Here is a 72,089-nt window from a genome sequence, read left to right as displayed (position 1 = left end):
AAGGCTTTTGTGCCCAAGAGCCCCACAGGGTCCTGCTCCAATAGGGCCATAGAAACAAGGAAGGGAAAGTAAGTGAAGCAACCAGGCTTAATCACTGGGGAACAGTGGAGACTATGTGAACAGATGTATTGGTCCCACCTAGAGGCTGCCAGTTTCCAACTCGTGGAATTTCCCAGCCGTTGGGAGGTGTCTAGTGATTGGAGATCGGTACTGGTTTGTTGGAAGCAATTATTGACGTAGGGATGCTGAGCTGGGAGGGGATGAGTAAGGTACTCAGAGCATGTGAGAGCTGAGTCTCAGGAGAGATGCAGTAGCACCGTCTCTCTCTCTCTTTTTCTTTTTCCTGCATATGTGTAGATGTTCCCCTCTAATGAACATTGAGTTGAAAGGACCAAAATTCGAAGTTTTTGATTGAGTCACAAGGCCATCAAGCTTTTAGAACCAACTTACAGACTTGAAAATAATAGCCTTTAACATCAAGAGAGAGACTCAGATACAGTATATGTTTCAATGGTGACACGATCATCTTATCAAAATAATTAAAGTGTTAGAGAAGACATTTAAAATTGAAACTCTGGAAGTCAGTTTACCTGAATATATCAAGTGCTTTATTCAAAAAGCATACATTCGACCTGAAAATTCCACACATAGGAACCTGTCTTAAGGTCAAAAGGGGACCGTTGGACGTAGGTGAATATATGATATTACTAACTGTAGTACTCTTTTTTTTTAATGTTACATCGTATTTTTGGGGGGGGGCGCTGCATTGGGTCTTCGTTGCTGCGCACGGGCTTTCTCTAGTTGGGGCGAACGGGGGCTAGTCTTCGTTGCAGTGCGCGGGTTTCTCATTGCGGTGGCTTCTCGTGTTGGGGAGCACGGGCTCTAGGCGCGCGGGCTTCAGTAGTTGTGGCTCGTGGACTCTAGGGCACAGGCTTAGTAGTTGTGGCACACAAGCTTAGTTGCTCCGCGGCATGTGGGATCTTCCTGGACCGGGGCTCAAACCCGTGTCCCCTGCATTAGCAGGCAGATTCTTAACCACTGCGCCACCAGGGAAGTCCCTGCATTACTCTTTATATTAGAGAAAATAAGAAAATAACCTAAAAGACTATTGATAGAAAATTGATTAGCAAGTCATGACACAGCCATGCAAAGAATACTTTTCAGCTATAAAATTATGTTGCAGTTCAGCAATCATTGACATGGAAGGATGGCCATGTAATATTAAGTGAAAAAAGCAATATGATATTATTTTTCTTTGAAAAAGAAATATGTGTACGAAAATACACGTGCCTTGGGACTTTCCTGGTGGTCCAGTGGTTAAGCCTTCGCCTTCCAATGCAGAGGGTGTGGGTTCGATCCCTGGTCAGGGAGCTAAGATCCCACATGCATCACGGCCAAAAAACCAAAACATAAAACAGAAGCAGTATTGTAACAAATTTAATAAAGACTTCAAAAATGGTCCACATCAAAAAAATTCTTTAAAGAAAATACATGTGCCTTGGAAAAAATGTCTGAAAGGTTATTGATCAAAATGTGAAGAATGGTTATTTGAAAGTTAGGATTACTGGCAATGTATTTTTTTCTTTGTTTCTCATACTTTGTAAAGTATTTGAAGTAAACACAAATGATTACAATAACTTACAAAAGTAAAGTTACTAAAGAGTGCGTTGATAAATTTCTCTCGGCATTTAAATGAATAATTGATCTATTTACTGGCTCACTAAATAACTAATTATAATTCTAAGTTATAAATTCCCAGAGCGTGGGAGAGTGTTTTTCTTCTCTTCTCCCAGCAGCTCCATACACAGCCCTGCAGGTAACAACTCCATTATGGCTGTTGACTGACTGGGTATTTAGATGTGAAGGGCTGAGGAGATGTTAGTGAAAATAGCTAAGAACTGAACTGCATAGCTGAGACTTTGGCACTCGAACTTTCATAATTGAAAACTAAAACGTTCAAGGCATTTCATTTTATTATAAATGAACCCACCCCACAACTCTCCTTCAGTTTTGAAATCTTGCCAAAGTGTTGATTATGATCCCAGCCTTCTACTAATGGAAGAGTTTTTAAAGCTGTTTAACGATATCGTTTTCTGCAAATCATAACGAGGGAGACAAAAGTGAATCAGGTGTTTGAAAAAGCCATGCATGGACCTGTGATTTCTGATCCAGGAGCAGGGCCTAGCTGGGCAACTTTGAGGTGAGAAAAGTATATTTTGCATCCCCAGCTTCCTCACCATTGTCGTTGCCTTCTGCATCAGTCAGCTATCGCTGCATAAGGAAAAATCTCAGCGGCAAAAAAAAAAAAATTGCATGTGTTTGTTGATCTAGTCTGGGCTCATCTGGGGGGTTTCTGCTGCTTCAGGCTACGAGTCTAGCTGGGCTTTCCCCCTTCCCCATCTAGGATTAAGACTCTAGTCTGTGCCGTGTAGATTCACTTTGGATCCAGGTTAAAGACGCAGAAGCTATTCAGGGGAAGCTCCTCTTTTGTCAGTGATAGAAGGTCAAGAGTACATGCCCAACCTTGCAAGCACACTTTGAATCCCTGCCTGTGTCATCCCACTGGCCAAAGCCAATGCCCAACAACCGTGGGCAGGAAAGACCACACAAGGGTGCATTACAGGAAACCATAACCAGTTATTCAACTGACCAAGCCCTTATTCTCTTAGAAGGTTCTTTGGCGGGGAAGGACGCTCTCCAAGCTGTTGTAGGCATGGCTTTTCTCATCTCTTAGTTGTAGGGGCACAAAGGGATTTCCCAGCGTGTACAGGGAGCGTCCTGGGGGCTGAGGGGAGACTAGAGTCCATTTCCCTCCAAGTGAGATGACATGCAGCAAGAGGAGGAGGCCCCGTGTGTGCAGCTCTGCCTGGGCACCAGCCAAGGAGTATTTCCATGTCCCGTGAATTGTTGGGTGGCAACAGCATTCACACCAATAACTCCTTGCTTTAAATCTCCAAGAAAAGCGTGTGCAGTGCTATTCTTTGAAGTCTTAACTTAGGCTGGGTTCTCGGGGACTGTGGCGAGGTGTACGTCAGGATGTACACAAACGCGGACGATATTAGGAAAGCTGAAAGGAAAGAAAGTGCGAGCGACACGGTACTTCTGCAGCCTTTGGTGACTGACAAACGTCAGAGAGGCTTTCTTCTTTTTCCTCCCAAGTCTAGACACCAGTTGGCACTTGGCGTGTCTATTGTGTCCTAAACGAGGAGGGGCACACAGAACTCCCTGAGGCTTAAATGTGGCCGGGATGAGAGGAAAACAGGAAAGTCTAAAAAACAATACAAAGCAGTGAATGGAAAAATCTAGAGCCTCTCAGGGAGGCTTGAAAACAGGATGGATCAGAGCAGGGGGTTCTCAGACCATCAGCCTCAGCATCCCCTGGGAACTTAGAAATGCAGGTTCTCGGGCTTCACCCCAGACCTGCTGAATCAGAAACCCTGGGGATGGGGCCCAGCTACACATTTGTTTACAAGCCCCGCCCCCCAGGTGATTGGAATTGGAGAGTCACTGGAGAAGGACAGTCTGTAGAGGAGAGAAGGATGGGCATTCCCCGGGTGATGGGTGGGGTGAGCTGGGGGGAGGGAACAGCGTAAACAGAGACAGATGGGCACTGCGTGACCCTGGGGCAATGGGTTGCTAGGGCTGCCATCCCCAAGCGATGACTGCAGCTGAAATAACAGAAATTTGTAGTTTCCCAGTTCTGGAGGCTAGAAGTCCGTGATCGGGGTGCGGGCAGCGTGGGTTCCTTCCGAGGCTGCGAGGGAGAGTCCTTTCTGCACTCCTCTCCGTGCTGCAGGTGGTTTGCTGTCAGTCTTTGGCGTTCTGTGGCTTGTCGATGCATCACCCCCGACCTCTTCCTTCTCCCTGTGTGCCTTTCTGTCCCTGTGTCCAAATGTCCTCTTTTAATGAGGATATAGATCACAGTGGATTAGGGTCCGCCCTAATGACCTCATCTTAACTTCATCCTCTGCAAGGATGCTATTTCCAAATAAGGTCCCATCATGGGTGCTGGGGTCACGACTGCAACATCTCCGGGGGAAGCACAATTCAGCTGCACTTCAGTCGCTGACAGTAGTGATTAATGCAGGAATGAGCGTGTGACCCAGTAGGAACCAATCGGATGCAGCGAGATTACAGCTAAGAATTCTGGATTTGACCTTGAGGGGATATGAGGTCTGGTGGCGCCCCAGCCTTCTCCGGCCTGTCAGAGGGAATAGGAGTCCAAGAATATGAGGGAACCCCCCTCCCCTTGGTGGTGAGTGGGACCAGAGAATATAGGAAAACAGTGGGTCCAGGTGATGTCATTTGAGTCATTAAAGCCAGGACTCTTCTTAGACTTTCCCAGTACACGAACCAATACATCTCCTTTTTGTCAGAGTCATTTTGGATTGTGGGTTTTCGTCCCCAGAAATCTGAAGAATTTGAACAGGTACAGATAGTTCAGGGTCTATAAAGTCAAAGCTAGCTCGTACCCCGTACCGGTAAGTGTAGGAAAAAAAAAAACAAAACCACTGGAGTAAAAGTATGAGGCTGTTCTTGGCTAGAGGGAACCAGTCCAGAGATTCAGGCTGCCCCAGGCTCTACCCGTCTGCAGAGGGCGACGTCTTTTAACTCCTGGGGCGCACGCCTGGCAGACCGTGCCTCCACTGTCTACCCCCGCTGCTCAGACTGGGGTCCACCGGGCCAGCAGCGGCTGCATCCCCTGGGAGCTGGTCAGAAATGCCGCTTCCCAGGTCCCGCCCTGGAATTTCTGAATCGGACTCGGCATTTTAACAGGATCCCCATTGATTCATATGGACATTAAGCACTGTTCCAACCTAACGGGGAAAGTCGCAGTGGATTGAATCCTAGCTCTTTTAACAATCAAATTGAGTTTCTGCTTAATCTGATCGAAAGCTATACCTCCAAGGATTGAGATCCAGGACTGAGATCAGACAACCGAGTCATCCTATGACATAATAATATCATACTATATTATACTCTACTATATTATACTTACATATGACATAATACGTCAGTAGTAATTCACATTAGAGTGTAGTATCGTATATGGATTCCACTTTGAAGAATACAAGGCATCAGACCGTATTCTTTTGTACGTGTTATGTCTTTATTGAATTGCATCCTTAATTCTGTTAACCAGGGTTGTCAGCGTCCTAAACAAAAGCTGCTGAGCGATGGCTCAGCTCTTACCTTCATACATTTCCATTCACTGAGTGTCCAGAGCAGCCCACTGGACACTTGATCAGCACCAAAGTAACCATCCTTAGAAACCTAGACGGCCCAAAGGGCAGGAGACATCTCCAGCGATTCACCTGCTAGGGAAAGTAAATTCCGTCCTGCTTCCTGAATTTCAAAGTGCTTTTTTTTTCCTGCCCTTCCACTGCATGAAGTCCTCTGGGAGTGGCTTTCTACCTGTTGTCATTGTTCATGGCTCAGTTTCAGGGTAAGGGCACCAAAGATGTAATAAGGGTCCCTGGGTGCCACATTTCCTTGGTATCAGCAACAGTGCATAGACGGCAAATAAACCAAAGTGAAACTTATCCTCACTGGCCTTTTCACATCTCTGACTCTTTATATACTTATTTTGATCGGAATGGATGCCGTCAAAGAATAAAGATGATCAGAGCTTAGACAAGACACGCAAAGCCGAGTCCATTCCAGTGCAGACAAAGGGGCAGGTGTCCCTGAAGAAAAGTGCTGAGCAGAAATGCAGGGCTTAGGGCTTCCCTGGTGGCGCAGCGCTTGAGAGTCCGCCTGCCGATGCAGGGGACGCGGGTTCGTGCCCCGGTCCGGGAAGATCCCACATGCTGCAGAGCGGCTGGACCCGTGCGCCGTGGCCGCTGAGCCTGCGCGTCCGGAGCCTGTGCTCCGCAACGGGAGAGGCCACAACGGTGAGAGGCCCGCGTACCGCAAAAAAAAAAAAAAAAGAAAAAGAAATGCACGGTTTAGATTGTAGAGGGGACCCTGGTAGTTGTGCTAATTAAAGATTGACAGCTACCATTGTAAACAGAACAAGTCCAGAGGTGTGTGCACAGTGGGTTAACACGAGTCTTGTCATTCACGGGTCCTGCGAACATCTTCAGTTTGGGCCAGTCGGGGTCAGGGGTCAGTCCATACACGTGGTCCTTCAGCAGCAGCCGTAGCCTAGGACCAGTTGTATGATCCGGCCAGGCGGTGCCGTGAGTGGAAATTTTTTATATACGACATCAATTCACTTAGTCAACATTTATTGATCCCCTGATACGGATTGCTTCGTTCTGATCTCGGCTCAAATGGCATCGGCGTTGGAGAGGCTTTTCCTCATCATCCGATCGAAGATCGCACACACCCGGCCCCGCCCACTCCCCACCCCCTGCTCTGCAGCCTCTGCCTGTTAACCCTGCTCTGTGTGTGCTTGTCGGCTGGGCTGCGGTCTCTTCCCCTCCAAGCTGCAGCCATGGGGAAAGGGCTTTGCTTTGCTTCTGGCTGTGTTTTCACACCTAGAGCAGAGAGTGGGCGCCCCGTATGTGTTTCCCAGTGAAAAGCCTCGGGTGCTAGACAGAACTAGAGCTTCTGAAACAAAAACAGTATGATAAAGCCAGATGCTCTGTATTTTACTAAAATATTTTCTAAACTCTGTATTAAAAGTAGAGGGAAATGAGAGCATTTGTCACTTGTATCCTGCTTTGGAAGGCGATCTGTCAGCATCCGTAAACGTTTTGAATTCTCACACCCTCCGATGCGAGAGTTCTGTCTCCCTGGACATCCACCTGCCACCACCTGTCTCGTGTGTAAGAAGGGATGTGCCTGGATGTTCGTAGCGACTTGGTGAAAAATTGAAAACAGCTCTCGGGCCCCATCGGCCATGTGCTTCCCCTGGGTCCCCTCAGAGGACAGAGCAGGCATCCAGTGACTGCAGCCCTCATTACCCACGGCCTCATCCCGCCTTTGTCATGCCACGTACGTGACCGTGGCCGGTCCGTTCAGTCAGCAGCCATGATCTGTTTCCACACTTCATGGCCCCAAAGAGGGGTGTCCTTGACCTTCCCTGGTCTGAGGGTCTGCACTCCCCCCTGCTGAGCAGGCTGTCCAATCCCAGCCCTGCATGCTGGCCGGCCAGAGCAGACTGCATAGGTGTCAGCTCGGCCGGGCCCAGGCATTTAGGGGAACTTTTGTGAAGGAAGGACCCTTAAGAGCGAGTAACTCATGCTTTGCCACTTTCTCCTGTAAAGCTGAGCTGCTCTGGGGCCAGGCTGACTACAGTCCCCAAGACGCCGGGCCCACTGGACACGAAAGGCTCTTGGGCCCTTCCCACCAGTCAGTCATAGAGTCCAATACACCCACTCCCCCAAAATGGGAAGATCACGCAGACGACCCAGGCCTCTGTTTCACCAAGAGCCCGGTAGCAAGCTAGTACCTGCTTTTTGAAAGTCATGTTATCTAACAGCTGTGTCAAAAGAAGTCCATAAACCCCAAAGGGACCTCCTGGTGGAGGCTGCCTCGCTGTGGAGCCCAGAGGCTCCAGTTAAGCAAGATCCTCATGCTTGTTCAGCCTCCAGCATCTGGAGAGGTCGCCAGGGTGCTGGGGCCCCGCACAGAATCCTGACCCATCATCAGTGGTAGCAAATGGTAGGGAAGCCCACCCCCTCCGGCTCTCCGCATGCAGCCCTGACAGTGTGGAGGCCAGTCTGCTAACTCAGAGTTCACCAACTGAAACGTTCATCTCACTCCAAAACAGCCTCCAAGGTGACGCACAAAATAAACCCTCGCAGTACGTTTACCCCTCCCCCCGCTGCGCCCAGCGTCCCATCCCCCGCAGGACCAGGTAGGAGGGACACACTTGGGTACCTGTATCCAATGGGGAAATCGACGTTTGAGGTCCTTCCTCCCAACGTATTTACAGTCGTCCGGGGTGCTCAGTCCTCCTCTGGCACAGGGAGACTCGGCCTCACCCTGAATCCTGAAAGCTGTAGAGCGGGACCCAGAGACAGTGTGTGAGTCACATTGACGCGCAGGTCTCAGCAGCGTGACAGCCTCTCCTCGTGGTCCAGTGAACAATGTTCCAACGTCACGAGTCCACCCCAAGCCCTCTGCCAGCTCTGGGGGCTCAGCACCCTTTCTTCTCCCACCTGGAGGAGAGAGCAAAACCCAAAATCACCATTTGGACTACTTGTTTCGACCATACAGCCTCCTTCCCAAGCCACAGTACTAACGGGCGACCGAGTGGAGAAGCCCGTACGGCCCAGCTGATCGTGGACTTCGGCCAACATGTCAAGTACCGATTCCCATGACCTTCCCTCAGGTCCCATTACTTGGTCTTTGGGCCCCTCGTCTGCCGTGTCCAGGAGGCCAGGTCAGGACCCCAGCCTCGTTACCAAAAGGGTTAATGAGGATCTGGGAAGGGCCTGGGCTTTTTCCCCACCAGCGCGCTAAGGATTTAGCTGCCCACCATTTCATGTACCGTTTTATATCCCTAGACATGGGTCAGAGACACGACTTATGTTCACTCATGGCACAAACAGTAGAGTGGCATCTCATGTGTTCTCCCGCACCCGAAACCCCACAGCACCATGCGTGAAGGGCCAGATGTCACCTGTACAGGCAGTGGGGTGCACCCCAGGACCCTAACATGGGGAGATTCTGAACTCTTACGAGATTTCTGGCATATCTGCTAGCCTTTCCCTCTGGAGAGGGAGATTAATCACTACCCTGGGATGCAAGCAGATATTTCCAGGAGAGGAAGGAGATTTTATCTTGATGACCCTGGGACATCTCTAGGAAGGTACTCCTCTAAATTTCTCTGGTGGAATATTCTAGCTCTAGGTTTCAGTACAGGCTCGCTGTTGAAATGTGTCCTTTGCTCAGAAGGCCCGGACCCTGCAAGCATACAGGAAATCCATGGAGAATTGTCTTCCAACGGTATCATCTTTTGTGAATTGTCTTTTCAAACATTTGGCCCGTTTTTTATTTGGCCATTCATATTCTTCTTATCCACATATATACGATACAAGTCCTTTGCAAGATATGTGTATTACAGATACGGCAAACAAAAAAAATCCAATTATGTGACTTGCTCTCTTGTATACTTAATGATGTTTTCAATAAGATTTTCAACATCTTGTAAAGTCCAGTTTATCAATTGAAAACATTTTATAATTTGCTTTTTGTATCCTATTTAAGAAATTCTTGGTTTTTTAATTGAAGTATAGTTGATTTACGATATTGTGTTACTTTCAGGTGTACAGCAAAGTGATTCAGTTAAATATATATTTATATTTTTTCAGATTCTTTTCCGTTATAGGTTATTATAAGCTATTGAATACAGTCCCCTGTGCTATACAGTAAATCCTTGTTACTTATCTATTTCATATATAATAGTGTGTGTATGTTAATCCCATAGTCTTAATTTTTTTCCCTATTTTTTTCCCTACCCGCCTCCCTTCCCCTTTGGTAACCGTAAGTTTGTTTTCTACGTCTGTGAGTCTGTTTCTGTTTTGTAAATAAATTTGTTTGGCTCGCGGGATCTCAGTTCCCCAGCCAAGGATTGAACCCAGGCCACAGCAGTGAAAGCCCAGAATCCTAACCATTTGGCCACCAGGGAACTCCCTGTATTATGTTTTAGATTCCACATGTAAGTTATATAATATTTGTCTTTCTGTGTCTGACTTATTTCACTTAGTATGATAATCTCTAGGTCCATCTGTGTTACTGCAAATGGCGTTATTTCATTCCTCCCTTATGGCTGAGTAATATTGCACTGTATGTATGCACCACAGCTTCTTAAACCAGTCATTTCTTGATGGACGGTTAGGTTGCTTCCATGGCTTGGGTACTGTAAATAGTGCTGCTCTGAACATTGGGGTGCATGTAGCTTTTCAAATTAGAGTTTTCGGGCTTCCCTGGTGGTGCAGTCGTTGAGAGTCCGCCTGCCGATGCAGGGGACATGGGTTCGTGCCCCGGTCCGGGAAGATCCCACATGCCGCGGAGCGGCTGGGCCCGTGAGCCATGGCCGCTGAGCCTGCGCGTCCGGAGCCTGTGCTCTGCAACGGGAGAGGCCACAGCAGTGAGAGGCCCGCGTACCGCAAAAAAAAAAAAAAAAAAAATTAGAGTTTTCATCTTTTCCAGATATATGTCCAGGAGTGAGATTGCTGGATCATATGGTAGTTCTATTTTTAGTTTTTTAAGGACCCTCCATACTGTTTTCCATAGCGGCTGCACCAATTTACATTCCCACCAACAGTGTACGAGGGTTCCCTTTTCTCCACACCCTCTCCAGCATTTATTATTTTTAGACTTTTTGATGATAGCTGCTCTGACTGGTGTGAGGTGATACCTTATTGATTTGCATTTCTTTAATAATTAGCGATGTTGAGCATCTATTCACGTGCCTCTTGGCCATCTGTATGTCTTCTTTGGAAAAAAATAAAAGGAAATTCACATCTAAAATTCATTCCCATTTTATGACCATTTATTGGCTAATAAATGATTGACTATTGAATGAAAAAAATTTGGTAGCTCAAAGGCGGCAGCATGATATGGTGATAGGACTTGGCTACAGACTGGGTTTATATTCCAGATTCACGTCTTACGCTTAAGTGATGTGGGCAGGTCACTCCGTTTTCTTGTCTGTCTTCTCTATAAAGCAGAGACGATCCTTCCCACCATGCAGGGGTGCTGTGAGGCTGGGATGACATCACAGACGTAAAGTGCAGCCAGCAAGGACCTGCTACATTGCATGGGAAATTCCCTGGTGGTCCAGTGGTTAGGACTCCGCGCTTTCACTGCGAGGGCGCAGGTTCCATCCCTGGTCAGGGAACTAAGATCCCGCAAGCCACGCAGCATGGCCAAAAAAAAAAAAAAAATGGACCGGTACATTGCTGCCTCTCAATATATTATTTGCCTCCTTATCTGTTTGATGAAATTTATGTATCTAAAACTCCCCATTCTCCATGAGGTCTCACTGCGTTGCTATTTCTCTGACTGGAAATTATAATACACATCTCAAAAAAGAAAAAATCATTGCATGCCCTAAGTTGCAAATATCTTTTTCCCGTGCATTCTTCTAGGAGCTTTGTTTGAGCTTTCACATTCAGCTGTATGTTCCATTTTGAGTTAACATTGTGTGTGGCCTTCTGTAAGGGTTGATGCTTTTTTTTCCCCACATGGATATCCAGTTATTCTAGCACCATTTTTTCTTCAACTTTTTTTCGGAAGTATAGTTGATGTACAGTGTCGTGTTAGGTTCAGGTGTACGGCACAGTGATTCAGATATAGATATATATATACATACATATTGTTTTTCAGATTCTTTTCCCTTATAGGTTATTTACAGAATATTGAATATAGTTCCCTGTGCTCTACAGTAGGTCCTTATTGGTTACCTATCTTATATATAGTAGTGTGTGTCTGTTAATCCCAACCTCCTAATGTATCCCTCCCCCACTTTCCGCTTTGGTGATCATAGGTTTGTTTTCTGTGTCTGTAGGTCTAACACCATTTGTTGAAAAGACTTTTCCCCCCGTTGATTTGCTCCAGCATCTTTGTCAAAAATTAATCATATATGCATGGATCTATTTCTAGACTCTATTCCAACATAGCCCAGTAGAAATATAACACAAGCTATAAATGTAAGCTATGTGTGTAATTTTAAATTTTCTAGTGGCCACATTTTAAAAGGCAGGCAGCTATTGGGATGCCATCTTAATAACTTGTAGTTTAGTCGACCAGGAATACCTACCCACAGGTGCTGTTTTATGAACGGATCCAGGTTGACCAGCACAGGTGATGGTGCATAATGAAATATGTATCAAGCAAAATAAAACAGATTCAGTTGGTCCATAACCTGGAGGCTCAGCTGAAAGCAGAGCCCATGAATTGTGACTTTCAATGCGATGTTACATAATCGATGCTAAACACTTCCTCCCAAGCAAGCTCAGCAGAGCAAGGGGCAAGATGCGAGATCCGTAATCAATACCGTGAGTGATATGAAGTTTATTTAACTCTGAGAGGCAAGCAATTGTTAAAGCCTGAAATAAATCTTAAAGGTTAGTCAGAACTAACATACGATATTCTGTGCCAGCCTCATGGATTAAGTTTCTAGAAACAACTGGATGAGATTTACTGGTTAACAAAGATTTAAGGGAGAAGTAACATGAGGAGAACAAAGATTGTGAATAAGCATGTCTTCAGAATTATTGATTAGTTAACAAAAGATAAACACCAGAGACATAACAAAATGCTGGACTAAGAATCACTTTCCTCTGACTGCAACTTCTGTAAAATGGCAGAAAATATAATTTTAATGAGAACAAATATATAATAGTACTAGACTGTAGAAGAGTTTTCTAAATTTTATTGAAGTATAGTTGATTTCTAATGTGTTAATTTCTGCTGTACAGCAAAGTGATTCAGTTATACATATATACGTTCTTTTTTATATTCTTGTCCATTATGGTTTGTCACAGGACATTGAATCTAGTTCCCTGTGCTGTACGGTAGGACCTTGTTGTTTATCCATCCTGTATATTATCGTTTGCATCTGCTAATCCCAAACTCCCAATCCTTCCCTCCCCAACTAGAAGATTTTTTGAAGTAGGAAAGTACACAGGATATGATCTATGGAGGGAGAAAAGACAACAAAAATAACAGCCCAAAAGCAACAGAAAAGGTGATGTTGTTCCAGGATGCTCCAAGGCCAGAGCAGAGCTGTGATTAGAACCCAGGACTCCCGGCTCTGTCCACTGATTTCTCCATCACATTCCCTATCTCTGCCAAATGTTGTCCTAAATAATTTAATATTTTAAAAGTAATCTCGAGTTACAAAACTTTGGCTTTAAAAAACAAACAGAAAAATTGCCCCATAAAAGAGCATCCCATAAACAACAAGTTCCTATTCTATAGCACAGAGAACTAGATTCAATATCCTGTAACAAACCATAATGGAAAAGAAAATAATAACAAATAACAATAAAATTACAACAAAAAGAAGAAAAAGCATCCCAGCTCATTACCACAAATAACATTTCTTTTATATTTTCCTATTTTCAGGTATATTTTACATATGCATGATTGTAAGAGGAATATACGTACAAATTTGTCCTGTTTTTCATTTAACCTTATATAACGTATTTCCCATCTTGCCACTGAATCTTCATAACTATCGTTTTTAATGTCTACATAATATACTTTGATTATGATTTATTTTTTTTCCTTTTTGACGTTTTGGGTTGTTTCCAATTTGTGCTATTATCAATAATACCGTAATTAACATCTTTGTGTCCTCAGCTGAATTTAAATCTGTTTCATGAATTAAAAGCAGCTGAATTGACTTCTGTTTCATTCCTTTTTGAACAAAGATGGAATGTCCTGGTTTCATAACAAGGAATGGTCTAAATTTAGGGCTACAGATCAGGCTCTGTGACAAGTTAGAATCGCAATGGCAGAGTTCTTAAAGTGTTTCAGTGTCTGTTCAGCTTGCTTGTCCCGCTTTGGGGAATACAGTAAGTCCGTGTTGCTCTGGTTTAAAATGAATCTCAAGATTTTTAACTTTACCCTTGACAGGAGTCATTTTGTTTTTAACAGTATGACTTGTGGATGTGTTACTTTCTTCAGATCTTTCTGCACATGACCAAGGTTAAGGTCAACTATGAATGCATAGTTTTCAAGCCATTTGAAATACTGGGTAACACTGACAAGGTTTCTGTTTTTTCATGAAGTATTTTATTGCCCCAGATAAAGCAATGCCTAGTGAGATTACAGCAGATCGGGGGGGAGGGGGGATGACTTTTTTTTTAAAGAACCGATGAGGAGTCTTAGAAATATTGAATATGATACTGAAAACTTTAAACTCAACAGATCAAATGAATAGTAGATTGATGGAGCTAAAAACTGATTATTTCCTGAATAATCGAACCATTCCAAGATGAATTTCCTAAGTAGAGAATGAAAGAATGGAGGAGAGGAAAAAATTTAATAATAAACTTATCCAGAGTTAAAAAAAGACACAAGAATTGTGGTTGAATAGGTTCACTGAAAGTTGATCAGAATGAATGAAACAGATAAGCAAAACAAGAGGAGGAAGGGGAAGTCCTAAAAGATTACGGGGATGACAGGAGAGAGAGAGAGAGAGAGAGAAGAGAGAGAGAAGAAAACAGATTGCCCACAAAGGAACAAAAATGAAACTGGATTCTGCCTTCTTGTTGGCAACAGTGGATGGTAGAAGACAAAGGAGCAGCAACCTCAAAACTCTAAGGATAAAAATTACTTTGAATCCAGCATCTTACACACCATCCAAAGCTAATACTTAAATGTGAGATCAAAATCAAGACACTCTCAGACATACTAGGACTCAAAGCATTTACCACCCAATAAATCTTTTTTGAACAAATAGTTAAGGATTTGCTCCACCAAAACAGACAAAAATAATGAATTTAAGTAGGCGACATAAGATGCAAGTAACCAAAATGAGAAAATAATAAAGTCACTCTAACAGTCATCTCATGAGTTTCACGTGGAGACAGCTGAGAGAATGGAGGGGAGAAAAAAATTATCTGTTGACAATTCAGGATGCATAATATTTTAAAATGTGTTATTGAAAACTTTAAGCTGAAAACATTCCAAAGGAATTCAACTTGGGAAAGGTGTGTTAGCAAGAAGAGGGGGAAGCCTGGTAGGAAAATAGGGCAGTAAAATTATATGAAAGGTCTTGTCTTAGGAGAAAATAAGAATTCTGATTAACTCTAGACATTTTTTAAATTTAAGAAAAATTAGTAGAAAAATAGAAGTATACATATAACTTGATTTCAAACTGCTGGAGGAATAATAATAAAACAATAACATGATCAATCCTCGAAAGACAGGAAATAAAACATAAAATAAGACAGGGGAATGTATTAAAACATATTGGTAATCACAAGTAAAAAACCAGTTAAGTTCTGTTAAGAGACAAGACAAACATTTTCAGAATGTATCAAACAATAGTCAGCTACATATAGTTAAAACAAACCACCTGAAACAAATGACACAGAAAGCTTGAAAATAAAGAGATGACAAGAAGATGGCTTCCAGTTAACCTTAAGAAAACAGGTGATTACTGTGTGTTACTTAAGCTACATGTGGAGTAAGATGGAAATATTTCTAATTCATAACTTTAAAACCTGTTCATGTTAGTCCAAAATTAAAAACAAAGACCAAAAATCAGTGAGACCAAAAATCATCTAATCATCTCAAAAACTTAAAAAAAATTAAACTGCAAATAAACTAAAGAAAGTAGATAAGAAGGAAATATTAAAGAGCAGACATTAAAAAACAAATATACAATAGGCAGGATGAAAAAGCCAAAAGTTGTATCTTTGAAAAGACTAATAAAATCAGTGGTTCTCTAGCAAGAAAAAGAGAAGGAATAAATAGAGAAAAAGGTAACATTTCTATAGATATTTAGATGTTAAAATAAAAATAAGAGCAAATTTTCTAATATGAGCAGTTATAAACTTCAAAATTTAGATGTTTACAAATACCTAGAAAAACATAACTGACACAAGAAGAAATCAAAAATCTGCATAGTTCTATAACTATTAAATGAATTAAATCTATAATTTAAAAACTCGCCACAAAGTAAGCTCTAGGCCCAGATTGTTTTCACTGAGAATTTCTATGAAATGTTTAGAGAATAAATAATGCAAATCTTATACAAACTTTAATAGAGAATAGAATAAAGAAGGAACACTCCAAAACTCGTTTTATGAGGTTAGTATACCAGATCCTGACAAAACCAATTACATTCATGAATTTGAATGCAAAATTCTGAAGCAAAATATCAAAATTGATCCCAGTGGTAAATAAAAAGAAAAACAAAAAGAATAACAGTTAATGACCAAGCTGGGTTTATTCCAGGAATGCAATGTGGATCTACTACTCAAAAATCAATGAATGAGTGCTTCCCTGGTGGCGCAGTGGTTGAGAGTCCGCCTGCCGATGCAGGGGATGCAGGTTCATGCCCCGGTCCGGGAAGATCCCACGTGCTGCGGAGCGGCTGGGCCCGTGAGCCATGGCCGCTGAGCCTGCGCGTCCGGAGCCTGTGCTCCGCAACGGGAGAGGCCACAACAGTGAGAGGCCCGCGTACCGCAAAAAAAAAAAAAAATCAATGAATGATACTATAGTATCTGCTCAATAGTTGCAGAAAGTTTTATAAAATTTATCATCTGTTTGTGATTTTAAAAACTTTTAGCAAACTAGGAACAGAAGGGAACTCCCTCAATATGATAATGGATATATTTCTTTAAAAAATTACAGCAATACCAAACTACATGAAATACTTAATGAAATTTTGAAAAAAAAAAAGTTTTAAGGACAGGAACAAGAATACCAGCTGTCACTTCAATTCAACATTATAATGAAGATCCTGTGAGATAAGAATAGGGCAAGAAAAAGAAACAAAATACATAAGACTTGGAAAAGAAGAAACAAAAAGGGCATTATTCACAAATCAGTGGTTTGTAGAAATCCAGAAGAATCTACAGAAAATAATTACAATCAGTAAATGAGCTTAACGAGATTGCTGGAAACAAGGCCAATACATAAAAATCTATTCGCCCATACCAGCAACAAAAAGAAAATAAAGCCTGTAGAAAGATAACATTTTAATAACACAAAAATTTCAGATACCTGGAAATGAATCTTATAAATGTCATACAGGTTACCTCTAAAGAAAACTGAAAAGTATTACTGAGAAAAAGTAAAGAAAACCTAAATACTATGTTCATGGAGTGGAAAATTCAGTATTGTAAAGCTGTTACAATTGCCTTTGTTCAATACAAAGATGTTGGTTGAATCTACAGATTCGAATTCCAATCAAAATTACAATTTTTGTAGAAATTAACAATGTTCTTAAAGTTATGTGGAAATGCAGAGGGTAAATATTAGCCAAGACAGTCTTTGGGGAAAAAAATAAAAAACAAGAGGAAATCCCCTGGGGGAGGTGAGCCCAGCAATTCTCGTGACTATGGTGTGTCCTAACTCTCCAGCTGGTTGACTTATGTGCTGGAGAATCTGAAGAACTAGGTCATCTGGATCTCTGGACTTCAGCACTGGTTCCTGGACACCCCTCTCTGAGCCCAGGCACCTTGAAGGGTCACCTGGGTGCGCTCTAATCCACAGACCCAGCTGAGCTCCAGCTGTGTGAGTGCGCCATCTTGGATGTCCATCCTGGTCCATCCTGGAGATGATGCAGCCCCTGCACCATGTGACGGCAGCCCCATGAAAGGCTCCAGGGAATACCGCCCATCCCAACCTTTCCCCAATTCCTGACCCACAGAATCACCAGCAAAATAAAATGGTGGTTGTAAGCTGCTAAGTTAGGGGTTAATGTGTTAACTAACAATGGATAACTGGAACAGCCACCCAAAGGAAACATGCATTCTGTGTGGACCTAGAGAACAGGCTTAGAGAGGACAGAGTTGGCTTACGATAGCACCAGCTCTCGCCTTTTTCCCGTCGTCTCTCTCCAAGCTACAGGTAGCTTGTTGTGAGAAAGCAGGCCAGGGGGAACAGATGAGACCAGTCGGGTCTCCACGTCAGGCCCCCAGCCTGAAGCAGGTCCAAACCAGAATGGAGATTCAATGCTAAAACAGGCTTGGAGTTTTGATGAATATCTCAAGTCGGATATGTTGATCTGAGATTGCTTTTGCTTCTTAAACTGACCTGGGAATGTCTGTCATGTAAGAATGAACCAAAAACTCATGGACTAGCCACATTTTTACTGGAAGACAGGAAAGTTACCAAAACAACAAAAATTTTGAAAGGTATGTTTTGATTTTTGTCTGGAATCAGGTTTTATTCAGCACACTGGGTAAAGATTTTTTAAAATTTTTTCCAGCATTACTGACGTATAATTGACATATAACATTATGGAAGTTTAAGGTGTTATACAATGTGATTTTTTTTAATTAATTAATTTATTTTTGACTGCGTTGGCTCTTCATTGCTGCACGCAGGCTTTCTCTAGTTGCGGCGAGCGGGGGCTACTCTTCGTGGTGGTGTGCGGGCTTCTCATTGCAGTGGCTTCTCTTGTTGCAGAGCACGGGCTCTAGGCACGCGAGCTTCAGTAGTTGTGGTGCACGGGCTCAGTAGTTGTGGCTCCTGGACTCTAGAACACAGGCTCAGTAGTTGTGGCATGCAGGCTCAGTAGTTGTGGCTTGTGGACTCTAGAGCGCAGGCTCAGTAGTTGTGGCGCACAGGCTTCGTTGCTCCACAGCACATGGGATCTTCCTGGACAAGGGCTCAAACCCGTGTCCCCTGCATTGGCAGGCGGATTCTTAACTACTGAGCCACCAGGGAAGCCCTACAATGTGATGTTTTATAGAAGTATATATTGTGAAATGATTTCCACAATAGAGTTAGTTAACACATTCATCAGTTGCATAATTATTTCATTTTGGGGTGAGAACACTTAAGATCGACTCTCTTAGCAACTTTCAAGTGTGTAATACAGTTTTCTTAACTACAGTTGCCATGCTGAATACTAGATTCCCCAGAACTTATCCACCTTATAATTGGAAGTTTGTACCCTTGGACCAGCATATCCCTGCTTCTCCCACCCCCAGCCCCTGACAACCACCATTCTACTTTGTTTCTATGAATTCGGCACTTTTTTAAAAATTTCACATATAAGTGAGATCATACAATATTTGTCTTTCTCTGTCTGACTTATTTCACTTAGCATAATGCCTTCCAAGTCCATCCATGTTTCTGCAAACGGCAAAATTTTTTTATGGCTGAGGAATACTCCGAAGTGTGTGTATGTGTACACATCTTCTTTATCCACTTATCCGTTGATGGACACTTGTTTCCATGTCTTGGCTGTTGTGAATAATGCTGCCGTGAACATGAGGGTAGAGATATCTCTTTGAGACAGTGATTTCATTTCCTTCAGATATATACCCAGAAGTAGGATTGCTGGATCATGTGCTAGTTCTACTGTTATTTTTTTGAGGAACTGCCATACTGCTTCCCATAGTGGCTGCACCCATTTACATTCTCACCACAGGGCTTTAGGGTTCTCTTTTCTCCACATCCTTGTAGACACTTGTTGTCTCTTGTCTTTTGAAGCCATTCTAACAGGTGTGAGGTGGTACCTCGCTGTGGTTTTGATTTGTATTTCACTGGTAATTAGTGATGTTGAACACCTTTTCATGTACCTGTTGGACGTTTGTATGTCTTCTTTGGAGAAATGTCAGTTTAGGTCCTTCCTCCATTTTTTTAATCAGATTATTTGGGGTTTTTGCTATTGAGTTGTTTGAGTTCTTTATATGTTTTTGCGTATTAACCTCTAAACAGCTAGGTGGTTTGCAAATATTTTCTCCCATTCCATAGGTTGCCTCTTCATTTCGTTGATCATTTCCTCTGCCGTGCGGAAGCTTTTTAGTTTGACGTAGGCCCCACTTGCTTATTTTTCCCTTTGTTGCTTATGCTTCTGGTGTCATATCCAAAACAAATCATCGCCAAAGCCAATGTCAAGGACCGTTTTCTGTTTTCCTCTAGGAGGTTTACAGTGTCAGGTCTTATAGTTAAGTCTTTGATTCATTTTCAGTTAGTTTCTGTGAGTGGTGTAAGATAGGGGTCCAGGTTCATTCTTTTGCATGTGAATATCCAGGTTTCCCAACACTGTTTATTGAAAATCCTTTCTTTCCCCATTGAGTGTCCTTGTCTCCCTTGTCCAATATCAGTTGACCACATATGTGTGGGGTTATTTCTGAGCTCCAGATTCCGCTCCGTGGTCTATGTGGCTGTTTCTATGCCAGAACCATATGTTTGACCTACTACAGATTTGTAGTACAGTTTTTTTGGTTTTGTTTTTGCGTTACGTGGGCCTCCCACTGTTGTGGCCTCTCCTGTTGCAGAGCACAGGCTCCGGACGCGCAGGCTCAGCGGCCATGGCTCACGGGCCCAGCCGCTCCGTGGCATGTGGGATCTTCCCGGACCGGGGCACGAACCCGTGTCCCCTGCACCGGCAGGCAGACTCTCAACCACTGCGCCACCAGGGAAGCCCTGTGTATAGTTTTAAATCAGGAAGTGTGAAGCCTCCACCTTTGTTCTTCTTTCTCAAGATTTTTTTGGCTGTTCAGGATCCTTTGTGCTTCTATATGAATTTTAAGATTTTTTTTTTTTTTCTGTTTCTGGAGCCCAGTTACAGGGCCCTTTCAGAATCTACAGTCTGACTTAGTTTAGAGGACGCATCTCCACGGGCTCCTGGACCACAGCCAAGAGGGGCTGGGACCAGTTCACGGGCCACTTCAGGGCCCAGAGCCAGGACCAAGGTCTGTACACCTAACACCCGACCTGTGGGTGGGCCCGGTTCCTCCCTTAGCACGTGGTGCCGATGACAGGACCAAACGGGGCTGTAGCCGAGTCCTCAGGGGATACAGAGCCGTCTCTGGGTCTGTAGCTGGGACCGTGGTCAGCAAATCTGCTGCCGGAATGCGAGCCTGCCTTCTCAGAATCCTCTCCTTCATCAAGGACTGCATTGAGCTTTTGCAGTCTCATACCTGGATCCCAAAGCTCCTACAAGAGCATTTCTGTAGGTGGATGGACCCCAAATTGTTGTTGAGGTGGGAGGATACACGTGAGGAACGTCTTATTCAGCCATCTTGCTGACGGCACCCCGGGATTTTTCATTTCATAGATTGGTTCTAGATCTCCTCATCCATCATGCTGGATCTTTTTATCTGATTACACGTCATGCTCGTCTGGGATGTTTTCATCCTAAAACAGAACACACATAGGCTTACACTTAGAATCGCAGTTTTTCAAAGTCTCCCTGTCTTGATACTGTTATCCACCCATGGACTTTCCTGCCCGGCTTTGTGGAGGGATTTAATTCACCAGAATGTGGGGAGGATGGCCATATGCATGGGGTGATGATTTTACAGGCCCCGGGAAGGACACAAACACACCCCCAAATCAAACATTCTCCAAATCCATTCAGCGTTGCTCACGAATTCCCAAAAGAGAGTATTGGTGCGTTTGATTCCTGCCATCGTCACACCGGGTTACTCGGTCCCATCAGAGTTGCAGTTGAAATCCCTAGAGTGAGTCAGGCAGGTGGGGAGAGGACCCTTGTTAGCAGGTAGAAAGGTATTCCCAGAGTAGCCAAGCCTTTTAACTTTTCCCCAAAAGTCAGAAACCTGAATTCTTGTTCTTCCTGATTTCTGTACATTGCCCACAAAATAAAAATAATTCTTAAACCTTCTATGAGCCAAGCAAAAGTAATATATGCACCTGATTCGGGACAGACGTGCAACCCCTGATTTACGGAGAGGGCTGATCAGTGGTAAGTCACAAGGGTGATGAAATTTCCAGGGCCGGGACTTTGGATCCAGCAGAGAAAGGGAGGAGAGGGGCCGGGCAGATGAGAGACACAGCCATCTCTCTGCCGTGGAAACTCCACGGGAGAAGGTTAGTTGTTTTTTGGGGGTATTTTTTTTCCTGTATTAAGAGATCAATGGGAGATTAATAATAATCCTGTACATTGATGAAGCACTTTCAGACGTGAGTGCTTTCCCATCTCTAATCTCATCTGATCCTTATAACAGCCCGTGAGCTTGTCAAGAACATCCAAGCCTCTAACCCGATGAGAGGGAGATAAGGACGCACACCACACACGGAAGGAAAATGGAGAGACAGAAAGGGAACAGGAGGGCCCAGATTTCAGTGGAAACCTCAGAAATGAGTTCATTTTTCCCCACTTTCATCTGCTCCCTCCTGTCCTCCCTTTGTTTGACAGGCTGTCCTGGTCCGTGGTTGCAGGAGACCAGGGGGTGGGAGTGGGAGGCGAGGGTCCATACAGTGAGGCGCATGGCAGCGGCAGCAGTCAGGACGCTGGCCAGGGCAAGAGAACACATCTGGTGAGATCTGTAACGAAAATACCACCTGATAGTTCAGGATCCGGACATGATCCTCACTGACTTGTTGATAGCCAAAGAATCAAACCTTGACAGACGTCAGTCAAGTCCATACTCATTTAAAAAAAAAAAAAACGGGGCTTCCCTGGGGGCGCAGTGGTTGAGAGTCCGCCCGCCGATACACGGGACGCGGGTTCGTGCCCCAGTCCGGGAAGATCCCACGTGCCGTGGAGCGGCTGGGCCCGTGAGCCATGGCCGCTGAGCCTGCGCATCCGGAGCCTGTGCTCCGCAACGGGAGAGGCCACAACAGTGAGAGGCCCGCATACCGCAAAAAAAAAAAAAGATACTTCGGCCAGATTCCCAAGAAAAAGAGATTCTTTAGGAAGCAGCCAAAGAAATCCATTTTTTTTAAGTGATATCCCCAGGAATATTTAAGAACCTATTGAAAGGATAGAAATATAGATAGAAGGAGGAAATGAATTCAGAAATAGACGCACAGGACTTCCCTGGCGGTCCAGTGGTTAAGACTCCGCACTTCCACTGCAGGGGGTGCAGGTTCGATCCCTGGTCAGGGAAGTTCTGCATGCTATGGGTTGTGGCCAAAAAAGAAAGAAAGAAATAGACCCACATATGCACAGTTCATTGATTCATTACAAAGGTGCCAAGGCAACCCAAAGGGAAAGAGAATGCCTTTTCAATAAATAGTGTTGGAACAATTGAACATCCATACAGGGAAAAAAAAGAAGTTAATCCTTGACTCACACTGTATATAAACATTAACCCAAAATGGACCAGAGACCTAAGTGTAAGAGCTAAATCTATGAAACATCTAGAAGAAAAACATTAAAGAAAATCTGTGTGACTTTGGATTAAGCAAAACTTTCTTAGATACGACAACAGAAGCATAATCTTTTTAAAAAAGTGATAAATTACACTTCATCAAAGTTAAAAACGTTTGCTCTTCAAAAGACACCATTAAGAAAGCAAAAAGACAAGCCACAGACTGAGAAGATATTTGCAAATCATGTATCTGATTAACTTGTAACATCTTATAACGGGATATTTAAGGACCTTCTATAACCCAACTGAAAATGAGTAAAAGAGTTGAATAGACATTTTGCCCAAAAGTTATACAAATAGAATGTATTAATGTATTTAAATACCTGTTTGCATACCCTCTCAATAAAGAAACCATTGAAGTTCACAGATGTTTTTTAAATTTGCTTACAGGAGCGCCTCTTGCCTGGTGCCCCCTTGAGTCTGGAACATCTAAGACCATGTTAAATTCCATGACAGCAACAGTTGCCTCAACTATCCTGTGAAAGACTTACAGCCACAGACGGTAAGAATCGCATCAATCTGGTAACCCGGGGAGTCTGTGAGTTGAATTCGGGGTAGGAAGGTGGACCTCAGGGGTGCTGTAAGCAGGGGTGTGCCCGTACACGCTTAACAACTGCTCTCCAGGGGACAATCCTGGTTTGTCGTGTTTGCCACTTTCCATGGTGTAAATACTCCCATCCTGGCTCATTTCAAGCTAATGTCATGATGTCACCAAACCCAGAGCTGGGAAGAGATGCACGCGATCAGCTCTCCTGAGCAGCCCAAACCAATTCCAGCACATGCCTGGCAGTGAGATGCCACTTCACACAACCAACTGGCAAATCAACAAGCCTGGCAATACTGAGTGTTTAATATAAAGATGCGTTAAATGGTGGCGGGAGTGAAAATTGGTACATCCGCTTTGGTGAGCAAGTTGGCTTTATGTGGTGATGCTTGTAGTCTACAATCCAAAAATGTTTGCAGTTTTCTACCAGATGTGTACACAGGGCTTCTTGCAGCATTGTTGGAAAGAGCAAAAAAGTGGAAACAACCTAAATGTTCATCGGTAGGAAAGTGTATAAATAAATCATGGAATGGTCATTCAGTAGAAGAATGCCCTACGGCATTTAAAATTAATAAGCTCATATATGTATCAAGACAGCTATATCTTGGAAAACATAATGTTGAATAAAAAATCAAGCTTCAGGATGTTATGTGATGCATAACATAGAACTTCTGTAGGAGTTTTAAATGCATAAAATGCTACCCTGCAATATGGTATAGAGATATATATTCATTGAAACGTGATAAACTCATTTTAAATAGACTAGACAAATACATACCAAATTTATGATAATATTGCCTCTGGGGAGAGAAAAAGGAGATTGAAGCTGGGGATGGATACACGGGGTACTTCATCTTTATTATATTATTCTAGCTCCTTTAAATGTTAAAAAATAGTGATTTGAAATAAAAATGACAACATATTAATGGTTTAAATTCTGGATTCTGAGAAATAGGGCATAGTGCTGGTTACCTTTTTCTTTGTTTTTGGTTTTTTTTGCGGTACGCGGGCCTCTCCCTGTTGTGGCCTCTCCCGTCGCGGAGCACAGGCTCCGGACGCGCAGGCTCAGCGGCCACGGCTCGCGGGCCCAGCCGCTCCGCGGCACGTGGGATCTTCCCGGACCGGGGCACGAACCCGCGTCCCCTGCATCGGCAGGCGGACTCTCAACCGCTGCGCCACCGGGGAAGCCCCTCTTTGTTGTTTTGATATTTCAAAAACGCCTTCGAAACATCAAACCACAATCTCTTATGACATGGGATTGTTAATTCTATCCCTGTTTACTGGCAAATCCCACAAAGCAAAATACTCAGGTGGAGAAGTGCCATTAGCACATGACCGTGTGGGTCCTTTCCTAAGTGGATGGGACCAGAGGGGAGCAGTTTATGTCCCCTTCACCGGGAAGCCCCTCTTGACTTCCCCCTCTGAGCTCCTGGTGGCGTTTCATGAATGTACCTCCGGTGACATTCGTCACAGTGATTGCACAGTAGTTAACATTTCCACGTCTCTCTCTCATTAAACGTGAGATCCTCCTGGGTGGGAACCGCAGCGTGTTCATTTCTACATTCCTGGGGTCTTGCACGTGCCCCAGCGGGCGATGTGATTTTGAAGGAAATCGGGAATGAAGGAATCATCTCCATTTTGCAAGACCACCTTCTAAATTTAGTAAGACGGTGCTATGGTCTGAATGTTTGTGTCCCCCCAAAATGTGTATATTGAGATCCTCACCCCCAGAGGGAGGACGGTGGAAGCATCAGTGTCTCTTCTGACTCAGCCCCAGTGGTCACCGAACACCATGTCCACAGGATCCCTGTGGCTTCAGAGCTCAGCCCTAACCATGTGGGAGGAGACCACACAAGGGTGTGAATGTGTCACCAAGTCCAAGCTTGTACTGCTTGCCTCATGACAGGCCAGTAAGTCAAGAGACAAGCTGTTGGGGTGAGGAATAGTGACTTTATCTGGAAAGCCAGCAGACCGAGAAGATGGTAGACTCACGTCCCAAAGAACCATCTTGCCCAATGTAGAATTCAGGCTCCTTTTGTACTAAAAGGGGAGAGAGTAAAGTCAAACACTTCCTGGTTTCCATCCGCCTCGGAGGGGATGTGTTAATTTCTTCCTCCCTGCAGTTATTCACAGGTGGGCCTGGTCAGGATGTTTCCCATGAGCTCATCAAAGGTATTTCAGCTTAATGCTCATTACCTGGGAAGCAGGGCTCCCAGAGCTGGGCCATTATGTATCATTTAAGCTTATAGGCAACATCCCTTTGGTGATTAGCTTGGAATAGAATACAAAGGTTCTTCCCTGTTACAGATGCCAGGAGGAGAGAGTCACTGGGGTGCTGTTCAAAGCCGGCTGCCACAGCCTAGAGCCACAGTGTTGCCCTACTGGAAGCCCTGCTAGGGGTAGAAGGCTTGGGGTGAAGGACCCTAACACATGATAGGTACTCAGTAAAGTCAGTACCCTCTCTTTCCCTTTCGTCCTGACCGTGTGACCCTCAAGGGTCATCCCTGCTTAGACCTTGTCACTCCTTCCTCCGAGCTGACCCACTACCCCACTGCTGCCTCCATCAAGTGTTAAATATGAAGGTTTATCACTTCCTCCAGTCCCCTCTGTCCTCCTCTCTCTTCTAGGCCCTACACTTCTTACTCTGAAGTGAAGGAGGAGTCTTCCAATTGTCTACTGTGGCCTCACAGACCAACCCAAAGCAGTGACCTTTAATTTGCTCATGAATCTGGTATTGACAGGGCTCAGCTGGGCAGCTCTTGCTTGGGGTCTGCCATGTGGTTGCAGACAGGCTGGAACTGGGGTCATCCCAAATGTTCTCTTCAGGATTTCCCTGGTAGCGCAGTGGTTAAGAATCTGCCTGCCGATGCAGGAGACACGGGTTCGAGCCCCGGTCCGGGAAGACCCCACATGCCGCGGAGCGGCTGGGCCCGTGAGCCATGGCCGCTGAGCCTGCACGTCCGGAGCCTGTGCTCCACAACGGGAGAGGCCACAACAGTGAGAGGCCCGCGTACTGCCAAAAAAAAAAAAAAAAAAGAGAGACAGTGGTATGTTGTAAATATATCATCCCTATTCCCTAGAACCAATTGTTAAATATTCAGGAATTTTGTGAGCTGGTTGCCAAACCACTGGTAGCTTGAAATTGATAGTGATGAGAGTATTTATGTCACAGAAATAAGCTATACATCAGGTCTTTTTTTTTTTTGAGAGCAAGCTTGTCTACATCACTGGATGTGGATAGATAATGAAATGTTTTTATTCTCAGTTCTGTTTAAACATATCCAGTTCCCCAGCTTTGTCCACTGAGCAAAGATGAAAAGGTGAAGGGAAGTAAAACCTCCTCCCACTGGCTTTTAGTGAACGGGCACCACGTCACACCTCTCCCCTGAGCTCACCAGACCTGCGGCAGCTCCGAAAGGGAGCAGCCTCTGCGGTCAGCTGAGGTCACTCTACAGAATCATCAAGGCCGTCAGCCCCCCGGAAACACTCCGGGTTAGAAATATCCCACGTCTGTTCAAAGTCAGAGGAACAGCGTCGATAAAGCAATAATTGTTTATACTTCTATTGAAAAGTCTTCACTTAAAATTGAAAGAAGCAAACTCCACACTTGCAGAGAAAGTTACAAAAACTGAGCAGAAATGGTTTCCCCTTCTGTTTACCTAAACCCCCAAGGCCTTCTTTAGAAAGGACATCTTAAATCCAAAATTTAAATGAAGGACTTTCGCTATTTTTTTAAAAATTTTATTAGAATGTAGTTGATTTACAATGTTGTGTTAGTTTTAGGTGGACAGCAAAGTGATTCAGTTATACATACACATATATTCATTGTTTTTCAGATTCTTTACCCATACAGGTTATTAGGGAATACTGAGTAGAGTTCCCTGTGTTATACAGTAGGTCCTTGTTGGTTATCTGTTTTATATATAGTAGTGTGTATACGTTAATCCCAAACTTCTCATTTATCCCTCTCCCCAACAGTTCCCCTTTGGTAACCATAAGTTTGTTTTCAAAATCTGTGAGTCTCTTTCAGTTTTGTAAATATTTGTATCATTTTTAAAAATTAGATTCCACATATGAATGATATCATGGTATTTGTCTTCCTTTGTCTGACTTAGTATGATAATCTCTAGGTCCATCCATATTGCTGCAAATGGCATTATTTCGTTCTTTTTTATGGCTGAGAAATTTTCCGTTGTATATATGTACCACGTCTTCCTTATCCGTTCCTCTGTTGATGGACATTCTGGATTATAATTTTGTCTGGATATATGCCCAGGAGTAGGATTGCTAGATCATATGGTAGCTCTATTTTTAGGGGGGCTTATTTTGTCTTTTTTAAACTCTTTTCTTTTTTGTTTTTTTAAATTATTTTTGGCTGCATTGGGTCTTCGTTGCTGCGCGTGGGCTTTCTCTAGTTGCGGCGAGCGGGGGCTACTCTTCGTTGCGGTGCGCAGGCTTCTCATTGCGGTGGCTTTTGTTGCAGAGCACGGGCTGTAGGCACGCGGGCTTCAGTAGTTGCAGCACGCGGACTCAGTAGTTGTGGCTCACAGGCTTAGTTGCTCCGTGGCATGTGGGATCTTCCTGGACCAGGGCTCGAATCCGTGTCCCCTGCATTGGCAGGCGGATTCTTAACCACTATGCCACCGGGGAGTCCCTATTTTTAGTTTTTTAAGGAACCTCCGTACTGTTCTCCATAATGGTTGTACCAATTTACGTTCCCACCAACAGGGAGGGTTCCCTTTTCTCCACACCCTCTCCAGCATTTATTGTTTGTAGACTTTGGGATGATGTGAGATGATACCTCATTGTAGTTTTGATTTGCACTTCTTTCATAATTAGTGACGTTGAGCATCTTTTCATGTGCTTTTTGGCCGTCTGTATGTCTCCTTTGGAGAAATGTCTGTTTAGATCTTCTGCCCATTTTTTGATTGGGTTGTTTGGTTTTTTGACCTAGAGCTGCATGAGCTATTTGTACATTTTGGAGTTTAATCCCTTGTTGGTCACTTTGTTTGCAAATATTTTCTCCCATTCTGTGGGTTGTCTTTTCGTTTTGTTTATGGTTTCCTTTGCTGTGCAAAAGCTTTTAAGTTTCATTAGGTCCCATTTGTTTATTTTTGTTTTTATTTTCATTCCTTTAGGAGGTGGATCCAAAAAGATATTGCTGTGATTTATGTCATGGAGTGTTCTGCCTGTGTCTTCCTCTAAGAGTTTTATAGTGTCCGGCCTTACATTTAGGTCTTTGATCTATGTTGACTTTATTTTTGTGTATGCTGTTAGAGAATGTTCTAATTTCATTCTTTTACAGGTAGCTGTCCAGTTTTCCCAGCACCACTTATTGAAGAGTCTGTCTTTTCTCCGTTGTATATCCTTGCTTCTTTTGTCATAGATTAATTGACCATAGGTGCGTGGGTTTATCTCTGGGCTTTCTGTCCTGTTCCATTGACCTATATATCTGTTTAATTAGAAATGGATCACGTGGGAAAGGGGTAATGGCAGGCATTTATGAGCACATATTAGAATGTTCTGGAATAATGCATTTTATGCAGTTAAAGGTGCCCTAAGGGAGGAAAATGGAGGAAAGGAGAATAGTGAGACACTGGACAGAAAGTGATGCCAGGGGTCCCTGGGCCTCAAAGTCTGGAGAGAAGTGATGACCTGTAGCTCTCCAGGCCTGATTCAGGCTGTGGACCTGGATACCTGCTGGCATCCGGGATCCCTGGTAGAACAAGCCTCCAAAGCTTTACGATAGATGGCTTCATCTCAAGAAGCTCTGGCCTGAGATGTCCTCCACACCACAAGGGGGCGCCACATCGTAACAAGTCTATGCGATGGAAGCTTCCAGAATACTGACCCCCCACACGTTCCCAAACATTTTTTAAAATTTATTGACGTATAGTTAATTTACATTGTTAATTTCTGGTGTACAGCAAAGTGATTCAGTTATACATATGTACATTCTTTTTCATATTCTTTCCCATTATGGTTAATCACAGGACATTGGATATAGTTCCCTGTGCTGTACAGTAGGACCTTGTTGTTTATCCATCCTGTATATTATAGTTTGCATTTACTAACGCCAGCCTCCCAGTCCCTCCCTTCCCCCTCCCTCTTGACAACCACCAGTCTGTTCTCTATGTCTGTGAGTCTGTTTCTGTTTCATAGATAAGTTCATTTGTGCCATATTTTAGATTCCATATGTAAGTGATATCATAGGGTATTTGTCTTTCTCTTTCTGACTTACTTAGTATGGTAATCTCTAGGTCCATTTTTCTATACTTTTTAAAACACTTCTTGTCAAAAATCCCAAAAACTCTGCAAAATAAAATTTTGCAGAAACGAAATAAAAATTGACTTATCTAAACGTCCTGAACGCTACCTCCACTAGGGGCAAAAATGACTTGACTCCCGTGAGATCAGACTTACTCTTTTTCCCTGGCAGTTGGAGGGAAGCTTTTATTCAGACATGGCTTAGAGGAAAGGAGAGAAAATAGAGGAGATGTTTGAAACAGAATTTGAAATCACTCTTGAATTTTCTTTGAGTATTGTAGGTACTAAACACTCACCCTTGGCAATGAATACTAAGTAGCTCCTTGTCTTTCTGGAGGGTTTTTGCTTGTGCCTGTGTTATCTCTAAAATGTCATAACCTTCTCAGTTAATCCTCCATGGACAGGTGAGGGGAAATTAGAGTGGCCCGCACACACTTTGATCTCCTAGTTAAGCAGCCTTTTCATTTATCTCATGAGCCCTCTCTTGAATTCTAGCAGAATTAGGAAGTTAAAGTACCCGTGGCCTCTTTTGGTCTAGCAAATGTGAAGTCTCAGGGGTGTGTGGTGAGTGAGTGAGTGACAGAGCGGACTTCCCTTCCAGTTTTCCAGCTCAACCCCGAAAAGATGGGGAGACGCCACAAACGCTCAGCAAACGACAGTGCAGATGAAAACACTCACCCCGAGTTTTCACTATTGTAACTTAAAAAACAAAAGATCTTGTCGCTGAGTTTCTGCTGTGATATTGGATGCTTTAACTTTGGAAAAGAGAGTCCCAGAAATGTGGGTCTTGGTGCGCATCCACTAAGGAGTTCCTCTGGAAAAGGTGGAGAGGAAATTATTGCTTCTGCAGAGGGGAGAGCGTTCAGGAAGTTCTTAGGCAGTAAGGAGACAATGAAGACCTCCGTCGGGAGAATCAGGATCTGAGATATAAGCTCCACATCTGCAGGAAAGGAAATCCGAGGCAGAGAGCAGCCTGCTTGCAAGGTCATCTGGATGCAGCTCATGACCTTCAGCTCAGGGGCCAGCCCCTGGAGGAGACATCGTGAACCACAAAGGCTCAGTCCAGATTCAGTGTCACCCAGTACATTCCGTTCAGTTAAATGTTTAATAATTTTGTCAAATCATCTCCTTTCTAGTGGTCTCGTATAAATGATTCTGCTTTGTTCTTTAAAAAAGGAAAACAGGGCTTCCCTGGTGGCGCAGTGGTTGAGAGTCCGCCTGCCGATGCAGGGGACACGGGTTCGTGCCCCGGTCTGGGAAGATCCCACGTGCCGCGGAGCGGCTGGGCCCGTGAGCCGTGGCCGCTGAGCCTGCGCGTCCAGAGCCTGTGCTCTGCAACGGAAGAGGCCACAGCAGTGAGAGGCCCGCGTACCGCAAAAAAAAAAGGAAAACACAATTTATTTAGTGGTTAAACATCTGAAGTCAATAGGCAACCACCACCTTGCCTCAGTTACACTCACTCGTGCTCTGACGCACACACTGGGTGCCTCCTTTGATGGCACAGATGCAAAGCAGAAATCTCTTGTTCCGCCTCTCAAATCCCAAAAGATGTCACAGGTACAAGTGGTGGAGTAGATGGTGGAAAAAACTGCAGGCATTAGCAGTTCTTAAGAGAATCCAAGTGTGTGCAAGCTACCCGATGGTGAATACTCGGGCTGCCTTAGAAACTGAAATTTCCGATCCATCCAGGAGGAAGGGGAAAAAAGGCTACCCGGAGCTCGTGCTACCAACAGGAAAGCCTGACTGTAGTGTACACAGCTTAAAAAATTCTATCCCTATCCAAAATCATCCCTCAGAAAGCTGCAAGATGGGAGGTGAAGCACGTGTTCACTAATCTTACCGAGGTAAACATTTCACAGGACATACGTGTGTCAAATCATCCCCTCGTATACCTTAAAGCTACGCGATATTGTTTGTAAATTATACTTCAGTAAAGCTGGGAAGAAAAAGAAGAAGGTGCCCAGGTCCAGGGTGCTGGTGGAAAACAGATGATGGAACAGAGAGAACTCATCAGATTACAGAAGGAACTGTTGAATCCAGAGAAAATGAAAAAATGTCAAGAACAGAAACGGAAGCATAGAAGCGTGCGTGGCTCCAGCGTGAATGACGAGAACTTAGGTCATGATAATGCAAACGCCAAACGGGAATCCTTCCTTTCGAGGTCAATTTGGGAAGGCAGGAAGTGGCTGTGAGGCAAGGAGGTTGTCAGAAACCTGAACTCTCATCAGGAAACAGTAGGATAAGCGTGTCATTTAATAACACGGTTATAAACACCAGAAGAAACTTCTAAATGGGTTGAAAATGGACACTGGAGGGAAAAACTAGAGTGGGGTCAGGTAGAGCAAGGCACCACTAATTTTGTTGTAAACCATGTAGGACTGTTCCACTTTTGCAAGCATGTACGATATGAATTTGATTTTTTTTTAATAAATTTTTAAATCCCCGATCAGCTGTGTCACCTCCTCCCAAACCCCTTTGGGATTAAATGCTCCGTCTCTTGCTCCTAAAGCACTGGGACCAACCTCCCGCCATATTGAACCAGTCTGCTCATGGGTCTGACGTTTCCCCACCAAACCGGAAGTGTCTCATGCCTGACCCAGAGAGGTGCCTAGGAAGTCTTTGTGGATCCAAACAGAAGCCCGGACAAGACCCCCTGCTGACCTCCCCGAAGTGTTTGAGGTTCAGATGAAACTCCCGATAGGGGGGTGTTGGGAAGTCCCCAAATGGCATAAGGATGAGCGGTGCCTGCGGGCGTCCATCAGGTGGTTCACGAACAGCCAGGAGCTGTCCTTGCAGAGGGCCTGCAGTGTGCTGGGCCCTGAGAGGACACTCACGGTGCCAACGTTAGCCTCAAAGCCCCCCCTGCCCTTTGGGTGGTTCATCCCAGCAGGGGGACGAATGAGGTCGTTTGGAAACGGCACAGCTGAACGGTTAAGGCCCCGGGTCTGGAGGGCTCTGCCCTTTCCGGCACTCTCACCTTGGGCAAGACTGGTTATGACAGTCCTCACAAGCTAATCCACATCTCTTCCCCCGGGGGGCACTTCTGGGCCCCCGTCACCACACTTGGAGCAGAGGTTCCTGGGGGCAAGCAGGGGAGGGAGACCCGTAGGCTCTGCGTGCAGGGCCACACTCCAGATGTCTCGGTGCAGCTGGGGCTCCCCCTGCCCAGCAGCCTCTTCCCCCACCGAGACATCTAAGTGAGGAACCTCAGTGTCCCACCTCCCCTGCAGCCTGGAGGACCCTCCCTCCAGGGTGGAAGCCCCAGGGCAGAGCTCGAGTGAACGTCACCCCTTACCATGGAGGCCTGCGAGGCCCACTTGCGTATTCCCAAAAGTCCCAACCCCTCCCTACACACCAGACATCATCTTGGAGGATTTGGGAAACGATGAGTCAGTTGCCAAGACTGAACTCAAAGAGCTCGGGTTACCCAACCGAGGCTGAGAAGCCACTAACTAAGCACTTCAAGGCATGAAGTGGGCAATCCAGTTCCCCTGTCTGGCCTCTCGTTGCGCTTTTCTGGGCTTTAACCTCTCATAATGGAGCCCCAAAGAGTCAGACCTGAGTCCCCAAAGCACAGCAAGTATGTATGGCACAGGCCGGAAGGGAAGCCACTGTGAGTGACGACAGGCTGCTCAGGCCAGGACCCTGGGTTCCTCTCTCACCCACCCCTACCTCCAGTCCATCCTCAAGGCCTGTCCATTCCTCCCACAGGATGCATTTCTGCTGTCTGTGCTCTGAACCACCTCCACTTCCTGAATCTTTCACCTGAATACCTGGGCAGCTCCCAGCCAGCCCCCCACTTCCACTCTGCCCCCTCCTGGCCAGTCTCCCCACTGCCCCTGCAGGGGAAGCACCCTGTGTTGCTCTCCTGCTAAAGACCCACAGGTGGGTTCCAGATGCACTTATTAAAAGTCAGCCTCCTGCCACTGGCCCCTGAGGTCCCTGCCCACCCCTCCAGCCTCATCTCCTTTTACTACCTGCCCCACTCGTGGCCCTCCAGACACATGGTCTTCTGTTATTGTCAGACAAAGCCAACACGTTTCCTGCCTCAGGGCCTTTGCACTTGCCGTTTCCACCACCTGGAATGCTCCTCCCCTAATTCTTCATGTCTCAGCTCAGAATACTGCCTCCTCAGAGAGGCTTCCCCTGACCATCCGGGCTAATTGGGTCCCCCGTTACTTGCCATCTCAGTACCATGTTCATTTCCGTCTTGGCTCTTAAGTGAACGTGTAGTTACTGTATTTGTCCTCCTGTTGGCTCTCTCTCTCCCCACTAGGATGTGGGCCCCTCGAGGGCACGACCCCGTCTGTCTAGTTTGCCCTCATATCTGAAGCAGCATTGGATATGCAGTAGGTGTTCAACAAAATTGGATGGCTATATCAAAGTTCTTGATTTTGGACTTCAGAAGTATGGAAGGATAGATGTGTGTCGTTTTAACCCACCCAGTCTGTGGTGCTTCGTTACAGCAGCCCTGGGACGCCAATATGGTCACTGTCCAGCCCAGCCAGATCTTAGGCCTCCGATCTCCTGGGTCATGAAGGTCAAAATAATAACACCACGTGCTTCATGAGACTATTGTCAAAATTAAATGAGAAAACACATGACCAACACTTAGCCCAGTGACTCACGACTTAAGCTCTCAGAAAAGGTGAGGTAGGGCTTCCCTGGTGGCCCAGTGGTTGAGAGTCCCCCTGCCGATGCAGGGGACACGGGTCCGAGCCCTGGTCCAAGAAGATCTCACATGCTGCAGAGCAACTAAGCCCGTGCACCACGACTACTGAGCCCGCACTCTAGAGCCCACGAGCCACAACTACTGAGCCTGCAAGCCGCAACTACTGAAGCCTGCACGCCACAACTACTGAAGCCTGCGCGCCTAGAGCCCACGCTCTGCAACAAGAGAAGCCACCGCAATGAGAAGCCCGCGTACCACAGCGGAGAGTAGCCACCGCTCGCCACAACTAGAGAAAGCCTGTGGGCAGCAACGAAGACCCAAGGCAGCCAAAAATTAATTAATTATTTAAAAAAGAAACAATTGGCTGGGAATCCGACACAAGCAGTGTGAATAGCACAGCAGAACCTGTATCAACACCAGCATCTGAGTAGGACCTGGGCGGGTGCTTTCCAGCAAGGAAATGGTCAGTTCTCTCACCTCTGCTCAGGGGGTCAACTCGTTCAGTCCCATGGGGGCATTCTGTAACTAAGTCACACACGAGCATCCTGGGGAGGGGATGCCCAGGTTCCTGTTTGGAGGGGCAAGAATCTTCTAGGTCGAGATAATCTCTGCCTCGTCCATTACGTCAGTGTCCCTTGCATGACACCCACCGGAAAAATTCCTTTTGTAGTTTAAAACCAGAAAACATCTTTAATAACCAATGGACCAGCATTCTTCCGTATTAAACAGTGTAACTTAGGCAGCCCTCTTTCCCTCAATGCCCAGACCAACGGGAATCCCAGAGCCAAAGGTAAAATTGCATCCCAGTAACTTAGTCCTAGAAAGACGATATTTGTTCCTCTTTATGGTTTTATTTTTCTTTTCCCATCATCTTATTGCATGCGTCTTTCATTCTAAGTGGTCTTAGTATCTCTTTGGGAATCACCAAGTCTGGTCCATGAAAGCCTCGCAATAAATGGGCTGTGGAAGCCGGTTAGCGAAAATTACAAGAAAGAGAGAGTAGACAAGTCACGCCTTGAGAAACAGTTTTAGGAGCCTTTCCCAAAGGGAAATGGGGAAGGGAAGGAAAAAGTACAATGCTCAGAGATAATGGCTCGAGGCAGAGAAATAAAGCCCATGTGGGTGTGGAAGATTCAGGAGGAGAACCAACATTAATAAAAGGCAAAAAAATATATGAGAAAATGGGAGGGGGGAGGGGACACAAAATTTGAGATGCATTTGTGTAACCTAAGAAATAACTGAACATTTGTGAGCTCTGAGGGAAATGGGAGCGACTTCCTGGAGAGAGGAAAATAATTATATATATGTATAATATTTTGATATAAAAAAGGGATTTTCATACGAAGCATATTTTAGAGTTATAATCTGAAAAATGTTCTGCCGAGTCTGAGGTTTAGATAAAGCCTTGTAAAAACAAGATGACAGGCTTGCTCAAGGCCACTGTCCTTGAATTTGGAGAGCGGATGCTTGAATTTGACTTTTGAGAACTTTGATGCAGAGCCTTGGGGCTGAGAGCAGGGATCCGCAGGCTGCATCCTCTCTTGCTGTATCTGACAGTAAATTTAAAGCAAAAAAGGCAGGACCGGGAGTGTATAGCTTACCTGGCCTTCTGAATTCCGAATGAAATGCAAGGGGGCTAAATTTCAATAACAGAATAGAGGCCATAACCAAATTAGGCCTTCCTTAATGGCGTATCATGAAGAATCAAGAATGAGTCAGCCACTGAGACACAAACATGAAGATCACCATGACCTAGGAGTAGGTGAGGAAGGGAAGGAGCCTCTGGCTTTGTAACAACTTTAGCTTCAGCTAAAGGAAGGAATTGACCAATATCTCTTCGTCAATCATCTGTCCCCCAGACTTCCTCTCACTCCTGGGTACATGTCCACCACCATCCCTTTCTTCTACCAGACGGCGTTCCATGGTGTGGATGACAGAAATCCTGGATCTCCCGGTGAGATGTTCATAGTCACCTCCAGGGGCTGAACGCACGCCTTCTGCACAGGGGGCCCCGACACCCGCTTCCCAGCGCTGGATGCACCCCAACCTCCCCGCCCCTCCACCCCACGTCACCTACCAGCTCCTGGGGTCTCCAACCACCTCATTTCCAGCTAATTCTCCGAGGTTTTTCTGCAAAGACGTCTGTAAGCTTATAAACAGGACAGTCAAGGTGGGGAAGAAGACCCCATTAGCCGACCGAAGTCGTGAGCATAATCCTAGGCGGAAGTTTGGCGTCTGTGCAGCTCCATGATTCCAGCCCGCTCGACCCAGCTGCCAGCCAGACACTGAAAGAGGACTCTTCAGGTGCTTTCCTTGTTGTAGGCAACGTGAGTGTTACTGTGGGTTGAATTGCATCCCCCATTAACATACGTCCAAGTGCTAAGTCCTAGTACCTGTGAATGTGACCTTATTTGGAAATAGAGTCATTGCAGATGTAATTAAGTTGAGGATCTTGAGATGAGATCATCCTGGATTGTGGGTGTGTCCCATATCCGAAGACCGGTGTCCTTAGAAGAGAAAGAAGGGGTAGGTTTGAGACACAGAGAGATGCAGGGAAGATGGGGGCAGAGATTGGAGTGCTGCAGCCACAAGCCAAGGAATGCCAGGGGCCTCCAGAAGCTGGAAGAGGCAGGGAAGGATTTTCCCCTAAACCTTCCTGGGGAAGGTGGTCCTGCTGACAGCTTGACTTCCAACTTGTGGCCTCCAGAACTGTGAGAGAATAAATGTCTGTTGCCTTAAGCCACCAGCTTCTGGTAACTTGCTAGGGCAGCCCTAGGGCACTAATACGCGTGCCATCCAAACCTGGCAAAAAGAAAATAAGAGGGTTGAAATAAGATTGGCTTCCACTGGGCATCTTCTGAACTTCCTGCTGGAGTGAAGTTGTCAGAGAGCACAGCTCTTAAGGAAGAGACATGCTTGTCATCTCAGGAAGTGCCAACTCATTACCAAAGAGCCCCGAATAACGGGAGAACCCACAGGTGAGGTCAGCAGCCCGATTCACAAGTCATATTAGCGAAACGGGGGAAGAGAAAGGAAGGCGAGGAAGGGGAAACCCCAGGAGAGCATGAGGGTGTAGGACATTCAAGGAAAGAAGAGTCATGCATTCAACAAGCATTTCTCAGCACCTCTTCTTGCCTAACAGCCTTCAGAACTTTCAGGTAGAAAAATCACAGGAAAAAGTCTTTCTCCACAAGAACTAGAGATCTAGTTTAAAAAATATGAATACACGGCTTCCCTGGTGGCGCACTGGTTGAGAATCTGCCTGCCGATGCAGGGGACACGGGTTCGAGCCCTGGTCTGGGAGGATCCCACATGCCGCGGAGGCAGCTGGGCCTGTGAGCCACAATTACTGAGCCTGCACGTCTGGAGCCTGTGCTCCACAGCAAGAGAGGCCGCGATAGTGGGAGGCCCGCGCACCGCGATGAAGAGTGACCCCCGCTCGCCGCCACTAGAGAAAGTCCTCGCACAGAAACGGAGACCCAACACAGCCATAAATAAAGAAAGAAAAAATTTTTTTAATTTATTTTAAAAAATATGAATACATTAACTTGATTAATGGTTGTTTAAAGCTAGAAAAGATATTAGAAATCAGCCCGTGGTGGTCCAGATTTCTTCATTCATCAAAGTGTTTATTACCTGCCTGTTCTTTGCCATTCTCTGTGCTTGGCATTTCAGATACAGCATGAGCAACAAAGTCTCCACCCTCAAAGAATTTGTATTCTAGCGGAGAAGGTAGACGATACACAAACAAGAAAAAATATGACCAAGAGCAATGATGACAACAGACCTAGACAAAACGATAGGAAGTGATGAGGGTAGTTCAGGATGGCTGGTCAGCAAAAGCTTCTCTGAGGAGGTCGTGTTTGTGATAGGTCTTGGGTTTTTTTAATTTGTATTTTATATTGGAGTATAGTTTATTAACACCTATAGGTCCTTGTTGATTATTTTATGTTTACTAGTGTATATCTGTTAATCCCAAACTCCTAATTTATACCTCCCCTCCACCTTTCCCCTTTGGTAACCTTAAGTTTGTTTTCTATGTCTATGAGTCTCTTTCTGTTTTGTGAACAAGTTCATTTGTATCATTTTTTTAGATTCCACATACAAGTGATATCATATGATACAGTCTTTCTCTTTTTTTTAAAGTTTTTTCTTTGATATGGACCATTTTTTTAAGTCTTTATTGAATTTGTTACAAGTGATATCATATGATATAGTCTTTCTCTTTTTTTTTAAGTTTTTTCTTTGACGTGGACCATTTTTTTTTAAGTCTTTATTGAATTTGTTACAATATTGCTTCTGTTTTATGTTTTGGTGTTTTGGCCCCTGAGGCACTTGGGATCTTAGCTCCCTGACCAGGGATTGAACCCACACCCCCTGCATTGGAAGGTGAAGTCTTAACCACTGGACTGCCAGGGAAGTCCCTGTTTTTCTCCTTCTGGTTTATTTCACTTAATATGATAATCTCTGGGTCCATCCATGTTGCTGCAAATGACATTATTTCATTCTTTTTTGTGGCTGAGTAATATTCCCTTGTATGTTACGTACCACATCTTATTTATCCACTCATCTGTCAACGGGCATTTAGGTTGTTTCCATGTCTTGGCTATTGTAAATAGTGCTTCAGTGAACATTGGGGTGCATGTATCTTTTCGAATTATGGTTTTCTCCAGGTATATGCCCAGGAGTGGGTTGCTGGATCATATGATAGCTCTATTTTTAGTTTTTTAAGGATCCCCCATACTGTTCTCCATAATGGTTGTATCAGTTTACATTCCCACCAACAGTGTAGGAGGGTTCCCTTTTCTCCACACCCTCTCCAGCATTTATTGTTTGTAGATTTTTTGATGATGGCCGTTCTGACCAGTGTGAGGTGATACCTCATTGTAGTTTTGATTTGCATTTCTCTAATGATTAGTGATGTTGAGCATCTTTCCATGTGCCTTTTGGCCATCTGTATGTCTTCTTTGGAGAAATGTCTATTTAGATCTTCTGCCCACTTTTTTTTTTTAAGATGTTGGGGGTAGGAGTTTATTAATTAATTTATTTATTTTGGCTGTGTTGGGTCTTCGTCTCTGTGCGAGGGCTTTCTCTGGTTGTGGCAAGCAGGGGCCACTCTTCATCGCGGTGCGTGGGCCTCTCACTATCGCGGCCTCTCTTGCTGCGGAGCACAGGCTCCAGACGCGCAGGCTCAGTAGCTGCGGCTCATGGGCCCAGTTGCTCCGCGGCATGTGGGATCCTCCCAGACCAGGGCTCGAACCCGTGTCCCCTGCATTAGCAGGCAGATTCTCAACCACTGCGCCACCAGGGAAGCCCTCTGCCCATTTTTTGCTTGGGTTGTTTGGTTGGGTTTTTTTGACGTAGAGCTGCATGAGCTGTTTGTATATTTTGGAGATTAATCCCTTGTTGGTTACAAAGTTTGCAAATATTTTCTCGCATTCTGTGGATTGTCTTTTTCTTTTGTTTATGGTTTCATTTGCTGTGAGAAAGCTTTTACATTAGGTCCCATTTGTTTATTTTTCTTGTTTTCATTCCTCTAGAAGGTAGATCCAAAAAGGTACTGCTGCGATTTATGTCAAAGGATGTTCTGCCTATGTTTTCCTCTAAGAGTTTTATAGTATCCACTCTTACATTTAGGTCTTTAATCCATTTTGAGTTTATTTTTGTGTATGGTGTTAGAGAATGTTCTAGATTCATTCTTTTATATGTAATTAAATTACAGTTTTCCCATGTACTGGGTCTTGAATGACTGCTCAGAAGGCCTGAGATGCCCAAACCCTGCACCTTGCAAAGAAAGGACTGGTCCTGACCAGCTCCAGGGAGATAACCTTTAAGGTCATGAAATATCTTACCTGATAAGAGTGTCTTTGTGTTGCATGGGGACCATGGGCCACACCAGATAGTTTATGCCAACAGTGTGAATCATGGTTGGGGTCTTGGGCCCTGCTGTATCAGTTTGACCTCTGGAAGGCCTGGAGACTGCATAGCTAAAGTCAGCCACATGGACAGTCCGTGCTTATGTGACTGACTCCCAGTAACAAACCTGAAAGCCAAGGCCTGGGTGAGCTTCCCTGGATGACAATATGTCATAGGTGTCATTACACATCATTACCGGGAGAATTAAGAGCTGTCTGTACCATTCCACTGGGAAAAGACAATTGGAAGCTTGCTCCTGGTCTCTCCTGGACTCTGTCCTGTGATTCTTTTACCTTTGCTGATTTTAATCGGTATCTTCTTACTGTAATAAACCATAACTGTGAGCATAATTGCAAAATTGAAGGGGAAGGCCCTGTCGAGACAACCCTCAGTGTTAGACTCTGGTCATTTTACACATTCTTTCATATTTTTCTTGTTCCCAGTTGAATCCACCTGTGGAAAAGATCACCATTTTCCCCATACCCAGTGCTTTCTCTCTTCGTCTCAATTTGGGTCACCTCCACACTCTTCTTACCACTAGATTTAGCACTACAGAATTACAAGAGTATTATCATGAAATACTAGGGCAAAATGCAATAAGGTGTTCAAATCATTGGTCAAACATGCCCTGTTGGTCAGAAAACAAAGATGGCACTGCCCAGAATGACCGGGCAGGGCCCCTGGCATGCAGTAGGTCATTTGATTGGGTGACAGGTGGACGTTTGGACTCACTGTAGGGGAAGGACGTCTGTTAGGGCTGCCCCTGAGTCATGTCTGAAAGTGGGGGGCCCCAGGAGTCAGACTTATGGCAGTAACAGAAGGAGTAGGAGGTAGAGACTGGTTTACAAACAGAAGATGACAACGTGTGTGTCAGCCACCCCGGCTGCTTCCCTGCATGGGTCCTGCTGGGTCACCAGCTTCATCTGCTTGGATGTTCCTGGCTACAGATGCTCATAGCCACGGGTTTGCCACAGCCTTTCCTGGTCCAGACTGGCCCCTCGGAGCTCTCCTGCCCCCGTGGGCCGCCAGTCAGGAGTCCTGACTCACCCTACCCAGGCTGGCCCTCTCGGCCAAGCCCTGAGATCAGGCAGGATTCCACATTGTGAACTGACTCCTGCTGCAGGGTTCCGATGAGTCGGCCAGAGATCAAAGACAGAGACTGACTCTTCCTCTCCCGCCAGCTCTGGCTGACTTGGGTCTGCGAGTCACGGGACTTGACACGGGAGCAAGTTAGCCTTGTTTGCCTCCTCAAGCTGCTGCTGACCAAAGCTGGCCGGATTCCACCGGACCTGAAGTCTCCTGGCTTCACCCTGAGCACTGCCGGCTCTAGGGCACCAAGCTCAACTCCCAGGAGAGATTTCTTTCCGACCATGACAGTCATGCTCGTCACCATCTCCTACCTTTAGTGAGCCCGAATCAGTTTCTGGGATGTGGCCATTCATCCAGCAAACATGTTCTTAGAGCCTCCTGCGGGGGGCTCCTCTACTGGGCACCATGAGGGGTTAGGAACCCAAGAATGAGCACAGCAGAGGGTATGACCCAATCTCAAACTCCAAGGAGCATAGAATTCGGGGATTTTGAATATGAATGTAATTCATTCAGTTACCCATTGAACTATTTATTGAGTGCTGGACATGCTATCCATGGCCAAGTCTACGGTGCACGTTTCCCGCCGTCACTGAACTTGCACAGAACTAATAGGTGAACTAAAAGTAGTAATAATTACAACAACAGCAGCAAAGCTGACATCTGCCGAGCTGGGTGTTACACAACCTTTATCCCACCACACCCTTACCCAGACAGGTGGTATCATTACTGCCGATTCCCCAATAAAGACACCAAAGCACGGAGAGTTTAAGTATCTGTGACTCCAAGAAGTGTTTGTAAAGTCGGCCGGTGATTCATTTTTCCTTTTTTTAAAAATATATTTATTTATTTGGTTGCGCTGGCTCTTAGTTGCGGCATGTGGGCTCCTTAGTTGCGGCATGAGTGTGGGAACTAGTTCCCTGACCAGGGATCGAACCCGGGCCCCCTGCATTGGGAGCATGGAGTCTTAACCACTGCACCACCAGGGAAGTCCCTCCGTGATTCATTTTTCTAACATTTGGAAACATTTGGGGACATTGTGACTTCTGATTACCCTCTTTCTTGGATGTTCCATGGTTGGATTTGACATTTCCTTGGATGAAAGTTCACAAGACATTAGAAGTTAAGCATAGAATATTGGATCATTGTCACCTATTTCCTCTTGGGCCACTAATAATAAATGAACAATTTTTTTAAATTAAAAGTCTTGCCAAGGTCACACCCCTCATAAGTGGCAGAGCCAGGCAGTGGACCCCAAGCGCTGGCCCCCAGTCTCGTCCACAGCCTGTCCCCTTGACCATGACATTTGCTGAATTAATCACGTAGAGTCCGTTCGCCACTGCCAGAAGCCTGAGCTCACTCCAATTAGCGAGCACAGATTTAAAGGTGCTGAGTTCACCCTCCACCTGACTCTGAGATGATGCTGTAATGCAGTGTGATCATGTCTTTGAACAATTAACTAACTCCTCCTTTTTTCTTTATTCTTTATTCTTATCGAAACCCACATAACACAAAATGAACTTTCTTTTTGGAAATGTACAGTCCCGTGGCATTTGGTACATTCACAACGTTGTACAATCCTCACCTCTAATTTCAAATCGTAACTGGCTTTTTTTCATGCCTGGTATCTCCTTTGACCTTGCTTTGTGGCACCTCAAGGAAAGAATGCAAAGCAGAAGTGCAGAAAGAAAATGAGCCATTGCTGTGGTCTGGATGTTTCCCTCCCCCCAACATGCATATGTTGAAACCCTAACCCCCAAGGTGATGGTATTAGGAGGTGAGGCCTTTGGGGGTGATTAGGTCATGAAGGTGGAGCCCTCACGAATGGGATTAGGGTTCTTATAAAAGGGGTCCCACAGAGGTCCCCTGCCCCTTCCACCACGTGAGGACTCATTGAGAAGGCTCCAGCTATGAACCAGGAAGCGGGTCCTCACCAGAATGCAACCATGCTGGCCTTGATCTCGGACTTCCAGCCTCCAGAACTGTAAGAAATAAATGTCTGATGTTATAAGCCACCCGGGCTGTGGTGTCTTGTTATAACAACCTGATCAGACTAAGACAGTCATTTCTTGGCTTTTGGTTTCAAAAACCTGGACCCCAGAAGCCTAGAAAGTTCTCTCATATGTAGATAGAGATTGGGGGAATAGGATGAATAGGATTTTAAAAAGCATCCTGATCCACCAGAGGGCAGACAGCAGAAGCAAGAAGAACTACAGTCCTGCAGCCTGTGGAACAAAAACCACATTCACAGAAAGACAAGATGAAAAGGCAGAGGGCCATGTACCAGATGAAGGAACAAGATAAAACCCCAGAAAAACAACTAAATGAAGTGGAGATAGGCAACCTTCCAGAAAAAGAATTCAGAATAATGATAGTGAAGATGATCCAGGACCTCAGAAAAAGAATGGAGGCAAAGATCGAGAAGATGCAAGAAATTTTCAACAAAGACCTAGAAGAATTAAAGAACAAACAACAGAGATGAACAATACAATAACTGAAATGAAAACTACACTAGAAGGAATCAATAGCAGAATAACTGAGGGAGAAGAACGGATAAGTGACCTGGAAGACAGAATGATGGAATTCAAGGCTGCGGAACAGAATAAAGAAAGCGAATGAAAAGAAATGAAGACAGCCTAGGAGACCTCTGGGACAACATTAAATGCAACAACATTTGCATTATAGGGGTCCCAGAAGGAGAAGAGAGAGAGAAAGGACCAGAGAAAATATTTGAAGAGATTATAGTCAAAAACTTCCCTAACATGGGAAAGGAAATAGCCACCCAAGTCCAGGAAGCGCAGAGAGTCCCAGGCAAGATAAACCCAAGGAGAAACATGCCGAGACACATAGTAATCAAATTGGCAAAAATTAAAGACAAAGAAAAATTATTGAAAGCAGCAAGGGGAAAACGACAAATAACATAAGAGGGAACTCCCATAAGGTTAACAGCTGATTTCTCAGCAGAAACTCTACAAGACAGAAAGGAATGGCATGATATACTTAAAGTGATGAAAGGGAAGAACCTACAACCAAGATTACTCTACCCAGCAAGGATCTCATTCAGATTCAATGGAGAAATCAAAAGCTTTACAGACAAGCGAAAGCTAAGAGAATTCAGCACCACCAAACCAGCTCTACAGCAAATGCTAAAGGAACTTCTCTAAGTGGGAAACACAAGAGAAGAAAAGGACCTACAAAAACAAACCCAAACCAATTAAGAAAATGGTTATAGGAACATACACATCAATAATTACCTTAAATGTGAATGGATTAAATGCTCCAACCAAAAGACACAGGCTTGCTGAATGGGTACAGAAACAAGACCCATATATATGCTGTCTACAAGCGACCCACTTCAGACCTAGGGACACATACAGACTGAAAGTGAGGGGATGAAAGAAGATATTCCACGCAAACGGAAATGAAAAGAAAGCTGGTGTCGCAATACTCATATCAGATAAACTAGACTTTAAAATAAAGAATGTTACAAGAGACAGGGAAGGACACTACATAATGATCAAGGGATCAATTCAAGAAGAAGATATAACAATTATAAAAATATATGCACCCAACATAGGAGCACCTCAATACATAAGGCAACTGCTAACAGCTATAAAAGGGGAAATCGACAGTAACACAATAATAGTGGGGGACTTTAACACCTCACTTACACCAATGGACAGATCATCCAAAATGAAAATAAATAAGGAAACAGCTTTAAGTGACAGAATAGGCTCAGGAAGATCCCACATGCCGCGGAGCAGCTGGGCCCATGAGCCATGGCCGCTGAGCCTGTGCGTCCGGAGCCTGTGCTCCGCAACGGGAGAGGCCACAGCAGTGAGAGGCCCACGTATCGCAAAAAAATAAATAAATAAATAAAATAAAAGAAAGCCATTTATAGCAGCCATCCTCACAGGCTCCCTCACCCAAAAGAGGTGGCAGAGGAGTTGAGGGGGCTGGAACCATCCTCTTCGGTTCGGTCACATCTTGGCGGTTGGTCTATTGGCTCTGACCTCAGGAAGCCGTCGATGGAACAGGTACGGCTAGCATCTCCGCAAGGTCTCTGTGTGGCTGCTTGGGCTTCCTCGCAGCATGGTGGCTACGTCCAGGCACAAGCATCCCACAGGAACAAGGAGGAGATGCACCGTAGTTTTATGACCCCGCTTTAGAAGTCACGTGGCATCACTTCTCTGCTCTGTTGGTTGAGGCTGTCTTGAGGGTCTGTCCGGGCTCAGGAGTGGGGGAAGGACCTTGAGGAAGGAAGCAAGGCTCTAGAAGAACACGTGGGGCATCTTTGGAAAACCTGCTCTGCCACACCAGCTTCTACTGAAGGGTCACCTCGCCTGGCCTTAGCGTGCCCAAGACAGGCACCCTGTCTCTCAACAGAACTGCCCCTCCACAAGGCACCTGACTCCAGAAAGCTGCCCAGCTTACATCCGTCTGTGACCTGAAGGAGAGAGAACCTTGCTCAAGGTTTATCTGTTGTAGCAGCTAGTGGTCCTTATGCTGACTCATAAAACCATCTAAACACGCAAGCTGTGCTTGCCTTGGTTTTCTCATGAGGTTGTAGGAAAAACACACACGACTGCAAGATTCATTGCCCTAAGATTCTCCCCCCCCAATTCTCATAATAATCAATATGATCTCAGTTCAGTTTCAACATTTACAAAGCGCTTTTATCCCCTCTCACTAAATCAGGGTAACCACACCCACCCCAAGACCTGTTGATTTCACCACCCCAATACCTCCAGACCCCATCGGCCTCCCTCTGTCTCCCCAGGCATCCTGGCCTGGGCTGTCGTCCGCCTCTCTCCCTGCCCCACTGCAGGGACCTTCTCACCAGTTTCCGCATGCACATTCTGTTCCCACTCCATCCTTCCAGCTCCCCTGCTTACAACCGTGCATTGCTTCCATTTCTCTTAAGACAGAGTCCAAAATCCTCACCATGGCTGTGGGGCCCCTCTGCTCCAGCCCCTGTGGCCTCATCCCAGTTCCTCTGAGGCTACTTAGTCACGCACACCACTTTTCAGGAGCCACCCGTGCCCACTGGAGTGTACTTCCTACAAAATGACGATAAGAGTTCCTTACCAGCTGCTATGAGAACCTAATGAGATAGGAATTAGGAACATGCCCAAGGATAGAAAGAATGCACAAGAAAATCTCCCTTTACCAAAAAAAAAAAAAAATTGGGCAATTCACATCATCGATTCCGCTAAAAAAAAAAAAAAAGGTGTTGAGGAAGAATATTTATTATGCAAAAAAGTTCGTATTATACCGCAAAGAGAAAAAAGGAGTATCCAAGTGGGCTGTTGATCATGGCACTAATTTTGTAAATGTGTGGACTTCGTAGTTTTACACGAATATATAATTTTATAATTATCTATAAATCATTGACAAGTTACAAATACGTATAGTTTATGTGGGTATGGGTGGGTATATACATATGTTTAAAACCACAAGATCATTACCAAAATATTAGTAGTGGTTATCTCTGAGAGGCAGGATGCATGAAAGATGTTTAATCTTTGTGTTTTCTGTGGGTTGGTTGTTTTGTTTTGGTTTTGAATTTTTTTGCATTGAGTATGAGCTGTTTGTAATTCGAAGGTGAAGCTGACCATCCCCTGTGTGAGGAGAGGCTGTGCTACTTGGACAAATGGTACAAGGATTCTTGAATCTGTGGCACCTACTGAATCTGTTTAGTGTTTTGAATTATAGATAAACTAAACAATCTGTTTAAAACTGAACAAAACGCTGTTCTACATTATATCATTTGTCTGTGAAAAGTAGTTAAGATCAAACTGATGTATCCTAATAGACATTTGCAGGCAAGGAACGTTAGTTAAGTGGCCCTGAGTCTGATTTGCAGGAAGTTGCTTTGTGTCGTTTGTCAGTTTGGCTCTTTTTCATATGACCTGGTTTGAACGAGGCTCAAAGGGACAGTTCTACCTTGACCTTGGATTTTTGACCCGCCTGGCCTCCCAGACACCTGGTAAACCCTCTCTGCTGAGGTGGATGGGAGGGCATCCCTGTAGCGTCACAAAGATCTACCTGGAAGGGGACAGTGCACAGGTGTGACAGTGACACAGGAGAGGGGCCCAGGTCGGGGGTGGACAGGTGTGAAGGCATCAGGCAGGGGAGCCTGAGCACGGGTGGGGAGATGCTCTCAGGAGCTGCACTGGACAGAACTCTAGCTGGACAGACATCTGCTCTGAGTGTAGCCAAGATCACCAAGGAAGGGAGTGTAAGTGGAAAAGCAAGGCCAAGGCCGGGCGGTGGGAAATGCCGGTATTCTGTGGTCAAGGGTGTGAGGAGGGACCAGTGAAGAGCTCGGTCAAGCGGGAGGACACATGAAGGACTCTCTCTCAGAAGAAGCCAGGGAGCTGGGGATGGGGCTCAGCAAAGCCTGGGGGGCAGGGGTGGGGGGCAGTTCCAGTGGCCCAGAGGCCGCCCTCTGCAGAAGGGCACAGGTGCACCAGATCTTGAGAGGGACCCGTCAAACCATACCCGGGACCCCAAGGGATAAAGGCTGAGCAACACAGCGTCCCCTGCAGCCTCTGCTGAAGATGTGCGCGGCCCTTGGACAGATACGACGTCCCTGCAGAAATGCCCTTTCTCTCAAACGTCTTCATTCAGGTACCCCAAGGGCAAAGGGTGAGTGCAAACCCCCAGGAGAGGCAGGGTCCTAGTCCAGAGCGGCCAGCACAACGAGAGAGAAAACCTGGAGCTTTCGCTTTAAATGAGTGACCATTTGGTATTTCTGCTCTTAAGCTGCCTGATTCCCCCATGAAGTCAGCAGCTCTCCAGTCTTAGAGTCAAGACAGCAACGTCATCTCTCACCAGGTCCCTCCAGGACTCCACAGGTCCTCCTGGGATGCTTGGTCATCTGAGTTCAGCCTCCATCCTAGGACCCTCATTCACACTCTATCTCATGGTCCGTTCATTCTCCTGGCAGACTCCAAGCGAACGTCAGATGCCAGGGGGATTCTTTTTCCTTCCAACACTGTGGAGGCAAAACAGATCTCCCAGATGTGGGAGCCGCCCTGCCAGTTCAGAAAATGATGGAGAAGCTGGAGTCTCAATTTATCAGAACATGGAGGCTCAAGCCTGGCTTCTGTACTCAGTCGTGTCACCTGAGCCTTCCTGGAGCGGAAGACCACACTCGGGTCTGCAGACAGAAAACGCTGGACGTGACCTTGTCAGAGCTGGGCGCACACGTCCGCTCACCCCCGGGGGACATGAGACGGGTGCAGAGGGAGCGGTGCGCTGGACTGTTTGCTCAGGGCGAACTTGAACAGCCAACAAAAGAGGCTCTAGAGAGCACAGCTGAGGATCAGAGCCCCATCCCTGCGCTGCCCCACTGCACTTAGAAAGCCCCCGACAGGGAAGAGTCAGGCGGGCAAGCTGACTCAGTCACTGGTAGCTGCCCCACACCCACCCCTGCAGGGCCTCTCCGTCTCCATGACGACATCTCAAAGGTAGTAAAGGGAACCCGGAGACTCGTTCTAATCTCCCTCTTTTTCTTCCTGATCTTTCCTGATTTTCACCGCTCCCGTCAAGACCGTCATCCGATGCCCCAGACTCCTCGCCTTCACCTCGATGATTAAGACCTGCAGGTCTGAGCTCTGCCATTTGTCCTCTACCTGCACCCACACCTGTGCCTCCGTCACACCTCCTTCTGGACCGTACTCCGCTGAATCAACATCTGAAGTGTCTCAAATATGGCTCCTGGATTTGGTCATCAAGAAGTTATCCCAAGGCTTCCCTAGTGGCACAGTGGTTGAGAATCTGCCTGCCAATGCAGGAGACACGGGTTCGAGCCCTGGTCTGGGAAGATCCCACATGCCACGGAGCAACTAGAGCCCGTGCGCCACAACTACTGAGCCTGCACGTCTGGAGCCTGTGCTCCGCAACAAGAGAGGCCGCGATAGTGAGAGGCCCACGCACCGCGATGAAGAGTGGCCCCCGCTCGCCGCAACTGGAGAAAGGCCACGCACAGAAACGAAGACCCAACACAGCCAAAAATAAATTAATTCATTAATTAAAAAAAAAAAAGTTATCCCAGGGCTTGTGCAGAACCTTCCCAGGCGCGGGGGGCCAGTAAGATGGATTGTGGTAGCCTGAGGAGTGGGCGGGAAGGAGGGTGTGGAGACGGAGCTTTCGAAGGTGATGGAGTGTTCTAGATCTTCATTGCGGGAGAGGTTCCATGACTCCATCTGTCTGTCAGCATCCACAGAAGTGCACACTGAAAAGGATGGATTTCACTCGGTGTAAATTACACGTCAGTGCCTTCAGTATACAGAAATATAGAATAAATCATTCGCGGTCATTTCAACAATGACCACTTTCCTCTTCAAATGCTCCCGTACCTTTCACTCGTCCCATTTCAGAGGCCGCTCCTGTAAAAGACGGCGAACACAAATATCTCCCTCCCGCTCCGTTTTCTACTTTCTCTGCTCACCCATTTCCTCCTCATTTTCCCCTCAGCATAGATTTTCCTCGCTTCCTTTAATAGGCTCCGTTCTATAATTAGTCCGCTCTGATCATTCTTTTATCATGTATGTTTTATTTCTAAAATATTCACTACCGCGGCTGTCCCATCACGCCTGAATTCCCAATTCCCTGATCACCACTTTTACGGTCATACAGTAGTAGTAATCTCTTCTGTTTCAGTGGTGCCTTTTTTCCTTTTTTTCTTTTTGTCTGATGAACAAAAATGTACCTTGAAGGTATTTTATATCCCTGGGAGGTAGTTAGGGAAGGAAAAGAGATTTTGCAGATGGATAAATATCGGGACAAAACGCTGTGCAGGGCACAAGTCACGGAAGATGGCGTTGAACGTTGGCCAAAGCTCAGCTCAGAGCTTCGTATCCCAAGAAGGGTGTGGCCCCGTCACCCCACTGCTCCCGCCTCTGCCCCCTCCAAGCCGGGGAGAATCTAGAGTCAGCCCCATTCACCTCTGGGTGGGAGCCAGACTGGACCTCTCTCTTTACAAGGTGGAGCACAAAATCGGCCCCCTCCCCACTTAACACAAGAGACTCTTCCTGAGGGTTAGGGTAGAAAATGACCAAAGATGGAAATGTCATGAGCACACAGCGCTTACCTGGAGAGAAGTAAGGGATTTCTCCAAATCCAGAGGCTGCCTTTGCTAAGTCCCCTGACTATGGTTTTGTGAGCACACAGTACCCCCTCCCACCCAGGGGCAGGTCTGGAGACAAGACCCACCCTACGGGGGCACCTTTGGGCATTGTTTCCCCAGCCAACCCCCCCACCACCACCACCGCCAATAGCTTTCTGGATCCAAACCTTTCTCTCAACAAACACAGGGCTTCTGGCTTGTTGGGCTGTCCCAGATTCTCCTCTTTTCTGGAAATACGTTGTCCCAGCACACAAAGTCAGCACCAAACAGGGTCAGCCTTTAGAGCAACGTGGGATGCGTGGGGTACAGACCACACACACAACTATTAAGCTGTGCAAAGCGCTCTGCAGCCGACCCGACCGCCTGTAACCAGTCCTGGTGACACTAACAGGCAACCTAACTACTGTTCCGTGAGCTCCCGTCTGGGGTGGGCACGTCACACACGCAGGTTGCCATGGATGCGAGAAGATGCAGGTCACTCCGGGAATAAGTGAATGAGCTGGGATTTGGACCACAGACCACACTCCTTCTCCTGCCTTCTCTTTACATAAATCATAAACACGGGACCTCGTTGGGATTGGCAGAGGGTTCTTCCAAATCTTTTGGCCCCCTCATGTAACTACCTCCCTCCAGTGTTACGGCAGGTTTTGTTCTCCAAAAGTGGCCACAGCCGTATCTCCCATCCCAACTGCTCTTCTTAAAATATTACCTTGACACTCCTCCTGTGGAGTGATGGGGGCCGTGTCCCTTCCTCTTGAACCTGGGCAGGTTTGAAAGACTAGACTTATGTACTCATTCATTTTTTTTTAGGGTTTTGATTGTTTGTTTGGAGTTTTTTTGTTTTGTTTTGGTGGAGCTTTTTTGTTTGTTTGGGTTGTTTTTTTTTTGCCACACCACGAGGCATGCGGGATCTTAGTTCCCCGACCAGGGATTGAACCCTGGCCCCCTGCAGTGGAAGCACGGAGTTTTAACCACTGGACCGCCAGGGAATTCTCCTCATTCATTTATTTTGTAAATATTTCTTGAGCACCACCTATGTGCCTGGCAGCCTCACTCAGATTTTAAACACTTAAGACTCTACTTTTACAATTTAGGAGAAAAATTCCCCCCTTGCAGGGGGCTGCCCCTCTTCTGCCCAAGCGCCCCATGTTCTAGTTACCCAGGTGACCCTTATGCCCCCAAACTCCTTGCACTTTCCAGCCTCAGGGCCTTTGCACATGCTGTTCCTCCATCATAAATGCCGTCCCTTCTTTGTCTAGTTGGGAAAAAATCATACATCCTTTAAGACCTAGTGCAATGTTACCTGGTTTCCAGAACATTCCAACACCCGCCTCCCCAGCAGGGTCGGCTTTTCCCGCATCTGTGCCCCTACAGTACTTTGTCACTAGTGTGAGTGTCCATCTCTGCCTATACTTTGGGCCCCGAGGGTTGGGTTCATACAGAAGACAAGGTATGTGATCAATAAGTGATTTTTTTTAAGGAGGAAATAAATGAATAAGCACATCCGACCTGTTTCGACTTCTGCCCCCGGGAGGATTTCGCACACTTAGTGGCCCCCCTCCTTCCGAAGGCTCAGACGTCTCTCGTTCTCTGCTCAGAGGGAAAGCTCGTGCTCATGGATGGCCACTCCCACACAATGCAAATAATCACTTTCTCGTGGCCGTAGAAAAGCTTTTGTTTGAGCTGGGCGGCAGCTGTCTTAAATGGGAGGCGCCGGTGCAAATAAAAGTGAAGCAGCGAAGCTTCAGGACCCAGGCACCTGCTGGCCCAGAAGCCGTGAGCCCCTGCAGGGTGAGAGGGGCGAGAAGCGGAGGCCGCTGGGCTCTGGACACGACTCCTCAGGAAAAGCCAAAGCACCCTCCCACCTGCCTCTCCCTGCCTCTCTCCTCTGTCCTCATAACGCTGTGTGCCTGCCCGGAGTTGTTCTGTTTTTCCAAAACTCTCCTGTGATCCTTACCGTACCCCCTGCGAGGGCGGAATGCAGCTCTGATCATCCCGCCACATCCCAGCTGAGCCCCAGCGGCAGGACAGGAGTGTATTTACCCGAGCAAGTGTGCAGGGCGGGGGGGCGCCTCCCGTGGCCGGAATCAGACACGAGCTGAGGCTCGCCGGGCAGACGGACCACGTGGAAAAGCCACGCGTGGATCAGGGCTGCTGGCATCCGCCAGTGTGACAACGGCCTCTCGAGGGGAGGGGCAGCCCGCGTCCTGATGGTGGGGATGTCATTGCTTCCCTCCTTTCTAAAGAGCTGCGTGTGCTCTGAGACTCAGCATGGCGGGGGCGGGGGGGCGGAATCCATGAGTCAGGACCCAAGCTCCCAGTTCGGGTTCCTCCACGGACGGGCCCTGTGACCTTGTACAGAGCCTCAGCCCCTGCCCCCCGGGGCCTCCTGTAAGAAGAAGATGGGCTAGCACATCAGTGGTCTTCCGCCCACGAGGTCTCAACGATCAGAAAGACCCGCGTTTCCGAGAAAGACGTTACAGGGGCAGAGACAACGCACTAACACGTCTGTAATGGTCACAAAGCTCTGGTTTCCAACCTAGACTTTATCTGGCGCCGCCCAGGAAGAGGTTCTGCTTCCACGTCAGATGGCGTCTGAGCAGAAGCGTCCAGAGCTTGAGTCCTGCAATCAGGAAGATCTGGGCTCAAACCCAGCCCCTCCCACGCGGTGTGATCTTAGGCAAATTGTTTAACCTCTTCGGACTTCAGTTGGCTTGTCTGTAAAATAAGTCTACACAAGGGAGCTGGTAATAGTATCCGCATGAGGGCACGGAGCATCACTGTGAAGATTAAATGAGGTGATACAGCACGTGGTACAGAGTAAATGCCCAATAAACACGGGTAATATCATTCACGTGTAACAAAACTGATAGCTACTTCACAGGTAGTTGGTTTAGGCACTAGATTTTAAACATTGCTAAGATATACAATTAAGTGAAAAATTCTTGAGTTAATCAAGAAACTAGTTTAACTATGTAACATACAGATAAAGAATTTTCCACTCAGTCTCAGCCCCCTAACTTGCTAGGCTGCCGCCCCAGCCCTGATTCCTGGGACACCAGAGCTTTTCTGAGAAAGTTCTAGATGCCATCTGCTCACCCTTCACCTGCTCATCTCAGCCCCTCCTGCCCCACCCCTCGTGCTTCATTCCTTGGCCACCAGCTCATAAAGCACCAGCCCCTTTGGGCAGGGCTGTCAGTAAACTCTAGTCATTAAGACCCTACTGTTCCATAGAGACCTTATCAGATGGGGTTTTTACTCCGGTTCACAGAAGAGTGGAGTTATTTTATCTCACACTCTAATGGTCAGCTTGGGATGGTTTTCCTTCCCTTATCGATGTCAAAACAGTGATCACAAAGGTATATCCGCACAGCAGCAAGGCAGCTACCATAAATAAGGGACAGCGCTTTGGGTGGAGGGGCTGGGAATCTGGCACTGCATTGGCTTGCTATTTTGGTCTCGCTGCTGCCAACTGACAGAGGCTTTGGGGTTGAGGACAGCAGGGCGTGGTAGAGACTGAGGCTAACTGGAGACCCGAGCAGATCTGCCTCTAGGTCATAATTTGAGGATGAGGGCCCACTTTTTCTAGTTTCTCTGATTTTTTTCAGATTGTTACTTAAAATCCCCCAAATTTTAAAATCAATAAATAATTTTAGCTTGTTTTTTTTTTTTTTACACTAAGTAAAACAAACCGCACACAAGATTCAGCTCACGAGCCATCACCTTGTGAGATTTCATTAAGCCTTCTCCAGCCAGCCCTCACCATCACCTCCAACATGTGTGAACAGGAGAGGAGAGTGGCCAGGGTCACCATGTGCGGTCGTCCAGGGAGTGCACTGCCCAAGGGCCCCCCACCTGAGAGGCTGCCTTTTCTATCCCAGACATCCAAGATTTGTACTATGAATGTCAACCGTTGTCCAGCAGAGGGCAGTAGCATGTCACGCTCTGAAAACACAGCACCTCACAAAAATTCTCAACAGCTGGATGTAAAGTGTCTTAAGGCAGGGATGTCCTTCTTCTAATTCGTACAACAGGGATGTAAGGACCAGCAGCAGCCCTGAGGGTGCAGAATACTCGAGTGAAAGATCCCATCTATTCTGATCGGGCTGCAGAATGGAAGTTCCAAATACCAAGGTCAGTGAGGTTATGGAGAAACCAGGAACTATGCGTTACCGGGGAGCGGGGGCGGGGTGAGAATGGATACACCCCCTACTTTGGAAACTGTTTGGCAGCATCTACCCAAGCTGGACATACAAATACCCATGACCCATGGGACTTCCCTGGTGGTCCAGTGGTTAAGACTTTGCCTTCCAATGCACGGGATGCGGGTTGGATCCCTGGTCGGGGAGCTAAGATCCCACATACCTTGTGGCCAAAAACCAAAACATAAAACAGAAGCAATGGGACATCCCTGGTGGCGCAGTGGTTAAGAATCCGCCTGCCGATGAAGGGGACATGGATTCGATCCCTGGTCCGTAAATGACCTGCACATGCCGTGGAGCAACTAAGCCCGTGCGCCACAACTGCTGAGCCCGTGAGCCACAACTACTGAAGCCGGCGCGCCTGGAGCCTGTGCTCCGCAACAAGAGAAGCCACCACAGTGAGAAGCCCATGCACCGCAACGAAGAGTAACCCCCGCTCGCCGCAACTAGAGAAAGCCCGCGCACAGCAACGGAGACCCAGCGCAGCCGAAAATAAATAAATAAATGATTTTTTTAAAAAACAGAAGCGATACTGTAACAAATTCAATAAAGACTTTTAAACAACGGTCTACATCAAAAAAAACTAAAAAAAAAAATACCCGTGACCCAGCAATTCCACTAGGTGTGTGCCCAACAGCACACATGCATACATGCACCTGGAAACATGTTCTAGAACATCGGTGGGCATGCCCTTTGTAAGAACCCAAACTAGAAAGAGCTCCAGTGTCCATCAGTAACAGAAAGGATAAATAAACTGTATATTCACAGAGTGGATACTAGACAGCAACGCAAATGAACCAGGATATGGACAAACCTCATGAAAGTAATATTAGGTTCGGGAAGGCCGCCACAAAAAGGAATGTCCTGTGTGATTTCGTTCGCGTGAAATGTAAACGGCAGGCAAAGCTCAGCTATGGTGTCAGAGGTCCGGGTAGCACTCGGGGGTGCCTGGGTGGTGACCAAAAGGGCACACAGGGACACTGCTGGGGTGCTGGTAAGGTTCTGGTGCTCGACCTGGTGGCGATGACACCGATGGGGTCCCTTTGGGAAGTCCACTCGTGGTTTGCTCCGTTTCCGTACACGTGTGAGTCCAACACACAAGTGTCACAGCAGAGAATCCCACATGTGCTTTGGACAGGCAAGGGCTTCGGAGGGGGGAGGGGGAGGACCCCCAGGTTCCTGCATCGCCACCTCCAGGTGTAACGTTCACTCCAGAACTGCCTGGAATCGCAGGTGTTGTGTTGTTACCAAGGAAAACCAGCACCCGGGATGGGCTGTGTCAACGGGCCGATGTACAGGGTTTGGCGACCAGGAATCCGTGCTTCCCTGGGGCGAGGACTTGTGTGTTAGTCATTAATGTGGGTCGCGGTTCCCGGGAGATCCGCAGGGGAGACAGAGCAGACAAGGGAAGGCAGGACTTCGGGGCAGAGTCTCTGGAAAGTAGGTTACACCTCAGGGTTTGACTCGGGCAAGGGAGCTGGGCTTTCATATTCTCACACCTGTCGGTCCTCAGCCGAGGGCTCACCTGGGAGGTGAAAACCCCTTGATCTCTGCCTGGGCAGGCAGAGCAGCTCAGGTGCAGGCCATCCAAAGCTAAGCATCCCTTGGTACTGTCACCTCTTGGTGAAAAGAATCATGGGAACATGGGGGAGCTCGGATAGCCTCACCCTACTGCGACATGAGGACCTCGAGTCTAGACTTTGACCTCCTAGCTTTTCCCGGGCGTCTCCATTTCAGAACTGGGGAGATGGGAGGCTGCCCGCCTCGCTGGAATCACACATCAACTTCATCTGGCTCCAAGGCATTGATAAATCGTTACACGATGTGCTGATCGCTTTGGTTTCCTCTGGAAAACGAGGCCAAGGATGCTTTCGAATTGCCAACGCCAGCCCAGAAGACCTGGCCCGCTTGGCCTCCGGGTCTCCCCTGCAGACCTCCCTGGGACCACGACCCACGTAAATGACCTGCACATAAACCCTCATCTCAGGGTTTGCTTCTGGGGACCCGGACCTAAAACGGAGGAGAGAATGGATTCCATCAACTTGGAGCTTTGGAAACCTGAGACCCAGAGCTGCCCGCCTCCTGTCTTCCACACATGCCCGTGGATCCGGTTTTGCAAACAGAGAGAGTCGCTTGCAACAAGCTTGCGAGAGGCTGTCATCATTTCCAGGATTTGCTCTTACTCAAGCTGTGCTGTTTTCTTTGGGAACACAGATGAGCTCCCCCAGGCCAGACCCCAGGCTTCATTTCTAGTCCCCAGCGTGGAACTCGGATGCATCTTCCCATAAAAATAACAGCGACGGCTAACATCAGTATCCATATGCCACCGCTGACCACGCCCGCTCCCCAAAAAAGCCTTCTTATCCCGTGCATCGCCCAACTTGAATTTGTCAAGTGCTCACCTGAGTTCTTCCTCCAGTTTGACGGGGGAAAAGAACATTGTCCTCTCCTGGAATCAAGGCTCCTCTACAGGACAGAGAGTGAGAACTCACTCTGTTATCCGAATAGACCCGGGATCCAGGGCTTCCCAGCTGCCCACCCTCGGACAGGCCACCGGCCTCTGTCCTCGGTGCAATGGCCCCGAGGACACTAACCTCTCAGGATTATAATGAGCGTTGCAGATACTACTAAATGGGACATTGGCATATGGAAAGGTGCTTCACGGCACCAACCATCCAAGAAACGCCAAGAAAAATTACAATGCGATACCAGGTTGGGCAAAAGTAAACTCTCTCCCATCACATGGGAGCACAGCACGGTACAGCTACATGGGAAGTCTGTTTGGTAGTGCCTGCCGGAGCTAATTATACACGTTCCCCATGCCCCAGCCAGCTCACTAATCCGCAAGAGGAAGAAGGGCATGGACCCACCCAAAGAACCATTCAAGCGTGCCACTGCAGCTTTCCTTACAACAGGCAAAACCTGGAAACAACTCAAATGTCTGTCAACGGTGAATGGGTAAGTAGCATGGGTGTATAGGCTGTAACAATGAAATACGATACAGCAGTGAGAGTGAACAAAGCCCATTCCGACAACATGTGTGAGCCTCACATACACCACACTGAGCAAAGTTAGAGTGTATGTACTGTACGAGTCCATTCAGATCAAGTTCAAAGACAGGCAAAACTGTCTTAGTCCTTTCAGGCTGCTCGAACAAAGCGCCACAGACTGGGTGGCTGTGAACGACAGGAATTTATTTCTCGCAGCTCTGGAGGCTGGAAGTCCCAGATCGGGGCGCCAGCATGGCCGAGTTCTGGTGAGGACCCTCTTCTAGGTTGCAAATGCCTTTAACTAGAATGACCACACAGCCCAGCAATTCCACTCCTAGGTAGGTGCCCAAAGGAACTGAAGACAGGAGCTGAAACAGAAACGTGTACGCTAATGGCCATAGCAACATTATTTACAAGAGCCGAAGGGTGGAAACAACCCAAGTGTCCATCTGTTGGTGAATGGATAGACAAAATGTGATTTTTTTAAACATCTTTATTGGAGTATAATTGCTTTACAGTGTTGTGTTAGCTTCCGCTGTATAACAAAGTGAGTAAGCTGTATATATACATATATCCCCATATCCCCTCCCTCTTGCGTCTCCCTCCCACCCTCCCCATCCCACCCCTCTAGGTGGTCACAGAGCACGGAGCTGATCTCCCTGTGCTATGCAGCTGCTCCCCACTAGCTATCTGTTTTACATTTGGCAGTGTATATATGTCCATGCCACTCTCTCGCGTCATCCCAGCTTACCCTTCCCCCTCCCCGTGTCCTCAAGTCCATTCTCTGCGTCTGCGTCTTTATTCCTGTCCTGCCCCTAGGTTCTTCAGAACCATTTTTCTTTTTTTAGATTCCATATATATGCGTTAGCGTATGGTATTTGTTTTTCTCTTTCTGACTTATTTCACTCTCATACAGTAGATTTTTTTAATTGATTGAAGTATACTTGATTTATAATGTGTTCATTTCTGCTGTACAGCAGAGTGATTCAGTTACACATATACATATATTCATTTTCATATTGCTTTCCATTCTGGTTACAGGATGTTGAATCTCGTTCCCTGTGCTCTACAGTAGGACCTTGTTGTTTATCCGTTCTACGTATAAGAGTTTGCATCTGCTAATCCCAAACTCCCAATCCATCCCTCCCCCAGCCCCTTCCCCTCGGCAACCACAGGTCTGTTCTCTACGTCTGTGAGACTGTTTCCGTTTCGTAGCTACGTTCATTTGTCGTACAGTAGATTTTATCCCTCCATAAAAGGAATCAAGTACTGATGCATGCTAGAATGTGGTTGAACTTGAAAACATGATGGATGCTAAGGGAAAGAAACCAGACTCAAAAGGACACACAGTGGTGTGACTCCATTTCTGTGAAATAGTGCAATAGCAAGTCCACGGAGACAGCAAGGAGGTGAATGATTTCCAGGGGCTGGGAGGGCAAGGGGTGTGGGGGAGGGGGGAGGACGGGACTGGGGGGCAGTGAGTGCTTCATGGGTGGGGTTTCAGTTGGCGGTGACGAAAAAGTTCTGAAACTCGATAGCGGCGATGGTTTCGCAACACTGAATTACTTGATGCCACTGAAGTGTACCCTTTAAAATGATTCAAATGAGAGATTTTATGTTGTGTGCATTTTGCTGTGCGCACAAAAACCTGGAGTTACCATATGACTCAGCGATTCCACTCTGAAGTGTAGAGCCCAGAGAATTGAAAACACGTGTCCACACGAAAAGCTGCCCAGGAATGTTCATAACGGCATGATTCCCCACAGCCTTAAGGTGGAAACAATCCAAATAACCATCACGTGAGGAATGGGTGTTTGGGTTTCCTAGGGTTGCTGAAACAAATTACAGCAAACCAAGTGACTTAAAACAATAGAAACATATTGTCTCACAGATCTGGAGGCCACACGTCTGAAATCAAGGTTTCGGCAGGGCTGATACCTGTAGGGGAATCCTTCCCTGCCTCTTCCAGCTTCTGGTTTTGCTGGCAATCCTTGGCATTTCTGGGCTTGTAGCTGCGTCACTCCAATCTCTGTCTCTGTTGTCACATGGCCACCTTCTCTCTATGTATCTTGTGAGGACGTTGGTCATCGTGGATTAAGGGCTCACCCCAGGATGACCTTATTTTAACTAATTCCTCTGTAACAGCTCTATTTCCAAAAAAGGTCACATTTCTGAGGAACTAGGGGTTAGGGTTTCATTTGTGCTTTTGGAGGACACAATTCAACTCCTAACCATGGATAAATGAAATGTGGTGTATCTGCACGATGAGGTACGATCCAGCCATGGGAGGGAATGCAGTAGTGACACATGCTACACCGACTTTGCAAATAAACTAAAATCTACCCAACTGTACACTTTAAAAGGGTGAATTTATGGTATGTCAATTACATCTCAATCGAAAACAAAAATCACCCCATTAAGAGGTTTACAAAATAAAAAACAAGCTCCAAAGTGGGAGAAAATATTTGCAAACCATTTATTTACCAACCGACTTGTATTTAGAATCTATTTAAAGAAAAAAAAGAACTCTCAGAAGTCAATAGTAGGGCTTCCCTGGTGGCGCAGTGGTTGAGAGTCTGCCTGCCGATGCAGGGGACACGGGTTCGTGCCCCGGTCCAGGAAGATCCCACATGCCGCGGAGCGGCTGGGCCCGTGAGCCATGGCCGCTGGGCCTGCGCGTCCGGAGCCTGTGCTCCGCAACGGGAGAGGCCACAACAGTGAGAGGCCCGCGTACCGCAAAAAAGAAAAAAAAAAAGTCAATAGTAAAAAACAACCTAATTAGAAAATGGGAGAAAGACATGAAGAGATATTTCACTGAAAAATATATACAGATGGCAGATGAACCCATGAAAAGACTTCAGCATTGTCAGCCACAGGAGAAATGCCAATGAAAAGCACAGTGGGGTGTGACTGCATCCAGACGGCTAAAATGAAAAATAGGGACAGCGCCCGAACCTGGCAAGGATGTGGAGAAACCGGATTGTACATGATTGCTGGTGGGAAAGTAAAATGGTACAGCCACTCTGGAAAATTGTTTGACAGTTATTTTGTTTCAGTTTGGTTTTTTGGCTGCGCTGAGAAGCTTGCAGGATCTTGGTTCCCTGACCAAGGGTTGAATCCGGACCCACGGCCGTGAAAGCGCTGAGTCCTGACCACTGGTCCGCCAGGGAACTCCCTGTTTGACACTTTCTTACAAGACTCAATGTGCACTTTTCATACAACCCAGAAATTACACTTTGGGGCATTTACCCAGAAATGAAAACTATGGCACACAGAAACTTTGGTTCAGAGTAATTTTATTCGTAGGGCCCCAAACTGGAAAGAACCTAATTGCCTTTAAGGAAACTGTTACATCCACACCAGGGATATTACTTAGCAATAAAAAGGAACAAACTGTTGATACACATAAGAACTTGTATGCATCTCAAGGGGATTATGTTGGGGGGAAGGGAGGAGTGAGTCCCAAAAGGTTACATATTATATGATTCCATTTATATACCATTCTTCAGATGGCAAAATTATAGTGATGGAGACAGATTAGTGGTTTCTAGGGGTTAGGCGTGGGGGTGAGCGGATAGGAGGCTATAACGGAGCAGCACAAGGGAGACTTTTTTTTAATTTTATTGAAGTATAGTTGATTTACAATGTTGTGTGAATTTCTGCTGTACAGCAAAGTGATTCTGTTTTATACATATATATGTATACATATATATATACTTTTTCATATTCTTTTCCATTGTGGTTTATCACAGGATATCAAATATCGTTCCCTGTGCTAGACAGTAGCGCCTTGTTGTTTATCCATCCTGTATATAAGAGTTTGCATGTGCTGACCCCAAACTCCCAATCCTTCCCATTAGGGGGATCCTTGTGGTGGCAGTGATCAGTTTTGTATCTTTTTGTTGTTGTACGCGGGCCTCTCACCGCTGTGGCCTCTCCCGTTGCGGAGCACAGGCTCCGGACGCGCAGGCTCAGCGGCCATGGCTCACGGGCCCAGGCGCTCCGCGGCACGTGGGATCTTCCCGGACCGGGGCATGAACCCGTGTCCCCCGCATCGGCAGGCGGACTCTCAACCACTGCGCCACCAGGGAAGCCCAGTTTTGTATCTTGATTGTGGTGGGCGTTATGCAGATCTACACATGCGGTCAGAAGTACATAAAACTATACACACACGCGCGCATAACTGGTGAAATCTGAATAAACTCTGTGGTACGAATGTCAATTTCCTGGTTCTGACGTTGTACTATAATTATGCAAGATGTTACCATTGGGGGAAGCTGGAGGTAGGGAACAAGTGACCTCTGCATATTTTTTGAAACTTCTTGTGAATCTAGAACAACTTAAAAATAAAAAGCATTTTTAAAATAGCTGAAGAGCCAGTACTGCCTGGACGCTAACCAGTCTGAAGAGAGCCCAGGCACAGCCAGCGTGGTCACCCCCATACTGGCGCATATAGGCCTCTCACAGACCCCAGGATGAAACTGAATGGAGGTGTCGTGGAAGGCTGCATCCCAGGAGGGGATGCACTGAAAAGATTTGGTGCCTGTAAAGATGGAAATGAGGGAAGAAAAGGGACACACTTCCTTGTTGTAAGGCCACTAAATGGCAGAGAAAGAAGCAGAAGAAGGACTCATCTTTCCCCTTGTCCTGCCACCTTCTCCAAGGCAGTAAATGAGCTCCAACAAACCTGGCTACCTGGAAAGGAAAGTTCAGAGAGTTTGTTTATAACAAAGTTTGTTTATAACGATGGAAAACTGGCAACAACCTACGTGCTCATCAATAGGGGACTGATTGAGTAAATGACGACGTATCCGTGCAGTGGCCAGTGGGAAGTCCTTTAAAACTGTCGTTTCCCAGCTAAATCCAAAATTTAGCCAGAGGAGAGGGGCCTCACTGGGAGGGGTCTGGGCCTCCCATTCCAACATCGACCAGAGCAGCTCCATTTTATCTATTTTGTGAACTGAGCATCCCTTTAAGATTTTATTTTTTTTCAAGCTAGAAAACCACTAGTTAGTAGAATACTTATTAATATGAATATATTATGATATTTATCTCTGAATAGTGGGATTATAGGTGATTTTGATCTTCCTTTTTTTTTTTAACCTGTTTTTTCCCACAATAAATCTGAATGCATTGTTTCTATAAGAAGGAAAATATAGTGTGAGCCTTCTTTTGAAAACCATGGAAAGTAACTCTAATCTAGGCAAAAAGAAGGAAGAATATTGGAGGCTGAGACAAAGCGCAAGACCTGCCCACCCAACGCCCATCGTCTACCTCTTCCTTCCTAGCAGAAGCCTGATTTTCAGGCTAGGAATGTGTCCAGCTAAATTGCCTTCTCAGTTTCTCTTAAAACTAGGGATTGTCATGTTATGGCAAATAAGATATAAATGGAAATCACTGGGTTGGAATGCTGGGAAAGCTTTTTTTTTAAGTGGTTGGCCATGCTGGCAAAGTGCTTTTGACCATCCTCCCTTCCTTGTTTCTCCTGTATGGAATATCATTGTGATGGCCAGTGCCACAGCAGCAATTATGACCATATGAGACCTTGAGGATGGAAGCCACGTGCTGAGGATGGCTGGAGCAGAGAGGACGAGTCTGGAACATTGGTGACTCTGTGGAGCTACAGACCAGACCTGGGCTGTCTACCTCTGACATTTAAGCCACTCTTTTTCTGCTGCCTGCAAACTCATCCCTAACCAATCCAGGGCTCAGAGGAGCAGTAGGAATCTGGAGAACCAGGCCTGGAAATGAGCAAGAACCAAGGCAGCTCAAGAGTTAAGAAGCGAGAACCATATCCGCAAAGTTATGGGTGATCTTATCACCATCACGTGGTTCTCCTTCTCCAGGGAGCAGCTGGCTTAGTAAACAGTCATTGGTATGTGAAAACAAACCACACCCTTTCCTGGAAGCTAAGCTATAGGTTGGGATGAGGAGAGAGAACTTACCAGTCTATAAATTAGCCTTCTAAAAGGTCCCTCTTGGGAGATTTTGCTTGCCTACTGTTATATTTCCAGAGAGAAACTTACCCTCTCAGTGTCTCAAGTAAGACAAGTGTTATGAATAGATGTGCCCACGTTTCTCCACTGTGAACGATTTCTCCACTGTGCTGAACTGTACACTGTGACCAATGGCTGGCGCCCACACCTCCACCAGGTGAGCCTTGCCAGCTCAGAGGTCCAGGATGTTTAGACAAGTTGATGAAGCCTGTCCCTGGCAGAACTGGAAGTACTACGGGGTAGATCTGAATGTGGCTTAACGTAGTGTTTGACAGGGAATGGGTGGATGGCAAAGCCCTCTGGAGTCCTGGAATTTCCATCTGGTACTTAGCAAAAGAATCAGAGTGTGACCTAACGTACAAGGGGTGGGGCCCTAACCCTAAGACAGAAGGTCCCACAAGGAGAGCCGGGGAGGACGGACAAGAACTTCACTCACTTTTATCCTCTTCATTCTTTTGCCCCAGATTCAGTTTCCAGAGGAAGAAGAGTCTAGTTGGGTCTAGCGTGGGTCACAGACTCCCTTTTTGGGGAGGGCAGACTCCTATTTATAAACTCCACCCCGCCTCCACTGAACTGTATCCAATGGGAAAGGGATTGGCGATTCCTCAAGGGAGATCAGAGAAAATGGATACCTGGGAAATAGATACATTTAAAAACATTTTAATGTGCAAATTTTAAATTAAACTTTTAAAAAAGAAAATTTAAAATTTACAGAGTTCAAGTTTTCATGCCCAGATGAATCTTGAAATCAACCTGAACACCGCTGTGGTTCTCTCAGGTCACACAAAGATAAATGAAGTGGTCCCCAGCATCAATGAGTCCCTCATCTAGAGGGGGAGCAAGATATACATGGGATAAACCATAAGATGATTGCTAAGACCTATTAAAGGTACCCGACCAGAGCACCATGGGAGAACAGAGAAAGGGGGTTGTTACTTTTGACCCTCCAGATCAGAGGAGGCTTCCTGGAGGAGGTGACATTTGAGTAGAAGATGAGAATGAAGACAGAGATTTGTACCAAAGGATGTGGAGCTTTGAATGTCATGCTGAAGTTTCCTTTGGAAAATGGAGTGTCATTGAAGGCTTTTGAGCAGAGAGATAATATGGTCTTATCTCAGCAGCTGTGTAGAGATTAGATTGCCCCAGTGGCAAAGGTTAAAAGTTAGGAGACGCATAAGAATGTTGTTGCAGTCATTCAGATGAGCCACGATAAGGGGCTGCTTTGGAGACCAGGGAAGCCGGGCTAACAACGCAAAACCACGTTGCAGGGAACTAGACTGGACAAGTCTCGATGAATAATTGGATGTTGGGGGTCAAAAGGAAAATAATTCGAGATTTCTGTCCTGGGTGATCTGGTGAATGGTGAAGCTATCCACCAATCTAGGGAACTCAGGAGCAGTGTGAGTGGGGAAGATGATGAGGTTGATTGGGGTCAGGTAGGGCTTGAGATGTCTGAGAGACATCCTGATGGAAGTATTCTACCGGCAGTTGGAAATCTCAGTCAGAAACTCAGGAAGCGAATGTTGGCAGTCATAACCTCTGAGCATTGAACTGTGGATGATTTTTGTTTGGTTATTTTTAGGATCCTTAGCGGGCATGTGTTTCTCGTCTAGGTACAAAAGAGAGTATGCTGGGTTTTGTTTGGTTGTTTTTTTCGTTTTGTTTTGTTTTTAAGAAGAGCAACAGCAGGAGACAGGTGAGGATGGACAGAACTCGGGAACGAGATTGCAGAATCGGAGCTTGTTCAGTTCAGCACGGACCGCACCCTGACTGAGCACTTCTCTTTGCCAGGCTCTGGGGGCGCTGCAGCGAACAGGACAGTGACCAAGACAGATGTAGTCCCCATCCTCAGAGAGCCCCGAGGGCTGGGGAGGTGCCAGGAGAGGAGAAATGAACAGACAGCTGTCGCACTTTGCCAAAAAGCAAGGAAGGGTAGATTCTAGAAGCTGCACAGCTGGACGGCTGGCTGGGCAAAACTTCTACACTCTTGTAGGCTCTGGGAGAAGGCACAGATAGATGGTCCCTGGGAGACTGCTTGGATCCACAGGGACTGTTCATACCAGAGGAAACTCATTCCCCTTCCTTATTCCCTTTAGGATAAGACTAAAGAGACTGCATGTCTGGGTTTCAGCCAGACATTTGACAGAGGTCCCCCTGTTGCCCCTCTGGGCGGGTTAGACCACTGTGGGCCAAGGGTAGTTGAGTGAGACTGATTGAGAAGACGCTGAAGGACTAGATGCAAAGTTTTGATGAATGGGTTGATATCAAGCCAGAGAAAGGTTGTGAGATCTCATGGGTCTCCTCTTGGCTCTGTCCTGTTTATCATTAAAAAAAAAGGGGGGGGGGGACTTCCCTGGTGGCGCACTGGTTAAGAATCTGCCTGCCAATGCAGGGTACGCGGGTTTGATCCCTGATCCAGGAAGATCCCACATGCCGCGGAGCAACTAAGCCAACAAGCCACAACTACTGAGCCTGCGCTAGAGCCCACGTGCCACAACTACTGAAGCCCTCACACCTAGAGCCCGTGCTCCGCAACAAGAGAAGCCACCGCAGTGAGATACTGGCTCAGGATAAAGAAGAACTTAAGCAATGAAACGTCTCTGAAAGAAGAACTGGGAGGCCCTTTGTGGTGGGGAATCCCATCACCGGGTGTGTTTGAGCAGCCCCTGGATGACCACCTTCCACGAACGGGAACACAAGAGTCCAGTCCTGGATGAAAGGGTACGACAACAGCCTCTACAATCCCTTCACACCTGCGAGCGCCCTTTGGACGTATCCATCTAGAAGCCCGCCATCTTGGCAAACTCAACATGTGTACAACTGAGCAGTTTGGTTGTGTGGGAGGAATGGGGTCCCTGCAGCCAGTCGTACCTGGGTTCCCATCTATATCTACACCTGTGCAGGTGTGTGCATTTGAGACAAGGCACTCCACCCCTCCCTCCAGGGTCAGGCTCACAGCCCCCCTTAGTCCTCTTGTCTGTACCGGGCCACCCTGCCCCCCCCACCCCACGAGACCACTCCATTCTCCCTCAGCACCTCCTTTCCTCTGAACTCCCAGAGCGGCCGTTTTGTAAACCATGTTGCGTGTTCCTGTTCTTTTCCTTGGTAGTTTCCAACCTTTGCAATAAAAGCAGTGGCTCTTTGCAGATAAGAGCCCAGCTAGCGCTTCTTGGGGTGACCCGGAGCCACATCTTGCACAAGATACACACTCAGGGAGCACATGCTGATTGCTTTGAGGTCAGGGGTTGCCCCGGAGTTTGGGGCCATCCCTATAGAAGAGATTATGGCACTTTCCGAGTGACGCAGTGGCCCATAAACTCCAGCTTTGCTTGGCCAAGACCCGTTGTCCCCAGGGAGAAGGGGAAACTGAGGAAATCTGTCGTTCGTACAGACACACAGAGCCGTGCTTTATGTTTTACAATCACTGCACTTGCTTCCTGCCCAGCCCACTCCGCAGAGCTGTCTGCTTGTTTATCCCTTAGATCTCTCCTCCCAGGCAAGGTCAAAGCCCCTTCTTCTCTCCGTTCTGAGCACCGGGCGGCTCTCCTCGGTAGCACTTGTTCATAGTTTCCATGCATCTGGGTGACGCTTCGTCCCCGACTGTTTTCTTTGCCCTCGATCTGTGTCCCCAGCACTTAGCAGGCTGCCCGTCACACAGTAATCAATCAGTAAATGCTGGTTGAGTAATTGAATGAACGCTGTCCGGTTCCAGCCAATAAACGCGAACCTCCTACCAGGGTCCGTCCAAGTCGTCCTGTTAGAGAATCGCACAGGGAGGGGTGCTGGGATGACTCACACTCCCCATTTATCTGGGAAGCCAGAGGTCAGGGGAGGACCCCCCGGAAGAGCCCCGGCCAGTCCTGGCAGTTACAGCTGCACCGATTGGCAAGAAGTCAGGGAGGAGCTGCTGCCGTTTTCTTCTCAGCTCGGTCCTGTTCAATTCCCGTCCTGCAGTGCCATCTCCAGGGCACCAGGGCGCTCCGAGATGATCAAGGGTGCGGCCAACTTGGCTGGAACCGCAAAATCACCCTCATAATCAGAGCTTTTGATCCGAGAAAGGTCAGAGCGCTAGAGAAGCATTTGCTCATCGTTGCCGTGCAGTGATGACACCCACTGCCTGCCTCCTACTCCACCAGCTGGGGGACCACAGCGCCAGATCAGCGCTGATCCCAGGGTGACGCGCCCGGCAAGCACCCGGAATCGTGTAAAATGCAGATTCCGTGGCAGTGGCCTGGGGTGGGGCCTGAGAGTCTGCATTCCTAGCAAATGCCAGATGCTGGTGCTGTGGTGTGATGCAGCAGTCCATCTGCTATATTCAAAATGTGGTCCAAGGCCAGCAGCCTCGACATCAGCATTCCTGGAAGGGTTTTGCTATTCATGATGCCGTCCCCATTTGGACAGCATCAGCATCCCCTGGGAGCTTGTTAAAAATAGAGTCTCGGGGCTTCCCTGGTGGCGCAGTGGTTGGGAGTCCGCCTGCCGATGCAGGGGGCGCGGGTTCGTGCCCCGGTCCGGGAAGATCCCACATGCCGCGGAGCGGCTGGGCCGGTGAGCCATGGCCGCTGGGCCTGCGCGTCCGGAGCCTGTGCTCCGCAACGGGAGAGGCCGCAGCAGTGAGAGGCCCGCGTACCGCAAAAAAAAAAAAATAGAGTCTCAGGCTCCACTCCCAACTTTCTGGATCACAACCTGCATTTGAACCAGATCTGTAGATGATTCATAGACATGGTAAAGTCTGAGATGCTCTGCTCAAGAACCATGGTCCTTAAGCTCAGGTGCACATTGAAACCACCCGGGAAGCTTTAAAAAAAAAAAATTGCTGATGTGGGAATCCCTACAGACCCCGATTTAATCTGTACTGGCTGCAACCTGCATATCAGGGATTTTTAAAAATTCCCCAGGTGATTCTAATAGAAAAGTTCAAGCACTTTGCTTTCTACTAGAATACTTTAACAATATTTTATTAAGTTTTGCTAATATTTTTCTTAATATCTATTGGAGATTGTTTTCTCCAGGGAAGATATACAAATAGCCAACAAGCACAGGAAAAGACGCTCAACCTCACTATCAGTAGGGAAACGCAGGAGAAAACCACAGTGAGATGCCACCTCCCACCTACCAGGATGGATCTCATGGTAACAGTGGAAAGTAACAGGTGCCAGTGAGGATGGGCAGAAATTGGGACCCTCGCACATTGCCGATGGGACGTAGAATGGTGTAATGCTGTAAGACAGTCTGACAGTTCCTCCAGAAGTTAAAATGGAGCTACCATATGACCCAGCAATTCCGCTCCCAGGAATGCACTCCAAAGAATTGAAAACAGGAATTCAGATATTTGCTCATGCATGTTCATTGCAGCATTATTGACAAGAGCCAAAAACTAGACACAACCCAAGTGTCCACCAATAGATGAATGGATAAACAACATGTGGTCTGTCCACACAATGGAATATTATTCGCCCATAAAAAGGGATGGAGTCGTGATGCGTGCTACACCACGGATGAACCCTGAAAACATTATAAGCTAAATGAGAGGCTAGACAGGAAAGAATAATAGCGTATGATCCCTTTACATGAAATATCTGGAATAGGCAGATTCATAGTGGCAGACGTGTGTTTTTCAGTCTCTTCAAGAAGCCATGAGTTCCTGGACTCACACCTTGGCTTTCTTTTGGACTATTGCAAAGTGGTCCGAGTCCTACTCAATCCGCTAAAACACCTCAATTTTGTCAAGAAAATTCCTTATGTCTTCCGGTTTTTAAAGGGAGAAAAATCAGTCATAAAGATTTTGCACACTTCTTCATTTATTCCTGGATATTTTCATTTTAGCTTCTACTGTAAAAGGGATCTTCTATTTTATAAGGAGGTATTATTTGTATATAGAGCTTCTGTCGTTTTTTTTTTTTTTTTTTATGCTGTGTACCCACCCTTCTTATGGTAGTTTTCCAACTGTCTTGGGTTTCTAGGTAGAGCTCACATCATGTACGAAAAATTTTAGGTGAGTTCTATGTGTGCTGAAGGACCAGGCTTCAGTCTTCTTCCCAATGTGTTTTGTAAAATAAATGACGTCTACAGAATCCACTCCTGGATGTCATTAAAAGGTCAAATTGCTAAAGAAGTTTCTAGATGCTTATTTCCGATTTCTGTCCTTTAAACATTGGACAGACCAGGAGTGGTCCTCAGGCTTCATTTGGAGGATCATTGCTTTAGACATTGTCTCCAACGTTATTAAATGTTAGAATTCCAAACCTATACCCTACAATGTGTTCTCACATGTTCAGCAACCGAACTCTTTATTACTACAAGATCATACTACTTATGGAAAGTTACCTTGTACTGTGTGTGTGTGTAAGTGTAATGGACTTTTTCTGTCGAAAATCAGAAAAAAGGGATACCATTCCAGGGATAGATATATACCTTGATATTGAAGGAGTTCATAGATTTTCTCCAAATTTGGGGGAGTGAGGCAGAGCCGGAGAAAACTGAGCCAAAAAATAATGTTTAAAAATTCTGAGGCTTCCCTGGTGGCGCAGTGGTTGAGAGTCCGCCTGCCGATGCAGGGGACGCGGGTTCGTGCCCCGGTCCGGGAAGATCCCACATGCCGCGGAGCAGCTGGGCCCGTGAGCCGTTAAAAAAAAAAAAAAAATTCTGAACAAATTACAATTTGGTGGGTAGGGAAAGCTAAATTTTAAAAAATAGATGCTTCAGTGAAGCTGTCTCCTGTTACTGTGGACTCGTGTCACAAGTGGCATTAGTGGCCTCACAGCTCCTGCACCAGCAGAATTGTCTCCAGGTCTGGGATCCCGTAATTACGCGTTGGCCCCCGCATGTCTTACAAGCTGTTTGTGGCACACTCAGAGGAGTGGTGTCTGGGACTCTGCCAGTTGCTCCACTCTGCTGGCAGGGGGACAAGTCACATGAGGTAGGGAGACCGAGGATTTTTCCTGCCGGATCCTGGGGACCATGGGCCCGGCCGGGCCTACCCATCCTGCTGGCCGGTGATGAAACTTGCCAACACGCAGCAGTTAGACTCCCCGAGGGTCCTCTTCTAAAATCAACCATTGGTGCCACTGAGGAAGGCGATGCCACCAAAGGGTGTGGCAAGCCTCTGTCCTTTCAGAGATAAGGTGTGATGTAAACAGACACACTTTTTTTTTTCTGTTTTTTTTTTTGGCCCGCTGCGGGGCACGTGGCATCTTAGTTCCCCAACCAGGGATCGAACCCTCACCCCCTGCAGTGGAAGCGCGAGTCTTAACCACTGGACCACCGGGGAAGTCCCCAGACACACATTTTAATAAAGACCGCTCACAGCCATCCCCGTCGGACCCCACAGTTGACTAAAGCCCCCCACTTACTGCCTCTTTAACCCGTGACAAGTTTGGGAGAAGGGGAGAGGGCTGTCGTCAGTGGAAAAACGATCCAGTCCGCAGCTCCAATCCTGGTTCTCCCTTCCAGAGCCTTTATTTCCTATTCTATAAAATGGGCCTAAGGGTTGCTGGGAGGACCACGTTGATGTCTATATGGCTGTCTCAGGCGGCAGTTAGGAAGGCCGGGTGCACCGGCTGAGCCAACCCTGCGTTAAACCCATAGGCTCCTTGCGGGAGCTTCATCGATGCTTCTTGCGGGCTAAGCCCCGGCTGGAGGCTGCAAAGGCAGCGGTGAGAGACACACGAGGCTCCCGGGAGCAGGCGAGACAGACAATGAACCCATAATCCGAGTGATAAGGGCTGTGAAGGCACTAAATCAGGGTCATGAACCAGAAGGCCGTGCGCTACTCGAACGGGGCAGTGTTCCAAAGGCCTCTCTGAGGAGACGTCTGAGCCAAAACCGGGTCGTGAGACTCTGATCCTGAAGCCTCCCTTCACTGTGGCTAGAGCCGAGGAGGGTCGGAAAGATGTGGGAGGGGCCTGGCTCACTCAGCCCAGCCCTGCTCTGTCCTGTAACCCCGGGGCAAGTCACTTTGCCCGGAAGCATCATTTTCTCCACCTGTACAAAGAGCTAAGATCACCTGTGCTGTGATTTTAAAACCTGGCTCCAAAAATCTTTGACACTCCTCTCGCTGAGAGGTGGGGTCTCCGTCCCCTCTGCTTTATTTATTTATTTTTCCCTATCTCCACCAACATTACGTGAGCTATTCTTGAAGCAATATTAAAGTAACACTAAATTAGTTATAGTCTAAAAGAGTAAATACATAATGCTAGATTGGGTACAGCTGTGTTTAACCATTATTGAGGACGATCAGTCCGTACGTTTCCCAGAGGGTGCTTATGGACTGGTTTGAGAATCTAGGAATCTAGGGTAGAAATGCATTCATGTCATCTTTTCTTTTTCCCCCTCTCCTTGAAACTGTGTGGGTTTCTGATTGCTCCGACCAAGTATGACAAAAATGAGACTACGTGACTTTCAAGGATAAGTCTTAAAAGTCGGTGTCCTAGGGGCTTCCCTGGTGGCGCAGTGGTTGAGAGTCCGCCTGCCGATGCAGGGGACGCAGGTTCGTGCCCCGGTCCGGGAAGATCCCACATGCCGCGGAGCGGCTAGACCCGTGAGCCATGGCCGCTGGGCCTG

This window comes from Neophocaena asiaeorientalis, unplaced genomic scaffold, assembly GCF_003031525.2.
Source record: "Neophocaena asiaeorientalis asiaeorientalis breed wild unplaced genomic scaffold, Neophocaena_asiaeorientalis_V1.1 scaffold223, whole genome shotgun sequence".
NCBI lineage: Eukaryota > Metazoa > Chordata > Mammalia > Artiodactyla > Phocoenidae > Neophocaena > Neophocaena asiaeorientalis.
This window is presented reverse-complemented; position numbering follows the sequence as displayed.